Source organism: Hypanus sabinus, chromosome 31 (assembly GCF_030144855.1).
Source record: "Hypanus sabinus isolate sHypSab1 chromosome 31, sHypSab1.hap1, whole genome shotgun sequence".
Classification (NCBI taxonomy): domain Eukaryota; kingdom Metazoa; phylum Chordata; class Chondrichthyes; order Myliobatiformes; family Dasyatidae; genus Hypanus; species Hypanus sabinus.
The window spans coordinates 9,180,450-9,252,538 of NC_082736.1; the positions used below are offsets into that span (position 1 = coordinate 9,180,450).

Here is a 72,089-nt window from a genome sequence, read left to right on the forward strand (position 1 = left end):
GTATAATTCATGTGCTTCAATCCTCTGAATATTCATGGCCTTATCTAAAACCCTGTTAAGTGTCATTATCATATCTGCTTCCACCACTCCCCATGGCAGCCCAAACCCGGCCCTCTCCACTCTTTGTATGGAAATAGAAATCTTACCTGCCCTGAAAACCACCATTAAATTCTCACCCTGGCACTTTAAAGTTGTGCCTTCTCATATTTGATACTTCTACCCTGGGGAAGTGATTCTGACTGTCTACCTTGTCTACACCTCTCATAGTTTTATAAACTTCTGTCATTTCTCCCCTCAGCCTCCTTCACTCAAGGGAAAACAGTCCCATTCAGTCTGATCTTTCCTTGTAACTCAAGCCCCCAATCTGGGTAACATTCCTGTGAATCATTTCTGCACCTTAATCACATCCTTCCTCTCATGGTGACCAGAACTGCACAGGCTACTCCTGGTATGGTTTAATTATTGATTTGTACAACTGTAATGTGATGTCCGAACTCCTCTGAAAGCCTTTGCCATGAAGGTAAGCATGTTGTGCACCTTCTTCACGACCTTGTCTACCTGTGTTAGCACTTTCAGGGAACTATTTACCTGTGCCTCAGGTTTATCATTTCATTAACACTCCTCAGGACCCTGCCATTCACTGGCTACGTCCTGACCTGCTTTCACTTCCCAATATCCATCATTGTTCATTTGTTTGACACTAACAACACTTGCCTGTTTCTCTGCACTCATGCCCCACCAATAAATGTCAATGAGCCATTCACCTCTGAAACTTAGTCATATGTGGTATTATGAACCCTTCACTGCACCCATCTCTATTTTGTTGTGCAGGCAACACCTCGACCCCACTCTATTTCTCTCATTTACAATTTATCTCCATATAAATAGTAGTGAATTTTGATTCCTCCTACCACATGCCATCACACTTAACATATTAAACTCCATTTACCATGTATTCTAATCACCAGCTTCCCCATATCCTGTTGGAGAGAACAAATGTCCAATCAGAAAGGTTTTGAAGGATATGGGTCAAAAGCAGGGAAATGGGACAAGGAGGAGGATAACCTTGTTCATAATGTGGTGGCGAGGGGGTTACTGACCACAAGCTCAGAAGGGAACTTTGGTCAGTGTGGACCATTTGAGCTGAAGTGCTCGTTTCTGTGCTGTGTGAATCATCCCTCTTGGCTTAGTTCAAAGACATTAAACTTTCTTAATGACTTGCTATTTCTTCATAGATTATCGACTCCAATAGCTGAAGTGAAGTTAACTGGACTACAGTCACCTTTCTTCCACCCTTCTTCAACAATGGTTTTCAACTCCATTGTGACCTTTCCGCAACACAGTGAGTTTTGACAGTCTTCAATGTCTCTCCTTTCCCTCCAGACTTCCTGTGAAACCCTCCAGTGCAGGTTGTTGGAACCTGGTAATGTTTGCTTTTCATCCCATTAGTTCCTCCCTCCTGATTGTGATTGTTAAACATTATTGCACAATGTTGAAATGTCACCGTTAGATATCCATGGGATGTTTGCTGTGTCCCCATTGTAAACACTAATGCAAATTATTAAGTTAACTTATCTGCTTTTTCCTTATTAGTTTTAGCTTTTATCTCATCACTGGTTCCTGGAAAAATCCTGATCCTCTTTTCTACCACCAACCCTTGCCTCTTTATGTGCCCTTTCATTTAATATTTCCCTTGAACTCCATTGACCACAGAAGGTTCTGCTGTCTCTTTTCTAATTGGTATCAACGTCTGCTGGGTGTTATGAACAGTCTCCTTAAACATAGCCACTGCTCATCACTGACCTGTCCCTGCACCTATTTACCCTATCTGCCCCAGACAACTCCACTTTCACATCACTGTAATTGCCTTTATTTAGGTTGAGGACGTTGGTTCTGGACCCTGGTGTTCACCCTCCATCAGGCTCTGGAGTTCTCCCACATTGTGATCACTTCTTCACAGATCCTTCACCACAAGGTCTCTCTGTATTCCCAACTCATTACACTGACTACATCTGAAATGTCCTGTTCCTGGGTAACATCCTGCTGTAAGAAGCTGTCTCTGACCACTCCACAAATTCCTCTTCCACTGTACCAGTTTGATCAATACACAGACTGAAGCAAACTGACAACAAAGTGCTGGAGGAACTCAGCGAACGGTCGACATTTCGGGCTGAGAAGCTTCACTGGGATTAGAAAGAAAGGGACAAAAGTCAGAATAATGTGGTGGGGGGAGGGGGAGGAGGACATGTGAGTGTGGGTGTGCGGTTTGTGGAGGGATAATGATGTGAGGAGCTGGGTAACAGGGAGAAAAGGCAAAGAGAGGAAGAGAAAGGAATCCATTTGGACAGAACATTAGACGATGGGATGACACAAAGGAGGTGGAGAACCAGAGAGAGTTGATGGGCAGGTCATGAGGATGTGTGAGGAGAAGTCAAGCGGTTAAATGGCACCAGAATGGGGAAAAGTCAGAAATAAAGGAGCAGTTTGGAAGGGGGGGGGGGAATAGGGGGAATAGAGGGCAGTGATTTCCAGAATTTGGAGAAATCAATGTTCATGCCGTCGAGATTGGAGGCTACACAGTCAGAATATGAGATGTTGCTCATCTAACCTGTATTTAGCCTCATTGTAGTAGTAGAGGAGGCGATGGACAGACTTGTTAGTGATGGCCCTCTGCTGGGTCAGGGTCGACCATGGATATTGTACCCTCGCTGTGAGTCAATTTGCAAGCCAGGGTAGTACGATACGTAAAGCAAGCTGTTGTCCATGAAGGGGCTCCTGCTCTCAACACATCTGATGAATCCAGAGGAACAGCAGAGACAGATGGGGTCAGGTACCAATGGTATCACAGGATTGCCAGTCTGCATTGAACATCGGACTGACAGGGAATCCAGCTCTGGATTGTCCCTCGGGGTTTACTCCCGAAGCCTTCTCCATGAATGGGTCTAGCCACAAGCCAGCAGAGGTTTCAGATCAGAATTTTCCTTCCACTTGATGAGCTGCCAACTGTGGGTGAAAGCCCCATCTGCCCATAGCAGTTAGTTATATGATGTAAATAAACCCATTTAGACCCACCCCGTCACTAGAAAGAGTTTGTCAGGCTTTGTAGCTAAGCCATATGTAAAATCCAGGAGCTGGACTTGGCTGACAGAGGTAATTTGAAGCAGCAATTATTAGGAAATGACAGCTTGTCCCTATTACTACGCCACCACTGGTTAAGACAGCTGTAAGGCACCGATATGTCAGTCTGTGAGTGGGAAATAGAACTAGAATGGGTTGCCACTGGCAGATTGTGGTTGTTGCAGCTCACAGAGCAAAGATACTCAATGTAGTGGTGCCACAATCTGCTTCCAATTAAATCTCTCATGACAATCTCATTTCCATTCCCATCTCTCTTTGATATTTCCCCTTTTGTGCTTTATCCCATCGGGAGGAACACCTGAGGATCTTGAGACCACTCCTAACAGATCTCCATAAAGTGTTTTAAATTAATTACAGATATAAAACACAAAATAATTGACTGTATATATATTCACCCCCAAATCATCACTGGTACAGTAAAGTAGATCTAGGAATTACATTATCAGTTAAGTGGAGGTACACGACTGTTGGTAGTCAGTATCCTGGGAGAAACTACACCATAAAAACAAATTAACACTCTGAGCAGCTCTGCAAAAATGTAATTGAAAAACACAATTCAGGAGATGGATACCAGAAAATTTTCAGGTCACTGAATATCCCTTGGAGTACAGTTAATTCACTCATCCTGAAATGGAAAGAATATGGCAGAGCTGTAAATCTGCCAGAATCAGGCCATCCTCAAAAACTGAGTGACTGTGCAATAAGGGGACGAGTGAGGGAGGCCACCAAGAGACCTATGCTAACTCTAGAGAAATCACAAGCATCAGTGGCTGAGATGGGAGTGACTGTGTATACAACAACTGTTGCCCAGATGCTTCACTTGTCAAAGCTTTTTGGGAGAGTAGCAAAGAGAAAGCCATTGTTGAAAAAAGCTCTCATGAAATCTCACCTGGAGTTTGCCAGAAGACTCTGAAGTCAACTGGAAGAAGGTTCTATAGTCTGATGAAACAAAGTTGAACTTTTTGGCCATCACTATTAAACACTAAGCTTGGTGCAAGACAAACACCGCACAGCATCAAAAACACACCATCCCAGCCGGTGGAGGCTGCATCATGCTGTGGGGCGGTTTCACTGCAGCAGGTCCTGAAAGGCTCAGAAAAGTCGAGGGTAAAATGAATGCAGCCAAATACAGTGAAATCTTGGAGGAAAACCTAATTCAGTCTGCAAGTGAACTGTGACTTAGGAGAAGATTCATTTTCTAGCAGGAGAACGACTGCAAGTATAAAACCAAAACTACACAGGAATGACTTAAAACCAAAGTTAATGTCCTGGAGTGGCCAAGTCAGAGTCCAGACCTCAATCCAATTGAGAATTTGTGGCTGGACTTGAAAAGATCTGTTCACTCATGAACCGCATACATCTGACAGAGCTTCAGCAGTTTTGTAAAGAAGAATGGGGAAAATTTTCAGTGTCCAGATTTGCAAAGCGGATAGAGACCTATCCACACAGAGCCAGTGGTGATTACTGAAAAAGGTGCATCAACTAATTACTGGCTTGAAGGAGGTGAATACCGATGCAATTAAATTATTTTGTGTTTTATATTTGCAATTAATGAGATCAGTTTGTAAAGATCTGTTTTTCACTTTGACACCAGAGAGTCCATTCTGCTGATCAGTGTGGGAAAATAAAGCCAAATTAAATCCACTGTGAATCAATGTTACAAAACAATAAACATGAAAACCTCCAAAGGAGGCCGAATACTTTTGATGGCACTGTATCCACCCCTTCACCAGCACGTTATGAACAAATCCACCCTGCTCCTTTCCATTCTGCCGATTCCGTGTGGAACGTTAAACAGATAGGAATGTCAAATTCCCGGGCCAAGTCTCTGTAACCATGTCCCTGCAATCGCTGGTAGATCAAACATATTCGTCAGTACACAATATGGAACAGATGGCAACCTGCCCTTCAGTCCACAATATCTGCACCAACCATAACAGTGTTGAGACTTTATAAAGTACTGGTGAGGTCTCACTGGAGTATTGTGAGCATTTGTGGGCCCTTTATCTTAGGAAGAATGAGTTGAAACTGGATGTGTTTCAAAGGAGACTCTCAAAATTGCCTGCAGGATGAAACAGCTCGGCATATGAAGAGCGTTTGATTGATCTGGGCCTGTTCTCACTGGAATTTAGGTCAATGAGAGCAGACCTAATTGAAACCTATTGAATGGTGAAAGGAATTTATGTAGCCAGAGAGTGATGAATCTGTGGAATTTGTTGCCTCCGGCCGCTGTGGAGCCAAGACTTTATGTATATTTAAGGCAGAGGTTGGTAGATTCTTGATTGGTCAGATCATGAAAGATTACAGGGAGAAGGCAGGAGATTGGGGCTTTGAGTGAAAATGGATTAGCCATGATGAAATGACAGAGCAGATTTGATGGGCCTAATTCTGATCCTATTCCTTAGAGTCTATATCACCACCTCTGAAACCTCGATTAATTTTGTCAAGCGTGATCTGCCCACACAAAACCATGCTGATTGTCTCTAAGCAGGACATGCCTTTCCAAATGTGCATAAATCCTGTACCTCAATATCCTCCCCAGTAGGTTCTCTGCCACTGAAATGAGGCTGCCTTGCCGATAGATTCCTGGATTCCTGTTATTTCCCTTCTTGAACAAAACTGCAACATTTACGACACTCGAGTCCTGTGGGACCTCACATGTTGTGAATGAGGACACACTGGTCCTTGTCAAATCGGCAGCAATCTGCTCATTTGCTTCTTTCCCTATTGCAGGATATATGCCTTCAGGTCCTGGAGTTTTATCCATCTTATTGCTTTTCAGACGTCCCAGCCCAACCTCCTCCTTAATCTCAGCATGTCTCTGCATATTAGCATGCTCCACTCTGTTTTCATTGACATTCAGTTCCTTTTCCTCAGTAAATATTGACACAACATACTCATTTAGTACCTCAGCCACTTGGTCTGACTTCAACCACATCATTCTTCCTTTAATCTTGAGTTGACCTTTCCATTCTCTGGTTAACTTGGATCTGCTGGTCTTTAAACAGCTCCCGCATGTCAGATGTGGACTTGTCTGACAGTGGCTGCTCCCAATCAATTCCCCGTGGTTTCTGTCTTACTCCGTACTAACCTGCCCTCCTGCAATTCAGTACCTTCATACAAGATCTGATTTTATTCTTCCTCATCACTAAGAAAAAAATAAGATCCCAGAATATTCACTGACTCTTAGCTGTCAGCTGGCCTGGCTCGTTTCCCAAAACTAATTCCTCCTGTTCTCTCCTCTGGTTGGCACTGTACATAATGTTTCCAACACTTAAGATTCGCTGAAGAAATCTTGTGCATCTAAGTATTAAGCAAGTTCCAATTAATTCTAGGGAAGATAAAGTCCCCACACTAGTCATTGGGGGCCAGTATGAAAATCCTATCAGTGTAACTGCAGATTGCCTCTGTAAATGAATCTTCCAGTTTGTTGTGACATTCCCAGTGGGGCAAACTCTGCTACTGTTAAACCCCACTCACATGTAAAACAATGAAACGCAGGAGCGTTGAGCTGGCAGCCCTGTCTGTCCGACAACATAATACTCGTAATGTTGAAATAAACTCATTTCAGCCCATCTGTCCCAGCATGTTTGTTAGCCTGACATTGGCCCTCGTTCTTTTCAGACTGTCTTGTCATACATGCATTCTCCCACTTGCTATTCCAGTTCAAATTCTGCCATGTGACACCATCAAACCTCCCGGTGAGGATATTGGTTGCCCTGTGGTCCAGATTGAAATGGCCTTGTTTGTCCCGGTCTCCCACCTGCCTGGAAGTGAGCCCACTGATCCATGAATCTGAAGACCTCCCTCCTGCATCAGTTCCACAGCAACATATTAAACTGCACGAAGTATCATTTTCTCACCACACCAGCACAAGGTTTGACCCAAAATTCTGTAATTACAATGCTGGAAGTTCAGCTTTTTAACCTAGTTCCTGAAAATCACTATGTTGGACCTCATACCTGCTCATTTAAACCCTTTGGTGTAGCACGAAGAAACGTCACCGTAAAACATATTGGCTCCCCTCCTCCTTGGACCTTTCCCTCGGGACCGCAATGATCCTTGTACGTGAAGCCCCCACCCACCTCGCACCAGCTCCTTGGCCACCACTTTACCTGGGCTTTAGAAGACACCAGAAGCACGGTATATATATATCCTTGTGTCTGACTATGTATCCTGCTCCTTTATGTGACCGGACTTTCATTTCCCTCGCAACCCAGAGGAATAGTCGTTCTAATGAATTAACCCTCTCATCACTGGAAATGATTGTACCCTCGCTCACCAACTGCTGTGTGTGAGGGCGCTCGCCACTGGTCATGGGGCCGGGGAGGGACAGACCGGGGTTCTCGGGTATTTGCGAAATGGAAAAGCACTTCCTATAATTTAAAGCAGGAGCATCAGCAAATTTTCAGAAATCCTCCAGTCTGTACGTGGTGTGTGAGGGAGTTTTTTTTTCCCGCTGAAGCGCTTTGTGTCGGATAATGGCGGGCGTAATAAAGTGAAGGCGGAGCTGGACGACGAGATGCCGCTCTCGGCTCTGTCCGTCACTCTGACTGTGTCTCCTCCCCTCCCCGCCTCTGTCTCTCTGCGCGCTTCTCGGGCAGGTCGGGGCGCTGTGTATAAAAGGAGACATCAGCAGTCGGTTTGTCACTGAGCAGCGACCTGAGTGAAGCAGCATCATGTCTGGCAGAGGGAAAGGAGGCAAAGGACTGGGCAAAGGCGGAGCCAAGCGGCACCGTAAAGTGCTCCGTGATAACATCCAGGGCATCACCAAACCGGCCATCCGGCGTCTGGCTCGCCGTGGCGGCGTCAAGCGGATCTCGGGTCTGATCTACGAGGAGACCCGCGGGGTGCTGAAGGTTTTCCTGGAGAATGTGATCCGGGATGCGGTCACCTACACTGAACACGCCAAGCGCAAGACGGTCACTGCCATGGATGTGGTGTACGCTCTGAAACGCCAGGGCCGCACTCTCTATGGCTTCGGCGGCTGAAAAACTCCCACTTCCTCCCGAGCACAACACAAAGGCTCTTCTAAGAGCCACCCACCGCCTCACAGAGGGAGCCGTGTCCACAACCTTTTAATTCTTTGTTATCGATCCTGCTGTATTTATCTGGTGACATTTGAAATCGATTAATCTCTTCCTCTTGAGATTTAGCCGTGATTCTGCCTTTACAGACGGTGACTACCGTAAATGCTGAATGCATTTATATTGATCTTAATCTTCCCGTCCGTCTGGGTCAGAAATAAGTTCCCTCATTTAATTATTTTTTATCGATCCAACTGTATTCATCTGTTGACATTTGAAATCGATTAATCTTCCGCTTGAAATTTAGCCGCGATTCTGCCTTTACAGACGGTGATATTGATCTTAATCTTCCCGTCCGTCTGGGTCAGAAATAAGTTCCCTCGTTTAGAGGAACAATTCCGTAATTATGCATTCAAATCTTAACTGAGTGATTTAGATATTAAATGAAACTGAAAATGTATGATCCGTGATAGAATTTATTGTAAATAATAAAAATCTATCAAGCACCATTGCTGGGTGCGCTGAAATTGGCGGGCGATTTGAAATTTATCGGGCGCCAATTACAGTGCATTCTGATTGGATGAAATTTGACCGCCAGTTAACAGTTTAACATTTTGTCCTAAATTGTTATTCGCCGCCAGCCTGCTTGAAATTAATAAATCAATCGCCTCAAGTGGATCTATTAATAGACAGCTGTAAGTCACGGCAAGTAGACAGCTGGTGTTCAGCTAATCATAAGCGGTATACAAGCCTGTGCTGGAGCCCGTTTCGTCTATCTCGTTCCTGTATTTCAGCCTGTGTTCTCACTCCCGAAGCAGAATGGCCCGCACCAAGCAGACAGCGCGCAAATCGACTGGCGGAAAAGCTCCTCGCAAACAGTTGGCGACCAAAGCGGCGCGGAAGAGCGCTCCTGCCACCGGCGGAGTGAAGAAGCCTCATCGCTACCGGCCCGGCACCGTGGCTCTGAGGGAGATCCGGCGCTTCCAGAAATCCACCGAGCTGCTCATCCGCAAACTTCCCTTCCAGCGCCTGGTCCGGGAGATTGCTCAGGACTTCAAAACCGATCTGCGCTTCCAGAGCTCGGCCGTCATGGCCCTGCAGGAGGCGTGAGGCTTACCTGGTCGGGCTCTTTGAGGATACTAACCTGTGCGCCATCCACGCCAAGCGGGTCATCATTATGCCCAAGGACATCCAGTTGGTCCGCCGCATCCGCGGGGAGCGCGCCTAAGACCAGCCTACACACCAAACACAAGAAAAGGCTCTTTTAAGAGCCACTACCACGGCAAAGGAAAGGGCTGCCAAATACTGTACATGTTTGATGTTGGTGTTTTGTGTAAATAAACTGTAGTTTTGTAGGTGGGACCTGAATGAAGGTCAGTCGGCAATGCTACCGGGTAGTTTATCATATATCCTCCCACTGCAGTCCGTCCCCAGAGACGGATCCCTCTCTCAACACGCCCCCTCCCCTCTCGCATAGGTGTCAGGAGTTCCCAATCAACTCAGCTGAATCTCCACTGGTGTCTGTCTCAGTCACTCTCTCCCAGATCGGAGAAGGAATTGGCCCTGAAACTGCCCACATCCCTTATCTCCCAATCTCAGCTCGGGCATCCGTGTCTCATTTCAGACACCGAGACGTCACGGCCGCACCATATGTCAGGTACCGTCAATCTCCGGTTCTATGTGAGAAGTTCCCCCGGAAAGCTCAATCGGACCCGGCGCGGGAATCACAACACTTTGAAAAAGCTCTTTTCTGAGATGTGGGTGGCTCTGAGAAGAGCCGTTGGGTTCAGATACACACAAATGGTGGAATCTCAATTCACTTTTTGACTGCTGTCTTCTTGCGTTTCGCGGATTTCGACTTCGGCTTCTTGGCCGCCTTCGTCTTCGGGGCTGCGGCTTTCTTGGGGCTCTTGGGCTTCGGCGCCGCTTTCTTAGCCGCTGGTTTCTTAACTCCCGCTTTCATAGCCGCTGGTTTCTTAACTCCCACTTTTTTAGCCGCTGGTTTCTTGGCGCCAAGCTTCTTGCTGGGAGATTTCTTTGCCGCTGGCTTGTTCGCTTTCTTCACCACCTTCAGGGCACTTTTCCCTTTACCGGATTTAAAGGATCCCGAAAGACCAGAGCACTTCATCTGAACCAAGGAGCCGCTTTCCACTTTCCTCTTGATGCTCATCTTGATCTGGGGCGACGTTTCACCACATCGACACCGCTGTCGGCCAGAGCCTTCATGATAGCCGCACCGGACATACCCTTCCTATCGCGACAACCCGCCACGATCTTATCGATCTGTTCGCCCAGCGAGGGACCGGTTGGTTTGCTCCGGGCAGCCGCTTTCTTCTTGGGAGTCTTCTTTGCGGCGGCGGGTGCGGCTGGAGGAGCCGTTTCGGCGGGTGCTGTCTCAGTCATGTCGGCGACTCTGATAAATCCTTCTCACAATCAGAACTGAATGAGAAATGAAACGAAAGGTGGCGGCACAGAGCCATTTAAAGGCAGCGAGCGGACATCCTGCTGGCAGCTCCCGGCGGCTTCATTTTTCTGTGTTTCTCTCTCCTCAAAAACTCGCCGATTCCAACTGAAATCGGACGCTGCGGAGACTCGGACTAGTCCCTGTCTGTCACTGAGGCCAAAATGTTCGCTGGAAAGAAAGTTTAATCGGGATTAAAGGCAGCGCTTTCTATTTTAACCCGTTTCATTACTGCATTGCCCGCGATCTCTCTCCCGATCGTTGATCTGTTCTGTGGTTTGTGCTTTGTGGTTGAATTATTTAAACTAATTAAAACTTTGTGGTTAATTCCCTCTTCGGGACAGAGCCGGGGAGTGGGGCGCTTCCGTAACAGAAAAATCTTTTCAATTTCCACAGGAGGCGCTGAGAAATCCTACGCTGTGTTAGGACTCACAAACACAGGGACACTGGTCTAAGCCGCCACTCCTTTAACTCACTCTCTCTGACACAATACACACTCAATGCTAACTCACTCTCTCTGACACAATACACACTCAATGCTGACGGAAATCAGCAACTCAGGCAGCATCAATGGTGGGAATAAACAGCCGACATTTCGGGCTGAGACCCTTCCTCAGGACTCTGGTGGGAGATGCTGCCTGACTTGCTGGGTTCCTCCAGCATTTTGTCCGCGTTGTTCGCGATTCCCAGAATATCTTGGCCTTATGCTGATACACTGTTCACATCTGCACCTTCATCGCATTGTACTGCCGTCAAAATAAAATGATAGATTCCTTGTCATATAACACGATGAGAAAGTATTCTGATTCCAAAGTATGAAGGACAACGGACATTGTCTGACCAACCTCTCTGTGTAACTGAGAACCTCAGGTCCCGGAAACATCCTTGGAAATATTTTCTACACTCTCCACACTCTCCACTTTCCTAAAATGATGACAAGAGCTGTACACAAAACAATAACTGTGGTCTGCAGTCACTAATATAATGTCCCATAATGTCCCAACTGATATACTCAATCCCCTGACTAATGAAGACCAGCATGTTAAACCCCGTTCTTCACCACCATGTCTACCAGTGAGACCACTTTCAATGAACTGTGTGTGAGAGATTTACCCCTAAATCTCTCCAGCCCAATACACTCCCTAATGACCGACCATTCATAGTCTAAGTTCTACACTGGTTTGACTTTGCAATGTGCACTGTCTCACATTTATCTGCATTGAAATGCATTTGCCACGCTGTGGCCCTCTTCACTAAATGATCAAGATTGCCAGGTTCAATAAGAAATACAGAATAAACTAAACAGTATAAAACATGATCAGGGAGGGATGTGATTCTGAAGGTGAGAATGGGAAACCTGAATCCTGATCCAGTCTTGCCTCTCTTTTACTCTTTAAATGTCTGAAAAAAATCTTGTATCCTCCTTTATACTATTGGCTTGTTACTTTAATAATTTATCTGTTCTCTCCATATTACTATTTTAGTTACCTTCTGTTCTTTTCAAGTTATTCAGCTTCCCACTAACTTTTGTGATATTCTCTGCTGTCTCATGTTCTTTTATGCTGCCTTTGTCTTCTATTGTTGGTGATGGTTGCCTCATTCTCCCTTTCGAATATTGTTTCTGCTGAGGGATGAACTGATCCTGCATCTGCCAAATGACTCCTGGAAACTGAAGCTTTTCATACAAAGGTAATCTGGTTAATGCTGGGGAAGTCAAAAAGCCCGACTGCTGTAAACCTGTTTCCATTACACCTCTGTGTGATTTACCAACATGTCTGCTCCACAATATCTCAGCCTATTGGGAGGTGAGCAGTGTAATCCCATCAAAATCACCATTCATCATTTTATTTAAATCCTTTACTTAGAAAACCTCATCAAATCCCTCACTTATTGCTGCAGTGTTGGTCTCCTTAATCAAACATGCAACATCCCCCCACCTGTCAGGTAGCCTTTAAATGTTTCCCCTACACCTTAAACAATTGTCCTGTAAATTTATACTTCCCTACCCTGACACAAACAGTTATTGTGTACTGATTTTGTAAACCTTTGGATGGTCACTAGTCAGCCCCTTAATCTTTCAAGTGAGAAAGAGAGTCCCAGTCTGTCCAAACTTCTGCTAATAATTCAAATCCTCCAGTGTCAGTAACACCCTCCTCAAACCTCTCTCCACACTTTCCAGCTTCATGACATCCTTCCTGTAGCTGGGTGACTAGAACTGGACCCAATACAGTGCAATCTCACTTTGACGATTACGGTTGTCATATGACATCCCAAATCCTGTAACTCATTTCCCTGACCAATGAAGACAAATAGGCCAAACATCATCTTCACCATCCTGACTACCTACAATACTTTCCAAGGAACAGTATTTACTGTGCAGGTCCGTCCCTGGTTGGACTTCTCAAAATGCAAGAGCTCATACTTGTCCACATCAACATCCATCTGTCATTCTTTGGCCGACTTCCCCAGGTCATCTCGATCCCGTTGTACTCTCAAAGAATCTTCACTGTCCACTCTCCCACCAACATTGCTGTCATCTGCAAACTCACTAATCACATCCACAACAATGTCAAAGAAACTGTTCACATCGATGACAAATGACAGTACAGAACCGATCCCTGTGAACGTCACTGGTCAGAGGCCTCCAACCTGAATGATAAGCTGCCACAACCACCCTCTGTCACCTTCTATCAACCCAATTTTGTGACACTGATATTAGGCAGTATCTTGTCTGGCATCCTTTCTGCTCCAAATGTGTAATACAGAAGAAATAAGGAATAAAGAAAAACATATCTTCCTACAGCCTACACCGATCAGAAGTGCCAAAGCCTCAACTCTCCACTCCAATTTCTGGCCCACTCATACAATGAGTGCTCTCTTTAAATCTAAATTCTTTTTATTGGATCTTGGTAAGTGCCTAACTATGCACAATCAAATGCCTCCCAGGGAACTATGACATGCAAAATATGCCAACTGCCCATGTTCACTTCATTTAAACTCCCTCTCCGTCTACATAATCATATGACTGTTTGTGACTGTGGTGCACAAAATTGTAAATTGCAGTAATCCAAAGTACATGCCTGCACTGTTCGACAAGACCAGACATGATAAAACAAACAAAACACTGTATAACAAACGAGAATCCCCTAACTGAGAGGAGTAGAGATGCTGAATGACCATAAAGATTTAAAGAGAAGCAGGATAAAAGTTTATAAAATCAGGGAAGTGGGATCAACATACAAGAGGAGGCTGATGGCAGATCGGCCTTTATATGGAATTGTGGGTGAGGGACTAAGAAAGAAGACACTGGAGGGTTTATCCAATGAGAGAGTGTGAAGAGAGCTCAGTGCTACAGGCCTCCCAAATGCCAGCAGGAGGCAAAGAAACAAATATAGAAGGAAATGAAAGATGTAAAAGCAACAGGGATGTTGTAGAGGGTGACTAATGTCCCGAATGTTGACTGGGACTCTCTTAGAGTCAGGAGCTTAGATATCATTGCATATGTTAGAAGAATAAGGGGATGTTTCTTAACATACAAGTGGGTAGTCTTACCAGGGAAGTGGGTCATAGAAGACATTGTATTAGGAAATGAGCCTGGCTGCTGATAGAAGTTTCATTCTGGGAGCAGCAAATAAGCACAAGCATTGTCACAGAGGTAATGTGGTCAATTGGGATATAGCTAAGGGCAACTGTGTTGGACAACAACTGAGGAGAGGGGAATGGGTGCAGCTGTGATTTGTCCGTCCACATTTGACATGTTACTAATGGTTAAAGGACAGAATTCAGACTGATTTTATGTGGAGGAAAGACAAGGTTGTTAAAGTCTGGCATAGGGGTATGGTAAGAGATGTTATGAATTCAGTCTGAAAGAAAATAAAAGATAAGACATGTTTCAGGTGTATGAATTGGAGATTGCCTCTGGCAATATGAAGCAAGCAAGACAGAAGTTAAACAGATAATCAGACATGTCAAACGGGGACAGCAAATTATTTTGATGAGAATGGGCACTATGGAGAGCGTACGACAACACAAGGACAAAAGAGAGAGTTTTCATCTGAAGTGGGTGAGGGACTAAACCAGTACTTCACATCAGTATTCATCAATGTGGTCATGGAGGATAGTGAGATCAGAGAAGGAAATGCTGATATTCCAGGGCATGTTGTTCCTCAGGCAATAGAGTCAAACCAGGAAATTATGGACTGGTGAGACTTAGATCAATGCTCGGGGAATTGTTCAAGAATATTATTAGACATAGGATCTCTTATAAAAGTTAGGACTACGATAGGAGAAGATCAGGATTTGGAAGGAAAAGTGAGCAAAATCCCCTGAGATTCACTCGGTACATTCAGAGGAAAAGGAAAGTTAGACAGAATTGTTCCGCTTGGAGATGAGGATGGCCATCTTTGTATGGAATTAAAGGAAATAGGAGAGGCTTTCCATGAATATTTCTGACAGTTATTTCACCATTGAGAAAATTATGGAGAGTGATGGAGTTAAGGAAATGGCATGATTCAAATGTGATATCTTAGGCCACATTCAAATTAGCAGGGATCTATATTGGAGGCCTTAAGATGCTTTAAGGTTGTTAAATCTCCCGGGCCTTATCAGGTACATTCTTGTATTTTGGAGGAAGTTTTGAGAAACAGGATCTACCAACATTTGGTCTGATTCAAGACAGACCACACAGTTTTGTGCAAGGGAAATTATGTCTGGCAATTATCTTGCTGCTCTTTGAGGAGTATCACAAGTGCGTAGATGAGGCTAGTTGTGGATGTTGTCGAAATGGACAGTAGACAGGCCTTTGACTCTGGTCTGGGAGGTTAGATCTGAGAGATGGAATCCAGGGGAGATGGTTGATTGGTTTCATAATTGCCTCAGTGACAGGAAACAGAGGCTGACGGTTGAGGGCTGTGCCTCAAACTGGAGGTCTCTGTCTAGTTGTGTGCCACTAGGTGCTGGGACCTTTTTGTTAGTAATTTATAGAAACAATGTCCACATGAATGCACAGTTCACTGAAAGCGACATTTCAGTTAGATATGGTCTTTGACCTGCTGGCCTTCTTCAGTCATTGCAGAGTATAAGAGTTGAGAAGATTTTTCTTTGATTTTGGAAGATATGTTGTAAATATAAAAGTCTTTGGTGAGGACTGACAGGGGATATTGTGTATAGTGTTGATCAGAAACAGTTTTTAAACTAGAGAGAGTGCAGAGAGAATAAAATAGCAGATGTTTGCTTCATCCTGGGGAGTCTGAGTTACAAGGAAAGGTTATTGTATAGACTAGAATTTTATTCCCTGGAGCAGAGCAGATTCAGAAATGATCCTGGTAGAGGTATGTAGATCATGAGGAGCACAGACAGGGTAAAAGCACGTAGTCTTTTTCGCAGGAAATGGCTGGTAAAAACAAGAAGGCAGGTATTTCAGATCAGGCATAATGGACAGAGGGTGGTGTGTATTTTGAATAAACTGCCAGTGATTGTGGCGGACACATTAGAAACATTTTAAATTTGCGATCAGAGCCGGTTGCCACATCACAGGAAGGACGGTTTCAGTTATAAGGCGAGGTTGAACAAGCACGGACCCCCGGGTGCAGAGTGCTTCCCCTCCCCCCTCCGTGGGGCCTTACCACCTTCCCACGCCCGTTGCCGAGGAAACGATTCAAACAGACTGCGTGTAACTGCCTTGCCAACGTCACATGATATCCTGGTTGCAGCCCGGGAGGAGGAGCAATGTAGTTGTCAATCACAGGAGCAACAGCAGACAGTGGCTGCACACCAAGACATTTCGGTGTAAAATCTCTAACTGGGAAAAGGAAAACGAACCTGTTGTAAAGGAAAACAACAAAGATGTATGAAAAAAAGAAAGTGAGCGAGATATAAAGCTACAAACAAGAGATAATTTGCAGATGTTGGAAATCTAAACGCACATAAAATTCTGGAGGACCTCAGCAGGCCAGAAAGAAAAGCAGGACTGCCGAATGGTCTCGGCCCAAAACGTCGACTGTGCTTTTTTTTCCCATATATGCTGCCTGGCTTGCTGATGCGTCCAGCATTTTATGAGATACAAAGCTGGAGAGATTTGAAAACTAACGCTGAGGTATTTAATATGAACAGACTTATTGCTGAGAATTTTAACTATATCTGTAAAGCACTGTGAGTTTCGGAGATGGTGCGGGTGTTAATGGCAAAAAATAAAGAAATAATAGATTAACAAAGAAGTTTTAACCACCAGCTTGATAACACATGGGTTCCCTCACTGCTGGAATACTGCCTGCAGGTTTGGCGTCACACTGTAGAAAAAACATGATCACTGTAATGGGTGACCTGGGGCTCTGGTCCCCATCCCCTGTCAATCCCAGGGAGCAGGAATGAATCTCCCTGACAGTGTGGAGCAGGTTTACCAGGATGTTGTCCGGGATGAAGCCTTTCTGTTGTAAAACCATTAAATATAGGAGCAGAGTTAGGCACTTTGGCCCATTGAGTCTGCTCTTTCACTTCATCATGGCTGATCCATTTCCCTATCAGCCCCAATATCCTGACCTCCCTTTAACCCACCATGCCCTGACAAATCAAGAATGTATCAACATCTACCTTAAATATACCCAATGATGGCCTCTGGCAAAAAATTCCATAGGTGAACCACTCTCTGGCTAATTAAATTCCTCCTCATCTCCATTTAATTTGATGTCCCTCTAGTCAGAGGCTGTGCCCCTCTATAGGAAATATCCTCTCCCTATCCACTCTGCCGAGTTCTATCAACATTCACTAGGTTTCAGTAATCTCCTCTGAACCCTCTCCAATGTCAGTACACCTTCCTTAGGTAAGGGGCCCAGAATTGATCACAGTACAAATGAACATTCAGCAACCTGGGATGATGAGAGAGGAAGTTAGTCAAGGAGGAGGAAGAAGCATATATAAAGCTTAGGAAATGGAAATCACCAAGGTGAGGTGTTTGACAATGTCCCACCTGATACCTCAACAAGGAATGTAGGTGATATGGCTGATTGACTTCCCCATGGAAGTGAAAGGGGAGTGGTGCATGGGTCCTGTTCGCGGTGCAGGATGTGATGAGCAGTGATCCACAGAGGTCTATATTTGTTTATGATGTAAATGATGTGGATAACAATGCGGTAGTGTGTGTGAGTAAACTTGCAGATGACATAAAAATTTGTGGCACTGTGCATTGCACAGAAGAGTTCCAAAGGAAACAGCAGAATATCGATCGGTTGCTGATATGGGCATAGAAGTAGCAGATGGACTTTAATCCGGCTGCATATTGGGAGATCCAACATAAAGGTTGGGTAAACAGTTAATGGCAGGAACATTAACAGTATTGATATACAAAAGAATGGTAGGCTGGTTCCCTAAAACTGGGATCACAGGTTGGCAGGTTGGTAGAGCCGGTGTATAACATGTTTGCCTTCTCCAGGCTAGGCACTGAGTTCAAGCACCAGGACATTGTGTTACAGTTTATAAAATGCTGGTTAGGCCACATTGAGAGTAGTGTTCAGTTCTGGACACCACATTATAGAAAGCATGTGCAGGTTGTGGAGCAAGGGCAGAAGTTGTTAAGCAGGATGTCTGGAGGAGGAGTGTGGAGAGGAGAGGCTCGACATGCTGGAGCATTTTCCTCTGGAGTGGCGTCAGCTTAGGAGAGATTTTATAGAAAGTTATACCATTTTTGGGACATAGCTGGCATAGACACTCAGTGGTATTTTTCACAGGGGTGAAATGTCTTCTAGAAAGCATGTATTTAAGATCAGAGGAAGAAAGTGAAGAAAACAGAGTGATGGGGACTTGGAATGCACTGTCAGGGGTGGTGGCAGAGGCAGAGGGCACAGGGGTATTTAGGGAAGTCTTAGACGCAGGAATTTGTAGAGAAGTGACTAGTACTGCGGTGCTGAAGAACTCGATCCACCCGCCCCCTCCCTTTTCTCTCTGGCACAAACCGAAGTCTGTCTCAGAGCGACCCAGCGCCCGCAGAGGGAGCCTGTCGGGAGATCTGACCAAACTGACCGTTTCTTTCGCAAAATGTTCGTTTATATTCAGAGACCCAGATGGACGAGATTTTCAGTAAATACTGTCGGTAAATGTACCTTTGTAGGTAACTGTAAAGCAGCAAATATTATTGTTCTGTGAGGCGATGGGAATTGCTCATGATTAACGAACAGGCGATGCTGCTGCCTGCTGCACACCGGAACAGTCCAGGGTCAACCCGCAACGCCGTTTCACGTCATGAATGCCGGAGTCATTCAGTGACCGCAGATTAAATTCTCCTTCTGGGGGTGCCTATCTGCAACAGCAGGAAGCTCCTTTCAGCCCGAAGAGAGGGGAAAATAAGTCAGGACTGTCAAGTCTGTTCAAACATATGAATTTACTTTGCGGAAAAAAACATGTTGAGGCTGTGACAGGTGCGGTATATCGAACGGTCGGAAATCACCGGCTGCTCAGCCCTTCCACAGACATTGAGAGCGGCTCTGAAAAGAGCCTTTGGGTAAATAGGTTTTCTGATTCAATCTCTGCATTCTCCATCTCTCCCTGTCAACCTGCAAACCACAGGCGAAGCCCATTACATACACTCCATTCTTCAAAACCTCTGCAAGACCGACCCCACCTTGAACCTACCACCCTGCCCCGGGGTGAAGCCTCACCTCCAGCCTGAACTGAGACTCATAGTGGAGCAACACTAGTCACCAGCATCAGATCACAAAGCCACCCTCTGCCATCACTCTGTCTCCTATTGCAAAGCCAATTCTGGATCCCCCTTAACCAATGGCCTGACTGAGGCCCATATGAACAACATCACTAAACTTTCTCAGCAGACATGGGTGAGGGAGTTTAGGACCAATGAACTAGTCTGTGTCTGCAGGGATGACCACATTGACCACATAGGCGTAGACAATTATGACAGGCACTGATCGTGTGGATATTCAGAGGCTTTTCCCCGGGGCTGAAATGGCTAACATGAGAGGGCATAGTTTAAGTTGCTTGGAAGTAGGTACAGAGTAGATGTCAGGGGTAAGTTTTTTTTTTACGCAAATTGGGGTGAGTGCGTGGAATTGGCTGTCAGTGACGGTGGTGGAGGCGGAAACAATAGGGTCTTTTAAGAGACACCTGGATGGCTACATGGAGCTTAGGAAAATAGAGAGCTAGATATAAAGGCTAGGTCAGGGGTGTCAATCTACTGGCCCATGGGCCGCATATGGCCCACGAAGGGGTCCAGTCTGGCCTGCAGGATGATTTGGGGGAAAAAAGTATATTCATGACCACTTATTATGCATGAGTACGGCAGCCGTGCAATAGGTGGCAGTTTAACAACAGCAGTGCATAAGCACCTACCACCCCACACTGAAGACCATTACGGTCCCACGTACGTTGTCAGACGCAGTATAAACACACAGAGTACTCGGGTCAGCAACACCTTTAGCAAGGCTGAGTCCTTTTGCTGCTGTGGTTCAAAATGCTTTCCAAGTAAAGAAGAGTTGACATCGAAGGTCGGATATTCAATGATAATTTAAAAGATTGTTTTTCCTTCTCTGAGGTCAATGACAAACCTATGTGTCTGATATGCTCGCAACAAGTGGCCGTGCCAAAAGAGTACAATATCAAATGACACTATGAGACGTCACATGGAGAAAAATATGACAAGTACGCAGGACGACTCAGAATGCAAAACGTACATGATCTTGGAAGCAGCTCTGAAAAAAAACAGCAATCAGAGTTCACCCAATGTCTGGACACTCATGATCGAGCTGTGAAGGCCAGCTATTTATTGCCAATAAAACAGCTGCTGCGTCAAAGCCATACTCCAAGGGGGAATTCATCAGACCATGCATGCTGACGGCAGCTGAGCTGGTGTGCCCTGAGAAGAGACAGGTTTTTGGTAATATCAGCTTGTAACGAAATACTGTGGCAGAGAGATTTGTGGCCCTTGCAGGGGTTTTCAACAATCAACTAAAAGACAAAGTGAAGTCATTTATTGCCTTTTCTATTGCAATTGATGAGAGCACTGACGTGACTGATGTATCTCAATTGGGAGTATTTATTCGTGGTGTTGATGCATCTTTGACCGTCACCAAGGAGTTTGTGGAGATGGGGCCCATGACAAACACCACAACGGCGAATGACGTTTTCTCCAGCCTTGTCGAGGCCTTTGAAAGACTGGGGGTTGACAGGAGTCACACTGTCGCCATGGGAACGTTTGGCTGTCCAAGGTCGAGAAAAAGTCAGGTGTTGTTGTGAAACTCAGTGAGAAAGTTCAGACAGAGAATCCAGAGCAGGAAATCAAAGTTTCATTGTATTATACACCAAGAGGCATTATGTAGCAGGAACCTGAATATAGACAATGTCATGGATGTAGTAATCAAAACGGTTAATTTTATTAGAGCCAAGGGACTCAGCCATCGGCAATTTGACACTCTTTTCTCCGAAAGTAATATGGAAAACGGCCTACCCTACCACACTGAAGTCCGCTGGTTGAACAGAGGGGTTCCGCTCAAACGTTTCTTTTTCAATTACGTGCGAAAATTGGACTATTCATGAATGAAAAAGGGAAGCCAGGCAGAGATGGATGACCCAGACTGGCTTTTTGATCTTGCATTTTTGGTGGATATAACAGAGCACTTAAATGTGCTTAATGTTAACATGCAAGGCCGCAACAGCCTTGTTACGGAATGCTACAACAGCATTTGTGCCTTTCAAATTAAATTAGGCCTGTGGGAAATGCAACTATCCCGGAGCAACCCAGCTCATTTCCCCTCTTTGCAATCTGTGCGTGTCGCTCATGGAAATAATGAAACATAGACAGGAACAAGGACAAAATATCATGGCTGAAAAGTGAGTTTCAGAATCAAGAAGGAATTCTCACTATTTTGCTCGCCGTTTTCCATCAACGCAGCATCAGATGTTCTGGAGGAATGCCAAATGGAACTAATTGAAATTCAGTGTAACTCTACTTTATTGTCACCAAAAAAAATGATACTAGAGCGTACAATCATCACATTGATATTTGATTCTGCGCTTCGTGCTCCCTGAAGTACAAATTGAACTAATTATAATAAAAATTTAAATTATAAATCATAATTAGAAAATAGAACAGGTAGTGCAAGTCAGGTCCGGATATTTGGAAGGTACGGCCCAGATCCGGGTTAGGATCTGTTCATCAGTCTTATCACATTTGCAAGGAAGCTGTTCCCAAATCTGCCCATACAAGTCTTCATGCTCCTGAACCTTGTCCCGGAGGGAAGAGGGATAAAAAGCGTGTTGGCTGGGTGGGTCTTCTCCTTGATTATCCTGGCAGCACTGCTCCAACAGCGTGTGGTGTAAAGTGAGTCCAAGGAAGGAAGATTGGTTTGTGTGATGTGCTGGGCTGTGTTCACGATCTTCTGCAGCTTCTTCCGGTCTTGGATAGGAAAACTTCCATACCAGGTTGTGATGCACCCTGGAAGAACGCTTTTTACGGTGCACCTATAAAAATTAGGGAGGGTTTTAGGGGACAGGCCAAATTTCTTCAGCTTTCTCAGTAAGTAAAGGTGCTGGTGGGCCTTCTTGGCAGTGGACTCTACTTGGTTAGACCAAGTCAGGTCATTTGTGATATTCACCCTGAGGAACTTAAAACTTTTGACCTGTTCCACCTGTGCACCACTGATGTAGATGGGGCAGTGTGGTTCGCTATGCCTTCTGAAGTCAATAACCAATTCCTTCATCTTGCTGACGTTGCGGGATAGGTTATTGTCTTCACACCAAGCCACCAGGTTCTTAATTTCCTCTCTGTAAGACTCATTATTACCCAAGATACGGCCTACAACTCGGCTTTGAAATATAAATCTCAGAATGTGGGTCTGGACTCATTCTATCAATACCTGGGACCGATGTACCCCAAGATGATAGATTTTGCCTCAGAGATCCTTTGCATATTCGAGACAACATATCTCTGTGAGCAGGCGTTCTCCATAATGAATATTAACAAATCCAAACTGCACTTGCAGCTGGCACACAGATATCTAAACAACATTATCAAAATCACAACCGCCCAGAAACTGGTCCCAGATGTTGACAGGCTGGTTAAAGCCAAGAGATGTCAGGTGTCTGGAAGCAGCAGGTGTAACATGAGTGACACTGTTCGATGCGCTGCGACATGTAAGCAGAATGCATTATGAAATATTGAGTGTCATAATATTCTGATTCATTTTAAAAGGCGCACTTTAAAAGCCAGGACTTCTTTTCAGAGTGGTCATTTGAATCGGGAGCAAGTTACAGCTTGTGATTCAGCTGGGAGCTCAGAGAATTCGACCGTGTAGGTAGGATTTAAGCCTACCTGGTCAATACCTGTGGAGGAGGGGGAACTGCGCAGGATCGAGTGACGACAGCGTCGAGGGCGCACTTTAAAAGGCAGGACTTCTTTTCAGAGTGGTCATTTGAATCGGGAGCAAGTTACAGCTTGTGATTCAGCTGGGAGCTCAGAGAATTCGACCATGTAGGTAGGATTTAAGCCTACCTGGTCAATACCTGTGGAGGAGGGGGAACTGCGTAGGCGCGAGTGACGACAGCGTCGAGCGCGCACTTTAAAAGGCAGGACTTCTTTCCAGAGCGGGCAGCGGAGTCCGTGGAAGCAGAGTCCTGAGCTTTGGCTAAGTGGGCTTCGGCATAAGGGGACTTCGGTAAGCCTGTGTGATTGCTCGCTGAGGGGAAGGTAAGGTCACTAGGTGCTTTTTAGACTTATTCTATTAATTCAGTTCAGGTATGGGGGAGACAGTCAGAGCAGTGGTGTGCTCCGTATGCGGTATGTGGGAAGTCAGGGTCAACACAGTTGTCCCTGATGACCACACCTGCAAGAGGTGCGTCCAGCTACAGCTCCTATCAGCCCGAGTTAGGGAGTTGGAGCTGGAGCTGGATGAACTACGGATCATTCGGGAGGCAGAGGCAGAGATAGATAGGAGTTATCAGGAGGTAGTCACACCAAAAAACCAAGAAGTAGGCAGATGGGTGACGGTCCAGAGAGGCAGGGGGAGCAGGCAGAGAGAGCAGAGCACCCCTGCGGCCATTCCCATTAACAATAAGTATACCGTACTGGATACTATTGATGGGGATGAACTACCAGGAATGAGTTGTAGTGGTCCTGCCTCTGGCACAGAGGTTGAACCCTCAACTAGAAAGGGGAGGAGGGAAGAGAAGAGAGCGATAGTTTTAGGGGATTCTATAGTCAGGGGGGCAGATAGGAGATTTTGTGGGGCAGATCGGGAGCCTCGGATGGCATGTTGCCTCCCTGGTGCCAGGGTCCGGGACATCTCAGATCGGGTGCAGGCTATTCTTGAGAACGAGGGCATGAACCCAGATGTAGTGGTCCATGTAGGGACCAACGATGTAGGTAAGGTGAGTGAGGGGGTCCTGCTTAGAGAGTTCAGGGAGTTAGGAGTGAAGCTGAAAGGCAGGACATTCAGGGTGCCAATCTCGGGATTGCTACCTGTGCCACATGCGAGTGAGGCGAAGAATAGAATGATTATGCACATCAATACGAGGCTGAGAGCATGATGCAGGAAGGAAGGGTTCAGGTTTTTGGATAATTGGTCTTTGTTCCAGGGACATTGGGATCTGTTTCGAAGGGACGGTCTACATCTGAACCGGAGGGGTACTAACATTCTTGCAGGAGTGTTGGCCAGTGCTGCTCGGGGGCGGGGGGGTGGTTTAAACTAGATGTGCAGGGGGCAGGGATCCAGATCCAGAGGGTTGGTCAGAAGGAGCATGGGGTTAAATGTGTAGGAGGTTTGGGTGATCTTGAGAAGGTCATCAAAATTCAGGGTGCAATTAGCCCGATGGAAGTTCAAGGAGCTGGGTTAGGTACAGTAGACAGTGTTTTAAGCAAAGAGAGGAGGAATGGGCTAAGAATTCTATACTTGAATGTGCTTAGTGTCAGAAATAAGACAGATGAGCTTGAAGCTCAGATGAAAATGGGGAACTACGATATTGTTGGGATAACGGAGACATGGCTGCAAGGGGATCAGGCCTGGGAATTGAGTGTACCAGGGTATACGTGCTATCGTAGAGACAGAAATATGGGAAGAGGGGGTGGGGTGGCCCTGTTGGTGAGGAATGAGATTCAGTCCTTAGCAAGAGGTGACTTGGGAACAGGGGAAGTAGAGTCTGTGTGGATTGAGCTGAGGAACAGTAAGGGTAAAAAGACCCTAATGGGTGTTGTGTACAGGCCCCCAAACAGTAGCGTGGATATTGGGTACAAGTTGATTAGGGAGTTAACATTGGCTTGTGCTAAAGGAAATGCAGTCGTTATGGGAGATTTCAACATGCAGGTGAACTGGGAGAATCAGGTAGGTGCTGGACCCCAGGATAGGGAGGTTGTGCAGTGTCTAAGGGTTGTATTCTTGGAACAGCTTGTGCTTGAGCCAACCAGGAACGAGGCTATTTTGGACTTGGTGATCTGTAATGAACAGGAATTGATAAGTGATCTTGAAGTAAAGGAGCCATTAGGAAGTAGTGATCATAACATGATAAGTTTTTATATACAATTTGAGAGGGATAGGGCAGATCAGAGGTGTCAGTGTTGCAATTAAATAAAGGAGACTACGGAGCCATGAGGGATGAGCTGGCCAAAGTTAAATGGGTGGATGCCCTGGCAGGAAAGACAGTGGATCAGCAGTGGCAGATATTCTTGGGCTTAATACAAAAGATGCAAATGCAGTTCATTCCAATGAGAAGGAAGGATTCAAAGAGGGGGAAGGGGCCACAGTGGTTGACAAAGGAAGTCAGAGATTGTATAGCATTAAAGTAAAAGAAGTATGACAGGGCTAAGATGAGTGGGAATACAGATGATTGGGAAAGTTGTAAGGAACAGCAGATCTTAACTAAAAAAGCAATACGGAGAGAAAAAATCAGGTATGAGCTCAGTCTAGCCAGGAATATAAAAGGGGATAGCAAAAGCTTTTTTAGCTATGTGAAGAGAAAGAAGATAGTTAAGAACAATGTTGGCCCCTTGAAGAATGAATTGGGAGAAATTGTTATGGGAAACAGGGAAATGGCAACAGAATTTAATGCGTACTGTTACGTACTCGTGACACATGACAGTGGAGCCCTTGTCATGTGACTGGGGTTGAAGCTGTACTGGACTTGAGGTGATGGTCTTGTGATGGTGGAATGACGTCATTTTCCCGCCAGTAGAGATCATGTGATGGGTTTTTTACAGGTTATAAAAGGTAGACCCCACCCTGTGAGGAGGGGCAGTTCGTGGCTGGATTTGCCAGGTTGACTTCATGCCACTGCGTGTTTGAAGTGATGACGCAGTTTAGTTGAAGGATGAAGTTTTTATTTAATGCCTAAAGTTTAAAAGGTTAATGCCAACAGGTTCTTTATGATTCTGTTAGTTTGAGAATTAAAGGAGAGTGAAGATTCAAGGTTGGAAGTTAAAGATCGAGGAGAATCGCTTTCTACGGTGAAACGGGGGCGACCTTTGTTTGATCCTTATTGGGAAGGATTTCGTTGACTATCTTCGTGTTAATCCCTAGGTTTACCTAGAAAGGATTGAAGGTAGTGGAGAAGGAAAGGTCAGTGCCTTTAAGCCGTTCTGTTTCGTAAATTCTTCGTGGGAATTTCGACGTCGGGAATCGAAGCAAGCGACGTGAAAGAGAACTTAAATCGTCCTGTAAAGTCTCTCCTTTTAAATGGACTGTGAGCATATCGAACTTTTGGCAATATCACTTTAAGAACTGTTTTGGAATATCACTTTACGAACTGTTTAAACAGCCGCTCAGCAGCTGTTTCCGGTTACGGTAGTGTTTGTTTACTTTTGGGGGGTTTGTTTTCTGTGTTTAATAAACGTGTTGTTTGTTATAAGAAACCCTTGCCGATCTCATATATTTATTGTTGCCTGAATACGTAACATTAAATATGGGGGCTCGTCCGGGATCGAATTTTTTGAGTTTACATGCTTGCTAACTTTTAAATCGGTGTTTTGGAAACGGGGATTACTCGGTTCTTTTGTTTGGCTTGTTGTGGTATTCGGCAGCAATGAATATTGATGAGTTTCTGGCTTCGCCAGCTGCAGAGGTGTTGGCGAAGGCGAGAAAAACTGAGGTGTTTGAGATAGCTAGTAGATTGCGACTTAAAGGTATTTTGCAGACGACTTCTAAGGCTGTAATACAGAGGAAAATCGCGTCACACTATGTGGATTCGGGTGTTTTTGATGAATCGATTTTAGAGTCGTTTCAAATAAGTAATCTGGAGATGCAGTTGCAAATCGAACAAATGAAATTGGAGAGGTGTAAATTGGAGGCGGAACAAAAGCAGAGAGAATTTGCATATGCAATGGAGGAATTAAGGACTGGAAATCAGTCTTCTGGTTCTAAAAAAACGTTTGTTGCTAGTCAAGAAATTAAATTGGTCCCTCCATTTAGTGAGACAGAAGTGGAAAGGTATTTTCAACATTTTGGAACTATTGCTCTGATGTCAGAGTGGCCGAAAGATAAATGGTCAGTGTTGTTACAAAGTGTAATTAAAGGCAAAGCACAACAAGTTTACACAGCTTTAATAGCTGCACAAGCTCTTGATTATGATATTGTAAAGAGTCATATTTTAAACGCATATGAGTTAGTCCCAGAAGCATATAGGGAAAGATTCAGAAGTTTGAAAAAGTCTGTGGAAAAAACTTATGTGGAATTTGCCTATGATAAAGCTATGTGTTTTGAGAGATGGGTTTCTTCTAAAAATGTAAATGGGGACTATGATACATTGAGACAGCTGATTTTAATGGAGGAATTTAAAAGAAGCATTCCTGTTGAAGTAAGGACCTACTTAAATGAGAAGGATACTGATAAATTGCAGGACTGTGCTAGATTAGCTGATGAGTATGTTTTGATCCACAAGAACAAATTTCCTCAAGGCAGAATTTTTAAGAGGAAAAATAACACGGAGACTCCAGGTAAATTTGAAATTAAATTGGAGGTTGATGAGAAAGGAAAGCCTGTGAAGGAAAGACAGTTTGGTCTTACTTGTAACTATTGTAAGAAGCCTGGCCATGTAATAGCTAACTGTTTCAAATTGAAAAAGAAAGAGAAGGAAGCAGTTCCAGATGCTTGTGTGCAACATACTGAAGCACATGTAAAGTTACAGGGTTTGATAAACATAAATGAGGCTTTGTTAGAGTCTGACCAAGTTAGAAAGGGATATGATCATTTTATAACTGAAGGGTTTGTATCCTTGAAGGAAGGATCTACTTTGGTGCCAATAAAAATCCTTAGGGATACTGGTGCTTCTCAGTCATTGATGTTAGACAGTGTGTTGAACTTTAATGAAGAGTCTGATACTGGTGAGGTAAATTACATAAGAGGTGTTGGAAGTGATTTTATGCCTGTACATTTACATAAAGTAAATTTAAAGTCAGGGTTAGTTACAGGATTTGTTAAAATAGGATTACAGCATAGCTTACCTGTGAATGGTATTTCTTTATTGTTAGGTAATGACTTGGCAGGTGGACAAGTTTTTCCTGAAGTGCATTTGACAATGGAGTCAGAGGAACCAGAGATGAATTCTAACACAGATTCTTCCTGTGTTGTGACTAGAGCTATGGCTAAAAAGATTGATGCGCAGAATGAGGTTGTTATTCAGGACTGTTCAACTCAGGATTCGAGTTTTGAGGATGTGTCAGAGACTTTCTTATCTTCGTTGTTTGAACAAGATTCTGGGAGTAAGTCTGACTATAAAGATTTATCTTTGTCTCGGAAGGAGATGATAGCAGAGCAGAATAGAGATTCTGAGATTATAAAATTAAAAGAGCAGGTTTTACTAGATAGTGAAATTGATAAGGTGCCAGTAGGATATTACTTGGAAAAAGGAGTGTTGATGAGGAAGTGGAGATCGCCTACAATTCCTGCAAGTGAGGATTGGAATGTTGTTTACCAGGTAGTTGTTCCAAAAGCTTATCGAAATGAGATTTTGACTTTAGCTCATAGTGTGCCTTTAGGTGGACATCAAGGGGTAAGGAAAACTGTGGACAAGATTTTAAAACATTTTTACTGGCCTGGTCTAAGAAAAGATGTGGCGATGTTTTGTAAAACGTGCCATACTTGTCAAATTGTGGGTAAACCAAATCAGGTTACACCAGTAGCTCCATTACAACCTATCCCAGCATTTGGTGAACCATTTTCTAAAGTTATTGTAGATTGTGTTGGTCCATTACCAAAGACAAAAACTGGTTATCAGTATTGACTATCATGTGTACTACTTCTAGGTTTCCAGAGGCAGTACCACTTAGGAATATAAAAGCTAAGACTGTGACAAAGGCCCTTATAAATTTTTTTTACTTATTTTGGATTACCTAAGGAGATACAAACTGATCAAGGCAGTAATTTTATGTCTGGATTGTTTCAACAGATTGTTTATAAATTGGGAGCTAAGCAAATCACTTCGTCTGCATACCATCCAGAATCGCAGGGTGCCTTGGAGAGGTTTCATTCTACCCTCAAGAATATGATTAGGACATTTTGTGTGGAAAATGAAAGTGACTGGAATGAGGGTATAAACTTACTTTTATTTGCAGTAAGGGAATCGGTACAGGAATCTTTAGGTTTTAGTCCATTTGAACTTGTGTTTGGGCATAGAGTTAGAGGACCTTTAGCTTTGTTGAAAGAACAGTGGATTAATAAGGAAGTACATACTAATTTGTTGGACTATGTGTTGAAATTTAAGGACAGGTTACATAAAGCTTGTAGCTTAGCTAAGGAAAATTTAAAGTTGGCTCAGGAGAAAATGAAGACTTGGTATGATAAAGACGCTAGGATGAGGATGTTTAAGCCTGGAGATAAGGTGTTGGTTCTTTTCCCAGTGCAGACAAATCCTTTACAAGCTAGATTTCATGGTCCTTATGAAATTGTGTCTAAAATTAATGATGTGGATTACGTGGTAAAAACTCCAGATCGTAGAAGGTCAACACAACTTTGCCATATAAATATGTTGAAACCATATTTTGAGAAACAATCTGATACAGTGACTGTTGTGGTTAGTGAGAATGAGTTTGATTTAACTAGGAACATGATAGATGATTCATCTGACTTTCATTCTAAATCCAACATTGTTTCTGTTAGGTTACCAAATTCAACCATTCTGGAAAATATTGATGAAAAATTAGCACATTTACAGTTAGAGCAGAGACAACAGATGAAGGAGTTGATTTTTAAATATAGGGAGTTGTTTCCAGATGTTCCGAGAAGGACTTCTATAGCTTCACATGATGTAGATGTTGGGGATGCCAAACCTATTAAACAACATCCATATAGGATGAACATGGAAAAATGTGAACTTGCTGAGAAAGAAATTGAATATATGTTAGAGAATAATATCATTAGACATTCTAACTCGAATTGGAGTTCGCCATGTGTTATGGTGCCAAAGCCAGATGGTAGTATTAGGTTTTGTACGGATTATAGGAAGGTGAATGCTGAAACGAAAACGGATGCATATCCAATTCCTAGAGTAGATGATTGTGTAGATAAAGTTGGAAAGGCAAAGTTCCTTACAAAGATTGATTTATTGAAAGGGTATTGGTGTGTTCCATTAACGGACAGAGGTAGAGAGATTTCTGCATTTGTAACTCCATCTGGGTTATATGAGTATAATGTTCTTCCATTTGGGATGAAGAATGCCCCAGGTACTTTCCAGAGGATGATTAACTTTGTGATTCAGGGATTGAAAGATACTGATGCTTATATTGATGATTTAGTGACAGGAAATGATACTTGGGAAGCACACATTATTGCGATGGAGAAATTGTTTGAAAGGCTTTCAAAAGCTAACTTAACTATTAATTTAGCTAAGAGTGAATTTGGACATGCCACTGTGACTTACCTTGGTTATGTTGTGGGTCAAGGTAAGGTAGCTCCTGTTCAGGCAAAAGTTCAGGCAATTTTAGAGATTCCCACTCCAACGGGGAAAAAGACTCTCAGAAGGTTTTTGGGAATGGTAGGATATTATCGGAAATTTTGTAAGAATTTTGCTAATGTTGCCCTTCCATTAACTAACCTTCTGCGGAAAAATGAGAAGTTTGTATGGACGGTGCTTTGTCAAGAAGCATTTGAAAAATTGAAAACAATGATATGTCAACAACCTGTGCTTAAGGCACCTGACTTTGGAAAACCTTTTTCATTGGCTGTGGATGCTAGTGATGAGGCTGCAGGAGCAGTATTAAATCAAAGGAATGAGGGTGATGAGGTTGATCATCCAGTAGCTTACTTTTCTAAGAAATTTAATAAGCATCAAAGAAATTATTCGACAATAGAGAAAGAATTGTTATCTCTTGTTTTAGCTTTGGAATATTTTGAGGTATATGTTAGTACAACTCAGAAACCACTTATTGTTTACACTGATCATAATCCGTTAGTTTTTTTGAGTAAGATGAAAAACAAAAACAGAAGGTTATTAAATTGGAGTTTGATGTTACAAGAGTACAATATTGTGATAACACATATTAAAGGTAAAGATAATGTGGTTGCTGATTGTCTATCTCGATGTTGAATGTACACTGTAATTTTTTTTTATGGAGTGTTTTTTTTTTCCAATTGTAACACTCCTACTGTATTGTGACTTATAAGCTGTTATATGATGGTGTTGTGTATTGTATATGTTATAAAATTTATACCTTTGTTTTTCTTGTAAGCAATTGTTAAAAATTTTTGTTCTTGTCAGTCCAAAAATGTTTTTTTTGGAGGGAGGTGTTACGTACTCGTGACACATGACAGTGGAGCCCTTGTCATGTGACTGGGGTTGAAGCTGTACTGGACTTGAGGTGATGGTCTTGTGATGGTGGAATGACGTCATTTTCCCGCCAGTAGAGATCATGTGATGGGTTTTTTACAGGTTATAAAAGGTAGACCCCACCCTGTGAGGAGGGGCAGTTCGTGGCTGGATTTGCCAGGTTGACTTCATGCCACTGCGTGTTTGAAGTGATGACGCAGTTTAGTTGAAGGATGAAGTTTTTATTTAATGCCTAAAGTTTAAAAGGTTAATGCCAACAGGTTCTTTATGATTCTGTTAGTTTGAGAATTAAAGGAGAGTGAAGATTCAAGGTTGGAAGTTAAAGATCGAGGAGAATCGCTTTCTACGGTGAAACGGGGGCGACCTTTGTTTGATCCTTATTGGGAAGGATTTCGTTGACTATCTTCGTGTTAACCCCTAGGTTTACCTAGAAAGGATTGAAGGTAGTGGAGAAGGAAAGGTCAGTGCCTTTAAGCCGTTCTGTTTCGTAAATTCTTCGTGGGAATTTCGACGTCGGGAATCGAAGCAAGCGACGTGAAAGAGAACTTAAATCGTCCTGTAAAGTCTCTCCTTTTAAATGGACTGTGAGCATATCGAACTTTTGGCAATATCACTTTAAGAACTGTTTTGGAATATCACTTTACGAACTGTTTGAACAGCCGCTCAGCAGCTGTTTCCGGTTACGGTAGTGTTTGTTTACTTTTGGGGGGGTTGTTTTCTGTGTTTAATAAACGTGTTGTTTGTTATAAGAAACCCTTGCCGATCTCATATATTTATTGTTGCCTGAATACGTAACAGTACTTTAGATCTGTCTTCACCAGGGAGGACACAAGCAATCTCCCAGATGTATGGATGGGCCAGTGTCATAAGATATCAGAGGAATTGAGACAGATTGTCATTAGGAAAGAAACTGTGATGAGTAGGCTGGTAGGACTGAAGGCTAATAAATCCCCGGGTCCAGATGGTCTGCATCTGAGGGTTCTAAAACAGGTGGCTCAGGAAATTGCGGATGCATTGGTAATCATTTTCCAATGTTCCTTAGATTCAGGATCAGTTCCTGAAGATTGGAGAGTGGCTAATGTTATCCCACTTTTCAAGAAGGGAGGGAAGGAGAAAACGGAGAACTATCCTAACGACAGTCGTGGGGAAGATGATTGAGACCATTATTAAGGACGAAATAGTGGCACATCTTGATGGCAGAAATAGGATTAGGCCAAGCCAGCATGGATTTACCAAGGGCAAATCATGCTTGACTAATCTGTTGGAGTTTTTTCAGGGTGTAACAAGGATGTTAGACGAGGGTAAGCCAGTGGATGTTGTGTACCTAGATTTTCAGAAGGCATTTGATAAGGTGCCACATAGGAGATTGGTGAGTAAAATCAGAGCTCATGGCATTGGGAGCAGGGTTTCAACATGGATAGAAAACTGGTTGGCAGATAGAAAGCAAAGGGTAGCAGTGAATGGGTGTTTCTCGGACTGGCTGGAGGTGACTAGTGGGGTACCACAGGGCTCTGTATTGGGACCGCAGCTCTTTACGATTTATGTCAATGATTTAGATAAGGGCATTGAAAACTATATCAGCAAGTTTGCTGATGATACTAAACTGGGTGGCAGTGTGACATGCGAAGAGGACGTTAGGAGAATACAAGGAGACTTGGATAGGCTTGGTGAGTGGGCAGATACTTGGCAGATGTCATTCAATGTGAATAAATATGAAGTTATCCACTTTGGAAGCAGGAACAAGAGGGCACAGTATTGTCTGAACGGTGTAGAGTTAGGTAAGGGAGAAATGCAAAGAGACTGAGGACTCCTAGTTCACCAGTCAATGAAGGTGAATGAGCAAGTGCAACAGGCAGTGAAGAGGGCAAATGGAATGTTGTCCTTTGTTACAAGGGGAATTGAATACAAGAGCAAGGATGTTCTTTTGCATTTGTACAGGGCCCTGGTGAGACCACACCTGGAATATTGTGTACAGTTTTGGTCTCCAGGTTTAAGGAAGGACATTCTGGCAATTGAGGAAGTGCAGCGTAGATTCACTAGGTTGATTCTTGGGATGGCAGGGCTGTCTTACGCAGAGAGATTGGAGAGATTGGGCTTGTACACGCTGGAATTGAGGAAATTTTGAGGGGATCTGATGGAAACGTTTAAGATAATTAAAGGATTTCATAGGATTGAGGCAGGAAATATGTTCCAGATGTTGGGAGAGTCCAGTACCAGAGGGCATGGATTGAGTATAAGAGGTCAGTTATTTAAAACAGAGTTGAGGAAGAGCTTCTTCTCCCAGAGAGTTGTGGAGGTGTGGAATGCACTGCCTCGGAAGACGGTGGAGGCCAATTCTCTGGATGCTTTCAAGAAGGAGCTAGATAGATATCTGATGGATAGGGGAATCAAGGGATATGGGGACAAGGCAGGGACTGGGTATTGATAGTGAATAATCAGCCATGATCTCAGAATGGCGGTGCAGACTCGAGGGGCCGAATGGTCTACTTCTGCACCTATTGTCTATTGTCTATTCATTTTCTGATTATTCTATTATTGTAAATATGATCACTTCAATAAAAATTAGAGGCTAACTGTGTTCATTGTTTGAGTTTGATTGCTGGAAGCAGGCTAAAAAAATAGGTGCGGTTGTGTAGCCTACATTTACAATTTGTTTCGTTAGGTCTACATTTGTGTCTGCGAATGTTCGATTTTAAATGGTTTGTTTATGGAAAATGTGTCTTCCAAAACAATCTTAGCCAATAATAGCATAGTTTTTACTCTCTCTCATCACAACTTTCTTGCAGCCTACGACTACAAGTTAATACCAATCATAACAATAATGCTTACTAGGCAATCTTCTTCATCAGAAACGAAATTCGTAAGGTGAAACACTGTAGTTACAGCAGAGACTGAGACACGTGAGAGCAGGCTGAAAAAAAAACGATGGCAACGAAAGCTGTGGGAGCACGCATGCGCGCGCAACTTATCCGGTCGGCATGAAATCGCATTTTGCCCAATCCGGCCCGTGAGTTTAACTAAGTTTGACACTCCTGGGCTAGATAGTTCTAAGGAAGGGACATGTTCTGCACAGCTCTGAGGGCCGAAGGGCCTGTATTGTGCTATAGGTTTTCTATGATTCTATGAGTTACTCCTTTACTCCAAATAGGAGGAAAAATAAGTAAATACAAAATAAATAATTGATACAAAAACCTGCAGATTCCCAGCAAAACGTTTTAAACTGTAACAAAGCAGGAGTTATTGCAAACATCCAAAAGTTTGGACTGAGTAGTGAAGAGCGGTGAGGATTCCGCAAAGGGTTAGATACAGGTGACGTGATCGGACTCAGGTCTGGCAGACGGGATATTGTGGGAGAGGGAGGGTGTGAACTTTTACATTTAAAATATGTAATACAGAACATTTTCTAGATGTTCAGAGAGAACATGGCCGGGCAGATCGAATGAGGAATGCAACCGGGGTATCTGATTAAGGGTCTTAGGTCTGATACGTTAACTCTGTTTCTCTTACCACGGGCGCAGTGTCTCTATTTCTTTTACTGGAAAGTCAGCGTTCCCGTCCTCACAATTGTTCTGTTTCAGAATATCATCATTTAATTTTTGGGGAATTGAACAGGAATATGAAGAGATTATGTGTCAGTTCTAAAGCGTGTTATGTGTTAACGTTACAAACTGACATTCAATATTGAAGGTGTGCTTCTGAAAGTTTATCCGAGCGCTGTGGTTCTGTTCTGTTGCGGATAAATCTTTGGAAACTGGCGGGTGCAGTAAAGTGAAGGCGGAGCTGGACGATGAGAGGCCGCTCTCGGCTCTGTCCGTCACTCAGACTCTGTCTCCTCCCCTCCCCGCCTCTGTCTCTCTGCGCGTTTCTCGGGCAGGTCGGGGCGCTGTGTATAAAAGGAGACATCAGCAGTCGGTTTGTCACTGAGCAGCGACCTGAGTGAAGCAGCATCATGTCTGGCAGAGGGAAAGGAGGCAAAGGACTGGGCAAAGGCGGAGCCAAGCGGCACCGTAAAGTGCTCCGGGATAATATCCAGGGCATCACCAAACCGGCCATCCGGCGTCTGGCTCGCCGTGGCGGCTTCAAGCGGATCTCGGGTCTGATCTACGAGGAGACCCGCGGGGTGCTGAAGGTTTTCCTGGAGAATGTGATCCGGGATGCGGTTACCTACACTGAACACGCCAAGCGCAAGACGGCCACTGCCAAGGATGTGGTGTACGCTCTGAAACGCCAGGGCCGCACTCTCTATGGGTTCGGCGGCTGGAAAACTCTCACTTCCCTTCTGAAAACAACACAAAGGCTCTTCTAAGAGCCACCCACCGCCTCACAGGGAGCAGTGACCTGGAGCAGGATCAGGTGAAGATTTAATATTTATTTAATTAATGTTTTTGCCGATGCTCAAAGTTATCGTAATTCTCGGAGTGAGGAGAATGTCTCAGATGTTGATGAACTACACTTGTTTTCATTATGTAGGGTCAGGGTAAATCTGACCCCTACCCTCACACTGCAGTTCTCCCGCAAAGTCAGGTTTACCTTGGATCTTGTCATCACGATTCGGCTTGTTTTGGAAAGTAACATAGGACATTTAATTTCACCCTCTCGTTCCTCAAAAAAAAAACATCTCAATTAGTTCGAAATTGGTGTGTAATTAATGGAAAGTAGAGGTAATGACTTCCTATCGCCTGTAAAGCTCATCGTTCACTCATTCCCCCCAATCCGGCGTAACTGCTCTGGAATGGCGGGCGGATAGAAGCTAATCACAGGCCTAGTTAATATACTTGATACCTGACGGGAGAGTACAACAGTCAGTGCAGGACTCAGCTCCATGTCAGACAGCGCTCCGACTACTGACTGCTGTACACCAGTAAGGAATTTCATTGTAACCTACAGTAAAGGAGTGAAACTGAGACCTTTCCTCCGCGCTCTCAACGGATAGCAGCCCTTCCACGGACATTGTGAGTGGCTCTGAAAAGAGCCTTTGGGTCACTGGGTTCAGGATCTGTCAGTTTACTTACTGGCTGTGCCGGTTTTCTTGGGCAACAGGACGGCCTGGATGTTGGGTAACACACCGCCCTGAGCGATAGTCACCCCTCCCAGCAGCTTGTTCAGCTCCTCGTCGTTGCGGACGGCCAGCTGCAGGTGTCGGGGGATGATGCGGGTCTTCTTATTGTCCCGGGCCGCGTTGCCGGCCAATTCGAGGATTTCGGCCGTCAGATACTCGAGCACAGCAGCCAGATAGACCGGGGCTCCGGCACCCACCCGCTCAGCATAGTTGCCCTTTCTTAGGAGTCTGTGAACCCGGCCGACCGGGAACTGCAGTCCAGCCCGAGACGAGCGAGATTTGGCCTTGGACCGAGCTTTGCCAGCGCCGCCTTTTCCACGTCCAGACATTTCCAGTCACAGAAACTGTTCAACCCAGAATGAAGGAATGTTCACCCCGCCCCAACTCGCCCATTTTATATCTTCTTTGAGAATTCAAACCTATGTTTGTGATTGCTGTGATCCTGCTTATTTTCATTGGTGAAGAGAAACGGCCCAATCGAAGAACTGTCTTAATCACCAATCAGCAGTCCGTAAAAGCAGAAGCGCGGAGTGAAATCGTCTCCTCCCCAAAGTGCACTGTAATTTCGAAAAATCCCGCCAAAAAATAAATCTATTGTTCACATTTAATCAGAAATCAAATAATTGCAGATCTGTTTGACGACTGAGTGTTCGCATTTCCCCGTTACTCAATCCGAGCGCATTTAATGCAAGTGTGATTGATATTGAAATGTCTGGGAACTCTAATTTTCTAATTTCTTTCAACCCGTAACGGAACTGAATAAAACTGACCCTCAGCTTCTGCCCTCGGTCGGTCACTGTGTGAACGTTATCAGGTTATGGACAAACGGCTCCTCAAACTGTGACCAACCTCTAGTCTGCAATTTTAAAAAGTTGTTCGATGAAAGAACCATTAACTCCTTCAGGCCTCGCATTGAAATAAGATTCCTAGAAGTTACCCAACTGAAACTAATAAACTCCTGAACCCACAGCTAAAACAGCAACGGCAGCAATCCTCCGCTCGACACGGATACCGGCAGGGACGGACTGATGGGGATGGGGAGGTTACAATTCCGTGTCAGTGCAGTGGGAGGAATGTAAAGCACCGGCATTATACGGCGCGGAGGAACCGGATATTCCAACTGCACTTTAGGTCTTTTAAGTCACCAGACATAAGATATGTGCAACCTATTGACTAAATGTCAGTACAACTCTCTGTGAAATTGTGAGTGGCTCTTAAAAGAGCCGTTGTGTTTTCGATCATCTCACTGGGGAGCTTCACTTGGAGCTGGTGTACTTGGTCACCGCCTTTGTCCCTTCGGACACGGCGTGCTTGGCCAGCTCCCCGGGCAGCAGCAGGCGCACGGCGGTCTGGATCTCCCGGGAAGTGATGGTTGACCGCTTGTTGTAGTTGGCCAAGCGGGAAGCCTCGCCCCCGATTCGCTCGAAGATATCGTTGACGAACGAGTTCATGATGCTCATGGCCTTGGAGGAGATGCCAGTATCGGGATGAACCTGCTTCATCACTTTGTAGATGTAGATGGAGTAACTCTCCTTCCTCAGCCTCTTGCGTTTCTTACCTCCCTTACCCGCTGGTTTAGGCAGAGCTTTCTTGGCGCCCTTCTTCGGAGCGGATTTCGCTGGTTCAGGCATTTCGCGTGTCCGTTTCAGACCCAGAAATAAACAGAACTGGCCGGGAGCCCGAATTAAAAGGCAGCGCCAAAAACAGTATGCTAATGAGGGATGGCAATTCTTTGGATTCCTAATGGCTATTTGAAGAAAAGCTTCATGCAGTCAAAGCATTTGATTGGCTACCTGATGGAACACCACAACCAATCAGAACTATCTCCACTGCCCATTGTTCGTTTGGGTAACACTGTGGACCGGGAACTGGCGCTGATCAGTTTAGTTGCCGCTGCCAGTTAATTCGGCAGGAAGGAAATCAAAAATAAACAATCGGCCATAAAGTACAGGCGCAGTATTCGGCCATTCGACCTATGGTGTCTGCTAGAAAAGCAGATGGAATGAGAAAATCACACACTTGATAATATGAAACATTTACGTAATTAAACATGGCAGCAGGAGATCGAAGGTTCAATTGTCAGCATGAGAGACCCATTTCGGAGTGAGGGTTTAAGTCGTTTATTGCCATATCCAACTGGCTTGCAGCAGATTCAGAAACACACAGTATCGGAGACACTACATTCACACAATGAAAACATACTCTACAGAATTATAAAGAGACAACAGAATTTCAACAAGATCCCATTGCAGTGTAAAGTGGTCAAAGTGGTGCTGCTGAGGTGGTGATGAGGGTTGTCCAGATTTGTTAAACAATAGATTGTCTCTACCGGTCTTAATCTGGTACAGTGTGAGAGTGTGGGTTCATTCTGTATCTGTCAGTCTCTGGTATAGTGTGAGAGTCTGGGGTTCATTCTGTACCTATCACTCTCCGGTACAGTGTGAGATTGTAGGGTTCATTCTGTACCAGTCAGTCTCTGGTACTTTGAGGGAGCTGGACCTCGCACTGTATTTTCCAATCTCTCATGCAGTGGAAATGGATAAAATTCTTCCAGATTCATCCTTAGAGTTGAACTCTTTGATTAGATCAAGTTTGCTTCATAAATAAAATCATACAATGCGATGAGGCCACACTTAGCTTGGAAGAACAACATTTTATATCTGGGTAGCTTCCAAACTGATAGCATGAACAACAAATTCTTCAATGTCTGGTAATGCCCACCCTCACCAATTCCCCTCCCCCTTTTCTTCTCTCACCTTCTCCCCTGTGTGCTCTTCCCCTCTTTTCTTTCTTCCATGGCCTTATCTCTATTTCACCAATCAACTTCCCAGCTCTTTACTTCATTCCTCCCTTTCAGCAGTCACCTATCACCTTGTTTTCTCTCTCCCTTATCCCCACCATTTAACTCTACTCCTTGTCTATTTGTCTCCAGTCTTGCCGAATGTTTTTGGACTGAAACATTGACTATATTTTTTTGTGCTACAGATGCTGCCTGGCCTGCTGAGTTCCTTCAGCATTTTGTGTGTGTTGCTTGGATTTCCAGCATCTACAGATTTTCTCTAGTTTGTGACACTATGTTGTATATTGGTATCTCGGGGATGATGTATCTGGTTACATTGAAGTACTCTGAATGGACTTTGCAGCAGAGCATCCAGAGCAACAAGACCAGACCATTAAATCCAACTCTGGGCTTGTGATAAACATGTAACTTTCCTTGAGTCTCTGTGTGGGGGGGTTTGAATGGGGTGTATTGTGTAGCAACATTCGAGCTGATGGAATTGAGAATGATTTTGACTGTGGATCTGTAACCAGTGTGTCCACAGTGATCAGTGATGGGGCCTCTGTCTGATCAGATTTAAACACACACGGGCTGAACAGCTTGCTGATGACATGAATGTTGGTGCAGTTGTGGATAATTAACATACAGACAGAACTTGATGCAGTCCAGTTGGAAACCTGGATGGTGAAATGGGGACAGAGTTTAATCTGGACAAGTGTGAGGAGTTTTATTGGTCCAATGTTGGAGGAAACTCCACAGTAAATGGCAACACCCTTAGCAGCACGGATATACTGAGGGATCTTGATGTGTTCATCTATATTATTCTGCAAGTGACATTGAAAGGAAATAAACTGCTATAAGGATCACAGAGGGGGAGCAGTGAGAGGACTGGGGGAATGGAGTGTCTGTGTAGATTAATGTAATGGGTGGAAACATGCAGAGTTAACAACCACGAACATTGAGTTGTGTTTCTCTTTAAAAGGCTGGACAGATGTTATGACATAATTATGTGATTTTTTAAAAACCGTGCTTTGTTTCTGTGTTTGGAGGACAATAAATCAGTTATTATAGTTGTCCTTAAAGATAAAATGCCTCATGCTATTTTATTTGTAAAAACCCACAATAACATACTGGGTACCAGTAGCATTCACACCACAAGAATACCGCAGTGTCAGTCTGCAACGAGAAAGCCTGATCACATTCTCTTCAGGTTCAATGGCATTGCTGACTCTGAGTTTACCACCGTCAAGTGCTAACAAATATGTGTTCTTAGTAGGTCTGTGGGAGATACACGGGATGTGAAGCTGTACTAATGGAGAGAGACAAACTGGGCCAAGTCAGTTTGATGAAGGGCAGAGAGGAAAAAACAGAATTTGATGTTGCGTCCTCATCCCTGAACTATTACCAGTTAGAAGTGTTGATCCTCCAAATTGTGTTCAGCCTCACTGTAACAGTGTGACATCAGATATCAACATAAAAACTGAAATAATCTCAGCTGAAATATTGTCTTGCATTTGTTGGTCTTCTTTACAAACATTTTACAGGATAGAAAAGGCAAAGAATTTCTGTCTGAGAATCTCAAACACAACAGTGTGTCAGGTCTGATATGCCTGCCAGTTCCCCAGCATTTGAAGGCGACCAATCATTGAATGTGAAGGAGGAGATGGTTGAGAGGACAGCCCACCAGTCTGAGCAAGGAGAACCCCAATACACGGACATGTCCTTGATCTGACCTGATAAATGGCCACAGAGTTGATACCGCTGAGCTGACATTCACCACCTCTCATCTTGCAAGGGATTCACCAGGCCACTGATCCTGCAGATACACCAGCCAGTTCACAGGGGGAGAGGCCATTCACCTGCTCTGTGTGTGGGACGGGATTCATTCAGTCACATGAGCTCTTACACCATCAGCCGGGTGACACCGGTGAACAGCTAGACTTGGCTCAGTTGTCTCTGTCTCTCAGTATAGCTTCACACCTGTTCCAAGCGTGGGAAGAGATTCATTCAGTTCACCCACTTTGTGAGGCTCCAGCGAGTTTATAATACATAGAAGACCCACTTCAGTCTTGTGTCAGCAAAGAAATTTACTCCGTCATCCCACCTGCTGAAACAATGGCAACTTCACATCAGGGAGGAAGTTGAAATAAGCTCTATGTCAACATTTTAACCATCATGGTGACTGAATCTAGTTGGAAGTTCATGTGAGCTGTTAATGTCAGATTCTGCAGATATTGTGACTGATCACTGGTCACTGAGCATTGGAGGGTTCGTTCTGCTGATGTTAGTCTTAAAATACCCTGGTATTAATATTGTGGATCTGTGACAAATTAATCGGCTCTATTTCAAATACTGTGTCTCAGGTGCTTCCTGCCTGTCACACAGCTAATGTACATTAGAAAGGCCACTCAGTCCATCTGGTACCTGTTCATGTTCCTTTTCTACACCAGAGCTTTCAACTGTATCCCTGCTGTTCACCTCTCACTCACCCTATAATATTCAGGTTGCAACTGCTCAGTCTGTGACTGAAGAAGTTTACTTTGAATTAAATCCATAACTTTCTGGAAACTGCAGAAGATGAATTCACTAGGGTTTTGTCCCAAATAGTCTTCATTCCTCAGAGCTCTGGACCAAGGATGAAGTCTTGTATGGTTAAAATCTTTCTAGAACATAGAAACATAGAAAACCTACAGCACAATACAGGCCCTTCAGCCCACAAGGTTCTTTTGAACTTGTCCCTACCCTAGAAATTACTAGGCTTACCCACAGCCTTTTATTTTTCTAATTTCCATGTACCTATCCAAAAGTCTCTTAAAAGACCCTATCATATCTTCCTTTACCACCGTTGCCAGAAGTACATTCCAAACACTCACCACTCTCTGAGTAAAATACTTACCCTTGACATCTTCTCTGTACATACTCCACAGTGCCTTATACCTGTGTCCTCTTGTGGCAACCATTTCAGCCCTGGGAAAAGCCTTTGACTATCCACATGATCAATGCCTTTGAATATCTCTGTCATGTCATCCTCCGTCACTCCAAGGAGAAAAGGCTGAGAAACCGATCCTCATAAGACATGCTCCCCAATCCAGGCAACATCTTTCTCAATCTCCTCTGCACCTTTTCTATGGCTTCCACATCCTTCCTGTTGTGAGGCGACCAAGCTCAGCACAGAGCTCCAAGTGGGGTCTGACCAGGGTGCTCTCTAGCTGCAATACTACCTCTCGGCTTCTAAATTCAATTCCACTTTTGATGAAGGCCAATACATCATATGCCTTCTTAACCACTGAGTCAACCTGCAAAACTGCTTTGAGCATCCTATGGACTCAGACTTCAAGATCTCTCTGATCTTACACACTGCCAAGAGCCATACTGTTAATACTTTATTCTGCCATCATATTTGAGCAAGCAAAATGAACCACCACACTTATCTGGATTCAGCTCCATCTGTCACTTCTCAGCCTAGTTTTGCATCCTATCAATGTCCCGCTGTAACTTCAGACAGTCTTCCATACCATCCACAACACCTCCAACCTTAGAGTCATCAGCAAAATTACTAACCCATCCTTCCACTTCTTCATCCAGGTCAGTTATAAAAATCTCAAAAAGTAAGAGTCCCAGACAGATCCCTGAGAGACTGCACTGGTGACCGACCTCCATTCAGAATACAACCCGTCTACAACCACACTTGGCTTTCTGTGGGCAAGCCAGTTCTCGATACACAAAGCGATTTCCCCTTGGATACCATGCCTCCTTACTTTCTCAATAAGCCTTGCATGGGATACCTTATCAAATGTCTTTCTGAAATCCACATACACTATATCTACTGTTCTTCCTTCATCAATATGCTTGGTCGCATCCTCAAAAAATTCAATCAGGCTCGTAAGTCACATCCTGCACTTGACAAAGCCATGTTGACTACAGCTCATCATATTATACCACTCCAAATGTTCATAAATCCTGCCTCTCATTATCTTCTCCGTCAACTTACCAACCACTGCGTTAAGGCTCACTGGTGTATAATTTCCTGGTCTATGTCTACTCCCTTTCTTGAATAAGGGAACAACATTTGCAACCCTCCAGTCATCTAGACCCTCTCCCATCCCTATTGATGATACAAAGATCATTGCCAGAGGCTGAACAATCTGCTCCCTCACCTCCCACAGTAGCCTGGGGTACATCTTGTCTGGGCCCTGCAATTCATCCAACTTGATGCTTTCCAAAAGCTCGGCACATCCTCTTTCTTAACGTCTACATGCTCAAGCTTTTCAGTCTGCTGCAAGTCATCACTACAATCACTAAGATCCTCTTGAATAGTGAATACTATAGTATTCATTAAGTACCTCTGCTATTTCCTCTGGTTCCATACACACTTTTCCCATTGTCTCATTTAATAGGTCCTATCCTTTCACATCTTATCCTCCTGCTCTTCCCGTACATGTAGAATGCCTTGGGTTTTTCTTTAATCCTGCCCACCAAGGCCTTCTCATGGCCCCTTCTGGTTCTTCTAATTTCCTTCTTAAGCTCCTTCCTGTTAGCCTTATAATCTTCTAGATCTCTAACATAACCTAGCTCTCTGAACCTTTTGCAATGTTTTATTTTCTTCTTGACCAGATTTACTACAGACTTTGTACACCAGAGTTCCTGCACACTACCATAACTTATGTGTCTCATTGGAACATAACTATTGCAGTACTTCACTCAAGTATTCCCTGAACATTTGCCACACTTCCATACCTTTCCTTGAGAACATTTGTTTCCAACTTCCTGCCTGATAGCCTCATAATTCCCCTTATTCCATTTAAATGCTTTTCTAACTTGTCTGCTCCTATATCTCTCCAATGATATTGTAAAGGAGATAGGATTATAATCACTATCTCCGAAATGCTCTCCCACTGAGAGATCTGACACCTGACCAGGTTCATTTCCCAATACCAAATCAAGTGCAGCCTCTCCTCTTGTAGGCTTAACTATGTATTGTGTCAAGAAGCCTTCCTGAACACACCTAGCAAACTCCACCTCATCTAAAACCCTTGCTCTAGGGAGATGCTAATCTATATTTGTCAAATTAAAATTTCCCATCATGACAACTCTGTTATTATTACACCTTTTCATGATCTGTTTCCCTATCTGCTCCTTGATATTGCTGGTACTATTGGCTCTGCCTTGCTCTATTCACTGTTTTTGGTGATTTTCACTGATTTTGAAGGGCTGTGCCTCACACAGCTGGGCTGTTGCAATACAATGCTCTCCTTTAAAGTATGAGCAGAATGGTGGGTAAATATTCGATGGAGCAGAAACAAGTGGGGTCAGCACAAATGAGGGCTTGGCGTCTCTTGATGTGATGGAGGCTCGAGTTGATGGGGAGTAGAAAGCGGGAACCAGATCAGGAGGATGAGGCTACAAATGAAAGTTCAGCAACATCTGGAAACTGATTGACTGAAAAAAAAGAGGTTTATATTTGCAAAATGCTGGAGGGACTCAGTAGCCCCAGCAGCATCTATGGAGAGGAATAAATAGTGAATATTATGGGCCAAAACACTTCATCCTACCTAGACTGTTTATTTCTCTGCATAGATGCTGCCCGACCTGCTGAGTTCCTGCAATACTTTGTGTGTTACTTTGCAGTTTATTCTCAGCAGCTGCTGAACCTCGAGTTTCATATCTGCATTTCTAACTGAGTGGGACTTTGACAGTTGTCATATAGAATGCCTGTTGACATGGAGTAATAACGAGGAGAAAATCTGCAGTTATTGAATTCCAAGGAGAACACATAAAATGCTGGAGAAACTCTGCAGGCCAGGCAGCATCTGTGGATAAAAGTACAGGTGACATTTTGGGCCAAGATTCTTCAGCAGGACTGGAGAAAAAACAATGAGGAGTAAATTTTAAGGGTGGGGGAGCGGAGAGAGAAACACAAAGCGATAGGTGGAGCTGGGAGAAGGAGAGATGAAGTCAAGAGCTGGGAAGTTGATTGGTGGAAGAGCTGCAGGGCTGGAGAAGGTGTAGTCTGATAGGAGAGAACAGAAGGCCATGGAAGAAAGAAAAGGGGGGGGGAGGAACACCCGAGGGAGGTGATGGGCAGGCAACGAGAGGGAAAAGGGGATGGGCAATGATGAGGGAGGGAGGGAATGATGTCGGAGGGAAGGAATGACCGGAAGATCAAGAAATCGATGTTCATGCCATCAGATTGGAGGCTGCCCAGACAGAATACAAGGTGTTGTTCCTCCTACCTGAGTGTGGCCTCATCGCAACAGTATAGGAGGCCATGGATTGAACTTTCCATTGATTATGTTGTTTGTGGAAGCTTGCTGTGTTGAAGTAGATGCTGAGTTTTCTGCATAAAAACACTTACTGCTTTTGGGACATGTGGTGTTGAACCAACACTTGTCCTCTCAAACTAATCCAGCATATTAACAACAGCACGCCACCTCCCTTTTCCAAAATATAATTCAACCACTCTAATCCATATATCCCATATGTTTACACAAATGAGACATCAGTGATATTGGTCTATAACTAGGAGGATCCAACAGGGGTTTTCCAGGAATTAGAATAGACACTACAATTGCAATTTTCCATGAGGAGGGAAGATGGCTTAAACACCAATTACGATTCAACAATGTAATATTATCACAAGAGAGCTGTGGCCATATATTTAAACATGCAATAACATGTATCATCCTTTCCTGGAGACAACTGACCTGTACTATTAATAGCTTTCCTAAATTCACACAAAGAAAACTCTACATCACTATCATTGCTACAGCTGGTTTCCAACACGTCAGGGTATTCTCTTAAAAGCTTATCCCTACATTGTTTGATGAAGGGTCTTGGCCCAAAATGTCGACAGTGCTTCTCCCTATCGATGCTGCCTTGCCTGCTGTGTTCTACCAGCATTTTGTGTGTTGTTGTTTGAATTTCCAGCATCTGCAGATTTCCTCGTGTTTGCCCTACATTGTATAGTCTCTTCATTATTTTGATTATGAATTACAGGTACTGACCAAGCCAGTAACTAAACCCTCTTCATTTCGGTCACAATTGTATCACCTTCTTTAATCAATACTTGGAACCCTATGAATCCCTCACCTCCATTTTCATTCCCCTAACACCTCCAAGTTTCATAGTCCTTCCAATTCTAGCACAATATGACCTCTAGTAAATCTTTTCACAACCTTCATTAAATTCCTCACCACGGCCTGTGACCTGTTATACTTAATAGGATCACACGGACAGTTATACTTCTTAACTTTCCGAAAAGCCACATTTCTCACAGTAATTGCCTCTGCACACTCCTCCGTCCACCATGGTACAGCTTTTCTCCTATTAATGCACTTTTTAATATGTATGTCTTCCAGCACATTTGAGGAATAATGTGACAGTCTTTCTTTGCAGAAATCCACATCATCCTCACTATTCAATTCAGACAGATGTTCCGTTCATCACATAAAACATCAAAACTTCTCCAATTTGCTTTACCAAAATTCCACCTCCTCAAAGTGGCTTCTTGTCCCCGATATAAATCTAAACCCAGGCTTATAAATAGAGGAATATGATCACACCCCAATGTTTCATCTCCCATGACATACCACTCACTCACTGCAGCCTGAATGCTTGATACTAAACTAAATTTAGAACAGTTTAGGAACTATTATGAACATTAAATCTCATAATTCTCCCACCAGTAAGACACACAAGATGTGAAATATCTAAAACTCTTCTACAATCAAACTATCATCATCATTCTGAGAACAACCCCACAGTGAACCCTATGCATTAAAATCCCCAACCATACCACCCTTAGTGAGCTAGAGCTACATATATTCTCCAACAAATCAATCGAATGCTTTTCACAATGGTTATAATAATACAGCTCTAATGTCACTACCTGTTGAATCAAATACTTCTACGAGAAGTGCCTCATACATTTCATTTACATCCACAACTGTACGCCTTCTCCTTTTCTGTATAAAATTTGCAACACACCTTCTCTACCAACTAATCTATCACGCCTAATTGCAATATAATCCTGGAAGGAAGAATTTAAATGTGGGAAACCAGGTTTCCTGAATATATACAACATCAGATAGATTTGATAAATCAGAAATAAACATGAAGTCTTGACCGTGATAAATTCTGGCTTCTGGAAATATTCATATTCCCCCTTCTTATACATTCTGGAGAAATGTAGCGGGACGTTTATGATTGGTGAAACAGTGCCTTATCTGATTAGAAAGGGAAAATATTCCAATCAGAGAGCTGCTTTATTCACCAATCAAGACACAGCAACGGTATAAGCGCGGAAAATAACCTAACCGCCGAAGTAAACTGAAATTTGCAAAAGACCGCCAAAAAAGCCTTTGTTGCTGAAATTAAACTATAAACAGGTTTGGTTGTCGACCCTTTACCCCAGTTACTGAAGACCGACACATTTAAACCAAGTGTAGTTAATATGGCAACAGTGTCTGGAGATTTAGTTCACCGATTTCTTTCAATTGATAAATGTTTGCGGACGGTCATTGTGAAGACTCAAGTCAATTTACCAACTGATGGCCCTTCAGAAAGTGGAGAATTAACAAATACAGTCTGAACAAATCGTGAGTGTTCAGCTCTCGTGTTGGAATGGGGTTAAGAGAAGTAACCAAAATGGGACAAAACTTAATGAACCGCATTCTCCACGGTAATTAAACCAGAAAAAACAATTAGTGTCTTCTTCAGAGAAACCTGATGAAATGACGGGGAAGGGGAGCGTGACGATTCCGTGCCTGTGCAGTACGCAGGAATGTAACAGAGAAATCGGGATTCTGCTGAATAGTGGACAGCAATTTCTGAGTAACGTAGATAAGATTCTGAATGAGCGCATCAAAAAGAAATTTTCAAACTTACCTCGAATCCATGTCTCAATATTTTGTAGCCCTTTTAATGAAACCATGAGTGGCTCTTAAAAGAGCCTTTGATTTTCCCATTTGTTTTGTTTGTAAACTTGTCTTCACTTGGAGTTGGTGTGCTTGGTCACCGCCTTTGTCCCTTCGGACACGGCGTGCTTGGCCAGTTCCCCGGGCAGCAGCAGGCGCACGGCGGTCTGGATCTCCCGGGAGCTGATGGTGGACCGCTTGTTGTAATGAGCCAGGCGGGAAGCCTCACCCGCGATGCGCTTGAAAATATCGTTCACGAATGAATTCATGATGCTCATGGCCTTGGAGGAGATGCCGGTGTTGGGGTGAACCTGCTTCATCATTTTGTAGATGTAGATGGCGTAAGTCTCCTTCCTCGACCTCTTGCGCTTCTTGCCAGACTTGCTCGCCGGTTTGGACAGAGCTTTCTTGGCGCCCTTCTTGGGAGCGGGTTTCGGTGCATCAGGCATTTCCTCATCGGTTTCAAACACAATAATAAGCAGAAGCTGTTCGGAGTCCAGATTAAATAGGCAGCGCCCAAAGTGGTATGATAATGAGGATGGGAATGCTAAGCATTTCCATTGGCTGTTTTGAGAAAGGAATCACCATTCGGAACGCTGGGGGATGGGGAACGGCACCAATGTGTGGAAATCGAGTTTATTTATGCCCAGGCAAAAGGAACAACGTATTTGTAGCAACATCAGACACAACAGACACAACATTGACAAGAAACACTGAAATTAAATATAAATTATACCAACATATTCAAATAGACAGAGGACTATCAGAACAAAATCAAAATAACAAAGAGATTATGCAGGCAGTGGGAGAATCACCCTCTTGTGCTTCTTCATCTCGTCACTTTCGATTCAGTGTCACGCAACGCTGACACTTTGATCTGGCCCATGCCTTCATTCACCAGGTCCAACACTTGCCTTTATTGGATCTTCCTCCTCCTTACACTGGTAATCGGGTTTGTGGGTGTGTGGCCAGGGTTAGAAGGGGTGGGTGCCCCTTCTTAGGATTAGGTTTGAGGGTAGGGTTGGTGGATGTATACGTGGGGCTGGGAGAGATGTGGAGTTTAGTATGGTGAAAAATGTTGGGCTATGATGGATAGGGTAGTGCAGTTGAGCCATTTTAATCTAGCCGATGCCTTTCATTAACGTGGCCTGACCCCACTTGGCTTAAAGAACCGGGTGTGCAAAGGGACCCATCATCAGTACTGCAATCTGGGGTCATTGGGGGCTTTGGGTCGTTAATCATGAGACTACCTGGCCAGGTGACCGAGTCAGGGTTGATCAGGCCCAGCTTGTGTTCACCCCCTCGACCAAGATAATGAGAGGCATGTAATTCTGCATGTTGTGGGTATTTGAGACCTTGTTACTTGGATGTATATTGACCATTTGGAGAGTACAATGTTCTGAGGCCTAGTAATCAGGCTTTACCTCCAAGTAAGGTTCAAATGTCCTACTTTAAATTTACATCTGTCTTTATTTTGTATCTGTGTGCCTGGGATTGCATGGGTTAAATTAACAGTGTTTACTGCAGTACAAACTAGTGATTGAGGTTGTGCAGATTTGTCCATAATTCCAAAATACAAAAATCTCTGAAATCCAGAACTTTTTCTGCTGACATGACATCACAAATGGAGAATTTTACCAGGGTTAAATGGCTTGTCATATGAAGAGCCTTTCATGGCTCTGGGCCACTCTTCCCTGTAACATCGAATAAAGAAAGGTTACCGAATTGAAACCTATCAAATAGTGCAAGGGCTTGATTGAGTGGATGTGGAGAGGATTTTTCCTGTGGTGGGAATGTCTAAAACCAGACCACACAGCTTCAAAATAGAAGGACATCCTTTTAGAATGGAGATGAGGAGGAATTCCTTCAGCCAGAGAGTGGTGAATCTCTGGAATTTTTTGCCACAGGCAGCAGTAGCCATGCTCCAATAGTACCGTAGATTCCGGACTACAGAGCGCACCTGATTAAAAGCCGCACGCTCTAATTTTAGAAAGAAAATCAATTTTCTACTTGTACAAGCCGCACCGGATTTTAAGCCGCAGGTGCCCCACGTTGTAATATGAGATATTTACACAGAAAGATATTACACGTGAGGATTTTTTAACTTTTAATTAAATCCCTATGGTAACATAAACAAATACATATTGCAAATGCTTTTTTTTGAACAGCGCCTGTAACACAGCTACTTTTAAATATACATACATATCGGTAACACACAAATTACGTTGCGTATACTTTTTTACTGAACAGTGCACGAACAACATTCCAATATCTCCTAACGACTGGTAAAAAAAATATATATACTGCAGCCTACCAGGAAAAGTTATTGATCGCCTTCTTCATCTTCCTCCTGCGCACTAAAACCATCAAAGTCCTTCAGTGTCCGAATTGAATAAAACCTCAAGCTCTCGTTATTCACTTCAGTCTCTTCGTTGTCGCTCTCACTTGAGCGCACGCGGTCCTCTTCATCACGCAGCAGTCCAGCCTTTCGAAACCCGTTGGTGATGGTGGATGTTGTGACACAGCTCCACGCATTTAGGATCCACTGGCAGACTTGAGTTAAAGATGCTCTTCGCATGCGTCCTGTTTTGGTAAAGGATTTCTCGCCGCTCGTCATCCAAGCCTCCCACTCAACGCGCAGCGCCACTTTAAATGCCCGGTTCACGCAAATGTCCAGTGGCTGCAAATACTTCGTGGTGCCCCCAGGAATCACAGCTGGAATTGAGTTTGTACTCTTGATGGCAGCTTTCCCTGAACTTTCATTGTCAGCCGCTTAAAAAATCACCATCGGTGGAAGCTTTAGTCCGGATGCTGTGCAGCTCAGAACACAAGTAAAATGCGTTCTCTCATGGCCACTTGTTTTCAGTGTGATGGACGAGTCACCTTTTTTATTAACAGTCCGAGTGAGAGGCAGGTCAAACGTCAAAGGTAATTCATCCATATTTAGGATATCATCTGGCCCGATGGAATTCTCCGCTATCTTTGTTTGAGTGAGTGTGCGGAAGTTAGCAAGCTTTTCCTTGTGGTCGGGAGGGAGCTGCTGACACAGTGTCATGCGTACCCTAACGGACAGGCTTTTTCGTCTCATAAATCTAAAACACCACGATGGCCCACCTCTAAAATCTTCAATTTTCATTTTGGTGGCGATTGCTTTAGCCTTCAGTCTGATCTACCGCCTGCTCTCTGTGTGTTAACCCAGTCTTCAAGAAAGTTTTCAAGTTCGGGCCATCTGCTATGATTACCTCTGAAAGCTTTTGTCGTCTTTTTGCATTGACTCAGTTCTTCATGCTGGCATCTCCACCGTCTCACCATCGATTCATTTATGCCAAGATTATGTGCAGCAGCTCGATTTCCTTCTTCAACTGCCAGATTGATCGCCTTTAACTTAAAAGCTGCATCATATGCTTTTCTTCGAGTGTTTTCCATGTTGATGAGGGTGAGTACAAATGACTGATTTACAATAATTTAATTGTGAAAGTGCGCTTGATTTATCGTACAATTTCATTGGACCGCTGTGAACTACTCATCAATTTTATTGGTCTACTGTTATGAGGCAAAATGTTTTTGGCGGCATGAAAAAAAACATGCATTAGCCGCACTGTAGTATAGGCCGCAGTGTTCAAAGCGTGGGAAAAAAGTAGCGGCTTATAGTCCGGAATTTACGGTAGTTTCCCCAAGGCTGGTAGAGCTGTAACCTGACGTCACAGTCCAGTGCCCAATACTCTAACGGATGAATATAAGTGTGGCAAACACCTTCTTCACCGTCCTGCCGACCTGTGTTTACACTTTGAAGGAATTCGATATCTGCACCCCGATATCTCTCTGTTTTACAGCACTCCCAGGGACTCACCATTCCCCACAGCAGTTCTGCCCTGGTTCATCATTGACAATGGAACATCTCACATTTATCTGCAATTCCTCAAATCACTGACCTCATTCATCACCGTCCTGTTGTATTGCTAGTTACATTTTTTTTCCACAATCCACGATATCAACAACTTTAGTGGCATCGGTAAATTTGCAAAGCCGGGCATTGATATTGTCAGCCGCATCATTAATAAATGAATTGCCGCAGCAGACTTGACTCGTATCCCTGTGCCACCCTATTGATCACAGGTCTCCAGTCTAAACAATGACTTTGTCTCCTACCACCAGGCCAATATTGTAGCCACTGCCCTGGATCATGTGATCTCTCCTTCCAGACACGAGCCTCACCAGTCTGAAGCTCGCAGGCTTTTCCTTGCAGCGATACACACAATGCCCGAGGAACTCAGCAGGCCAGGCAGCAAGAAAACAGCCGGCGTTTCAGGCCTGGACCATTCACCACCATCTGCAGTTTCCTGTGTTCGGTTTTCCTTCGATTCCAAGTCACTGCATAACATAATCCATCCTCCAATCCTCTGCCACTACTCCTGCCCGAGAAACGCGCAGAGACAGGAGTAGAGGAGACAAAGTCAGAGTGACGGACAGAGCTGAGACCGGACTCTCAACTTCTACACCCGTCAATTTCCAGCGGTTTATCAGAAACACAGAGCTCCTGAGAGAGGAAAAACTCCCTAATACACCACGTACATACTGAAGGAATTCTAGGAATTTACTGGCGGTCGGACTTCATCCAAACGGAATACAGCGTTTTTGGCGCAGTATTAATTTCAAATCGCCTGCCAGTTTCAGAGCACCCAGCAACAGTGCTTGATTACATTTCTTTAAAATGATTTAACATTAATTTTATCACGGATTATACAATGTCAGTTTCATTCAATACATTTAATATCAAATTCCCTCAATTAAGATTTAAATGCATAATTACGGAATCCGTTCTCTGAACGAGTGAACTGCTTTCTGTCCGAGATAGATAAAAGGATTAAGATCGATCTTAATACATTCAGGATTTACGGTTATCCCTGACTGGAAAGGCAGAATCGCAGGAATATTTCAAGCAGAACCAATCAATATGTTTCAAATGTAACTCAGCTCTCTGTATCGATAAAAATAATTAAAAGGTTGTGGACACGGCTCCCTTTGTGAGGCGGTGGGTGGCTCTCAGAAGAGCCTTTGTGTTGTGCTCGGGAGGAAGTGGGAGTTTTTCAGCCGCCAAAGCCATAGAGAGTGCGGCCCTGGCGTTTCAGAGCGTACACCACATCCATGGCAGTGACCGTCTTGCGCTTGGCATGTTCAGTGTAGGTGACCGCATCTTGGATCACATTCTCCAGGAAAACCTTCAGCACCCCGTGGGTCTTCTCGTAGATCAGACCCGAGATCCGCTTGACACCGCCACGGCGAGCCAGACGGCGGATGGCCAGTTTGGTGATGCCCTGGATGTTATCACGGAGCACTTTACGGTGCCGCTTGGCTCCGCCTTTGCCCAGTCCTTTGCCTCCTTTCCCTCTGCCAGACATGATGCTGCTTCACTCTGGTCGCTGCTCAGTAACAAATTGACTGCTGATGTCTCCTTTTATACACAGCGCCCAGACCTGCCCGAGAAACGTGCAGAGAGACAGAGGCGGGGAGGGGAGGAGACAGAGACAGAGCGACGGACAGAGCCGAGAGCGGCCTCTCATCGTCCAGCTCTGCCTTCACTTTAATACACAGGTCAATTTCCAATGGTTTATCTGCAACACAGCGCTCGAGCGGAAAAAAAACCCACTCACACACCAAGATACACACTGAAGGATTTCTGGAAATTTGCTGATTCTCCTGCTTTAAATTATAAGAAGTGCTTTTCCATTCTGCAAATACCCGAGGAATTCGGTCTGTCCCTCCCCGGCCCCATGACCAGTGCGAGCGCCCTCACACACAGCAGTTGGTAGGCGAGGGTGCAGTCACTTCCAGTGAGAGGGTTAATTCATCAGAACAATTGTTCCTCTGGGTCGCCAGGGAAATGAAAGTCCGGTCATATAAAGTAACAGTCCGTGGAAGCAGAGTCCTGGGCTTTGGCTAAGTGGGCTTCGGCGTAAGGGGACTTCAGTAAGCCTGTGTGATTGCTCGCTGAGGGGAAGAAGGTAAGGTCGCTAGGTGCTTTTTAGACTTATTCTATTAATCCAGTTCAGGTATGGGGGAGACAGTCAGAGCAGTGGTGTGCTCCGTATGCAGTATGTGGGAAGTCAGGGTCAACACAGTTGTCCCTGATGACCACACCTGCAAGAGGTGCCTCCAGCTGCAGCTCCTATCAGCCCGAGTTAGGGAGTTGGAGCAGGAGCTGGATGAACTACGGATCATTCGGGAGGTGGAGGCAGAGATAGATAGGAGTTATCAAGAGGTAGTCACACCGAAAAACCAAGAAGTAGGCAGATGGGTGACGGTCCAGAGAGGCAGGGGGAGCAGGCAGAGAGAGCAGAGCACCCCTGTGGCCATTCCCATTAACAATAAGTATACCGTACTGGATACTGTTGATGGGGATGACCTACCAGGAATGAGTTGTAGTGGTCCTGCCTCTGGCACAGAGGTTAAACCCTCAACTAGGAAGGGGAGGAGGGAAGAGAAGAGAGCGATAGTTTTAGGGGATTCTATAGTCAGGGGGGCAGATAGGAGATTTTGTGGGGCAGATCGGGAGTCTCGGATAGTATGTTGCCTCCCTGGTGCCAGGGTCTGGGACATCTCAGATCGGGTGCAGGCTATTCTTGAGAACGAGGGCATGAACCCAGATGTAGTGGTCCAAGTAGGGACCAACGATGTAGGTAAGGTGAGTGAGGGGGTCCTGCTTAGAGAGTTCCGGGAGTTAGGAGTGAAGCTGAAAGGCAGGACCTCCAGGGTGACAATCTCGGGATTGCTACCTGTGCCACGTGCGAGTGAGGCGAAGAATAGAATGATTATGCACATCAATACGAGGCTGAGAGTATGATGCAGGAAGGAAGGGTTCAGGTTTTTGGATAATTGGTCTTTGTTCCAGGGACATTGGGATCTGTTTCGAAGGGACGGTCTACATCTGAACCGGAGGGGTACTAACATTCTTGCAGGAGTGTTGGCCAGTGCTGCTCGGGGGGGTTTAAACTAGATGTGCAGGGGGCAGGGATCCAGATCCAGAGGGTTGGTCAGAAGGTGCATGGCGTTAAATGTGTACAAGGTTTGGGTGATCTTGAGAAGGTCATCAAAATTCAGGGTGCAATTTGCCCGATGGAAGTTCAAGGAGCTGGGTTAGGTACAGTAGACAGTGTTTTAAGCAAAGAGAGGAGGAATGGGCTAAGAATTCTATACTTGAATGCGCGTAGTGTCAGAAATAAGACAGATGAGCTGGAAGCTCAGATGAAAATGGGGAACTACGATATTGTTGGGATAACGGAGACATGGCTGCAAGGGGATCAGGCCTGGGAATTGAGTGTACCAGGGTATACGTGCTATCGTAGAGACAGAAATATGGGAAGAGGGGGTGGGGTGGCCCTGTTGGTGAGGAATGAGATTCAGTCCTTAGCAAGAGGTGACTTGGGAACAGGGGAAGTAGAGTCTGTGTGGATTGAGCTGAGGAACGGTAAGGGTAAAAAGACCCTAATGGGTGTTGTGTACAGGCCTCCAAACAGTAGCGTGGATATTGGGTACAAGTTGATTAGGGAGTTAACACTGGCATGTGCTAAAGGTAATGCAGTCGTTATGGGAGATTTCAACATGCAGGTGGACTGGGAGAATCAGGTAGGTGCTGGACCCCAGGATAGGGAGTTTGTGGAGTGTCTAAGGGATGTATTTGTGGAACAGCTTGTGCTTGAGACAACCAGGAACGAGGCTATTTTGGACTTGGTGATGTGTAATGAACAGGAATTGATAAGTGATCTTGAAGTAAAGGAGCCATTAGGAAGTAGTGATCATAACATGATAAGTTTTTATCTACAATTTGAGAGGGATAGGGGCAGATCAGACGTGTCAGTGTTGCAATTAAATAAAGGAGACTACGGAGCCATGAGGGAAGAGCTGGCCAAAGTTAAATGGGCGGATGCCCTGGCAGGAAAGACAGTGGATCAGCAGTGGCAGATATTCTTGGGCTTAATACAAAAGATGCAAATGCAGTTCATTCCAATGAGAAGGAAGGATTCAAAGAGGGGGAAGGGGCCACAGTGGTTGACAAAGGAAGTCAGAGATTGTATAGCATTAAAGAAAAAGAAGTATGACAGGGCTAAGATGAGTGGGAATACAGATGATCGGGGAAGTTTTAAGGAACAGCAGATCTTAACTAAAAAAGCAATACGAAGAGAAAAAATCAGGTATGAGCTCAGTCTAACCAGGAATATAAAAGGGGATAGCAAAAGCTTTTTTAGCTATGTGAAGAGAAAGAAGATAGTTAAGAACAATGTTGGCCCCTTGAAGAATGAATTGGGAGAAATTGTTATGGGAAACAGGGAAATGGCAACAGAATTGAATGCATACTTTAGATCTGTCTTCAACAGGGAGGACACAAGCAATCTCCCAGATGTATGGATGGGCCAGGGTCATAAGATATCAGAGGAATTGAGACAGATTGACATTAGGAAAGAAACTGTGATGAGTAGACTGGTAGGACTGAAAGCTAATAAATCCCCGGGTCCAGATGGTCTGCATCCGAGGGCTCTAAAAGAGGTGGCTCAGGAAATTGCGGATGCATTGGTAATCATTTTCCAATGTTCCTTAGATTCAGGATCAGTTCCTGAAGATTGGAGAGTGGCTAATGTTGTCCCACTTTTCAAGAAGGGAGGGAAGGAGAAAACGGAGAACTATCGTTAGCCTAACGTCAGTCGTGGGGAAGATGCTTGAGTCCATTATTAAGGACGAAATAGTGGCACATCCAGATGGCAGAAATAGGATTAGGCTGAGCCAGCATGGATTTACCAAGGGCAAATCATGCTTGACTAATCTGTTGGAGTTTTTTGAGGGTGTAACAAGGATGTTAGACGAGGGTAAGCCAGTGGATGTTGTGTACCTAGATTTTCAGAAGGCATTCGATAAGGTGCCACATAGGAGATTGGTGAGTAAAATCTGAGCTCATGGCATTGGGGGCAGGGTTTCAACATGGATAGAAAACTGGTTGGCGGATAGAAAACTGGTTGGCAGATAGAAAGCAAAGGGTAGCAGTGAATGGGTGTTTCTCTGACTGGCTGGAGGTGACTAGTGGGGTACCACAGGGCTCTGTATTGGGACCACAGCTCTTTACGATTTATGTCAATGATTTAGATGAGGGCATTGAAAACTATATCAGCAAGTTTGCTGACGATACTAAACTGGGTGGCAGTGTGACATGCGAAGAGGACGTTAGGAGAATACAGGGAGACTTGGATAGGCTGAGTGAGTGGGCAGATACTTGGCAGATGTCATTCAATGTGAATAAATGTGAAGTTATCCACTTTGGAAGCTGGAACATGAGGGCAGAGTATTGTCTGAACGGTGTCGAGTTAGGTAAGGGAGAAATGCAAAGAGACCTCAGAGTCCTAGTTCACCAGTCAATGAAGGTGAATGAGCAAGTGCAACAGGCAGTGAAGAGGGCAAATGGAATGTTGGCCTTTGTTACAAGGGGAATTGAATACAAGAGCAAGGATGTTCTTTTGCATTTGTACAGGGCCCTGGTGAGACCACACCTGGAATATTGTGTACAGTTTTGGTCTCCAGGTTTAAGGAAGGACATTCTGGTAATTGAGGAAGTGCAGCGAAGATTCACTAGGTTGATTCCTGGGATGGCAGGGCTGTCTTACGCAGAGATTGGAGAGATTGGGCTTGTACATGCTGGAATTGAGGAGATTAAGAGGGGATTTGATTGAAACGTTTAAGATAATTAAAGGATTTGATAGGATTGAGGCAGGTAATATGTTCCAGATGTTGGGAGAGTCCAGTACCAGAGGGCATGGATTGAGAATAAGAGGTCAGTTATTTAAAACAGAGTTGAGGAACAGCTTCTTCTCCCAGAGAGTTGTGGAGATGTGGAATGCACCGCCTCGGAAGACGGTGGAGGCCAATTCTCTGGATGCTTTCAAGAAGGAGCTGGATAGATATCTGATGGATAGGGGAATCAAGGGATATGGGGACAAGGCAGGGACTGGGTATTGATAGTGAATGATCAGCCATGATCTCAGAATGGTGGTGCAGACTCGAGGGGCCGAATGGTCTACTTCTGCACCTATTGTCTATTGACACATAGGCAGATATAAGGATATATATAGACCGCACTTCTGGCGCCTTCTAAACCCCAGGTAAAGTGGTGGCTGAGGAGCTGGTGTGAGGTGGGTGGGGCTTCAGCTGCAAGGCCTCTCGAAGGGAAGGCGGAATGGGTACATTGAGAGGGGAACTTTCTTCCTGCTACACGGAAGGGGTTAAATGAGCAGGGATGAGGTCCTACAAATGATGAGGTTGCATCTGAACTGGAGGGGAACCAATATCCTCACCAGGAGTTTTGATAGTGTCACTTGGCAGTGTTTGAACTGAAGTAGCAACTGGGAGAAAGTACGTATGACAGCACAGTCTGAAAAGAACAACAGCTAATAAACATGCTGGGACTGATGGGCTGAAATGAGTTTATTTCAACATTAGGAGTAATCTGTTGTCGGAGGGATAGGGCTGGCAGCTCAACTTTCCTGGGTTTCATTGTTTTACACGTGAGTTGGGGTAGGGTGGGTTTAACAGGAGCAGGGGTTACCCCACTGGGAATGTCACAACACACTGGAAGGCTCATTTACAGAGGCAATCTGCAGTTACACTGATAGATGATCATATTGGAACCCAATGACCAGTGCAGGGACTTTATCTTCTCTAGAATTGATTGGATCTTGCTTAATACTAAGATGCACAAGATTTCTTCATTGAATCTGAAGAGTGTTTGAAACATTATGTACAGATCCCAACCAGAGGAGAGAACAGACAGGAGGAATTAGTTTTGGGAAACGAGCCAGGCCAGCTGACAGCTAAGAGTCAGTGAATATTCTGGGATTTTATTTTTTTTCTTAGTGATGAGGAAGAATAAAATCAGATCTTGTATGAAGGTACTGAATTGCAGGAGGGCAAGTTAGGACGGAGTAAGACAGAAACCACGGGGCAGTGATTGGGAGCAGCCACTGTCAGACAAGTCCACATCTGACATGTGGGAGTTGTTTAAAGACCAGCAGATCTGAGTTTGGAACTGAGGTACAGGATTTATCGACATTTGAAAAGGCATGGCTTGCTTAGGGACAATCAGCATGGTTTTGTCTAGGCAGATCAAGCTTGACAAAATTGATCGAGGTTTTGTTGATGGTGATACAGATTATAAGATACAGGAGTAGAATTAAGCCATTTGGCATATTGAGTCTGATTGTCATTTCATCTTGGCTGATACATCTTTCCTCTCAGTCCCAATCTCCTGCCTTCTCCCTGTATCCCTTCATGCGCTGACCAATCAAGAATCCATCAACCTCTGGCTTAAATACCTAAAGTCTTGGCCTCCACAGCTGCCGCATGTGGCAATGAATTCCAAAGATTCACCACTCTCTAAAGGAATTCCTCCTCATCTCCAATCTGAAAGGATGTCCCTCTCTTCTGAGGCTGTGTCCTCTGGTCTTAGACACTCCCGTCCTCTCCATATCAACTTTATCAAAGTCTTTCACTATTTGATAGGTTTCAATTAGTCATCCCTCATTGTTCTAACTTCCAGGGAATAAAGGCCCAGAGCCATCGAACACTCTTCATATGACAAGCTGTTTAATCCTGGAATCATTTTTGAGAATCTCGTTTGAAACGCATCCAGTTTCAGCTCCTCCTTCCTAAGATAAAGGGCCCAAAACTGCCCCCATTACTCCAAGAGAGAGCTCAGCAGTACTTCATAAGTCTCAACATTACATCCTTGCTTTTATATTCTAGTCCTCTTGAAATGAATGCTAACATCATATTTGCCTTCCTCACCACAGACTCAACCTGCAAATTAACCTTTACAGAACCAGTACAATGACTCCCAAATCCTTCTGCACCTCAATTTTTTGTATCTTCTCTCCATTTAGAAAATAGTCAACCCTAATATCTCCTCAACCAAAGTGCATGACCATACACTTCCTAGTTCTGTATTCCATCTGCCACTCCTTTGCCCATTCTCTTCATCCGTCTGTCCTTCCCTATTTCCTCAAAGATACCTGCACCTCCACCTGTCTCTTCATATCATCTGCAAATTTTGCAACAAGTCCATCAAATCCATCGTCAATTTGGATAGGTATATGCACAGGAGGGGAATGGAGGGTTATGGGCTGAGTGCACGTCGGTGGGACTAGGTGAGAGTAAGCGTTCGGCACGGACTAAAAGGGCCGAGGTGGCCTGTTTCCGTGCTGTAATTGTTATATGGTTATAAGAGACAGGTGGAGGCGCAGGTATTTTTGAGGAAATAGGGAAGGACAGGCAGATGAAGAGAATGGCTAAAGGAATCATTGACATATAACGTAAACAGAATCAGTCCCAACATCTTGGTGCTTAATGAAGGCAAGACTGTGGACATGATCTCTATAGACCTTAGTAAGGCATTTGTAAAAGACCCGTGGGATTTAATATAGATTGCAATTTCAATTCAGAAATGGATTCCTCATAGAAGGCTATGTAGGGCTGGAAGTCCGTGTGCAGAGGTGATCCACAAGGATTGATGCTGGGAATTATGTGGTTTCTGATATATATATCAATGTTTTGATGAAAATGTTGATGTGTGGTTTACAAGTTCACATGTGACAGCAAGATTGGTGGAATTGTGGACAGTGTAAATATTGATCAAAGCACACAGTGGGACATAAATCACAAACATATGCAGAGAAATTGCAGAAGAAACTTAATCTGGGAGAGAATGTGGTATTACACTTGGGAGGTCAAATGAAAGAAGAAAGTATAATGTTAATGATTGACCCCTTCACAGCATTGGAGTAAAGTGTGATCTTGGGGATCTTAGGATCCAGGCACATAATTCACAGAACGTGGCTACACAATGGGATAAGGTGTACAGAATGCTGGTCCCCACTGGTCACTGTGTTGACTATAATAGTAAGGGACTCATGTATTAAGACAGGCACACAAACGCACAGGGAGTGGACCATGTCCAGGTAGGTCAACTTTTGGCAGAGTGAAGGATAAGAGGGATCTTGGGGTCTGAGTCCACAGGATGCTCAAAGCAGCTGCACAGGTTGACTCCACAGTTAAGAAGGCGTATGGTGTATTGACCTTCATCAATCGTGGGAATGAATTTAGGAGCCGAGAGGTAATGTTGCAGCTATACCCGACCCTGGTCAGACACCACTTGGAGTACTGTGCTGAGTTCTGGTTGCCTCACTACAGGAAGTATATACAAGCCATAGAAATGGTGCAGAGGAGATTTACAAGGATGTTGCCTGGAATGGGGAGCATGCCTTATGAGAATAGGTTGAGTCAACTTGGCCTTTTCTCCTTGGAGCGAAGCAGGATGAGAGCTGGCCTGATAGAGGTGTACAAGAGGATGAGAGGCATTGATCGTGCAGACAGTCAGCGATTTTTTCCGAGGGCTGAAATGGTTGCCACAAGAGGACACAGGTTTAAGGTGGTGGGGAGTAGGTACAGAGGAAATGCCAGCGTTAAGTTTTTTTACTCAGAGAGTGGTGAGTGTGTCGAATGGGCAGCCAGCAACTGTGGTGGAGGCGGATATGATAGGGTCTTTTAAGAGGCTTTTAGATAGGTACATGGTGTTTAGTAAAATAGAGGGCTATAGGCAAGCCTGATAAGTTCTGAGGTAGGGGCATGTTCGGCACAACATTGTGGGCGGAAGGGCCTCTGTTGTGCTGCAGGTTTTTTTGTTTCTATGACTGAACTGGATTCCAAGGGAATTAAGCGACTTGGAAATTTTCTTGTATCAATCCCCTGACGTACTTTTCAATAAGCTTTTTGCAGAGCTGCTAGGAGTGTTCTTTTGTCTTCATGGTGTAGTTTTTGCCGGGATACTAACTACCAACAGTAGTGTAACTTTATTACAATCAATTGAAACAGCTTGTCTGCACATGGTGATTTCCATTTAACTGATAAGGTAACTCCTAAAACCAATTGGCTGCACCAGTGATGATTTGGTGTGTTATATTAAAGGGGGTGAACACATATACAGACAATTATTTTGTGTTTTATATCTGTAATTAATTTAGAGCACTTTTTAGAGATCTGTTTTCACTTTGACGCAAGAGACTTCTTCTGTTGATCAGTAAAAAAAAAGCCAAATTTAATCCACTGTGATTCAATACTGTAAAACAATAAAACATGAAAACTTCCAAGGGGCATGAATACTTTTCATAGGCACCTTACATGTAGGGACAGTGATGGTGAAAGGGGGAGGGAAAGAAGACATGGGGAGGAGTGGTCTCAAGATCCTCAGGTGTTCCTCCCAATGGGATAAAACACAAAAGGGGAAATATCAAAGAGAGATGAGAATGGAGCTGTGATTGTCATGAGAGATTTAATCAGAAGCAGATTGGAGTACTACTGCATCGAGTAACTTTGTTCTGAGAGCTGGAACAACCACATCTGCTGGTGGCAACCCATTCCAACCGAGATTCCCATTCAGATAGCGGCATATCAGTGCCTTACAGCTGTCTTAACCGGTGATGGGGTGGTAATGGGACAAGCTCCCACTTCCCATTAAATGCTGCCTCAAAGTGCCTCCGTTGGCTAAATACAGCTCCTGACTTTAACATATGGCTTAGCTACTAAGCCCGACGGAACTGTTTCTAGTGTCAGGGGAAGGTGCAAATAGGTTTACTAGCGTCATATAACCAACTGCTATGGGCAGATGGGCACATCAACCATGCTTCGCAGCTCATCTAGTGGAAGGAAAACGTTGACCTCCAACCTGGACCCTGGTGTTCCCCCTCAGTCTGTGGTCTGGAGTTCCCCCTCATTGTGATGACTTCTTCAGGGATCCTTCACCACAAGATCTCTCTGTAATCCTACCTCATTACACAGATTACATCTGAAATGTCCTGTTCCTGGGTAAGATCCTGCTGTAAGAAACTGTCTCTGACCACTCCACAAATTCCTCTTCCACTGTACCAGTTTGATTAGTTTAATCAACACACAGACTGAAGCAAACACACATAAAATGCTGGAGGAACTCAGCAAACAGTTGACACCTCGGGCTGAGAACCTTCATCGGGATGAGACAGAAAGGGACAAAACCCAGAATAAGGTGGTTGGGGAGGGGGAGGAGGACAATTGAGTGGGGAGGGTGTGGTTTGTGGAGGGATAATGATGTGACGAGCTGGGTGACAGGCAGAAAAGGCAAAGAGAGGAAGAGAAAGTAATCTAATAGGTCATAATGTTCGACCATGGGATCACGTGAAGGAGCTGGAGAACCTGAGAGCGATGATGGGCAGGTCATGAGGGTGTGTGAGGAGAAGTGAAGTGGTTAAATGGCAACAAAATGGGGGAAAAGAAGTGGAATTCGGGGAAACAGAGTGCAGTGATATCCGGAATTTGGAGAAATCAATGTTCATGTCATCAGGATTGGAGGCTGCACAGTCGGAATATGAGGTGTTGTTTGGCTAGCCTGTATTTGGCCTCATCGTGAGAAGAGAGAAGGCTACAGACAGACATGTTGGTGATGGCCCTCTGCTGGTCAGGGTCGAATATGGATATTGTACCCTCACTGTGAAAGTCAATATGCAAGCCAGGGTAGTACGATACGTAAAGCAAGCTGTTGCCCATGCAGTGGCTCCTGCTCTCCATGCAGCTGATGAATCCAGAGCAACTGCAGAGACCGATGGAGTCAGGCACCAGCGTGGTTGCATGATTACCAGCCTGCATTGAACATAGGACCGACAGGGAATTATTGTTCACAGTGGGGACACAGCAAACATCCCACAGATATCTAACGGTGACATTTCAACATTGTGCAATAATGTGTAATAACCGCCATCACGAGGGAGAAGCTAAAAGGACAAAAAGCAAACATTACCAGGTCCCAACGACCGGCACTGAAGCCTGGAGAGAAAGTAGAGACACTGAAGTCTGTCAAAACTCACTGTTACGGAAAGGTCCCAGTGGAGTTGAAAACCATTGTTGATGAAGGGTGGGAGATAAAAACCAGGTGACTTTAGTCCAGTTAACTTCACTTCAGCTACTGAAGTGGCGAATAATCTGTGGCGAAATAACAAGTCATTTGGAAAAGTCTGATGTGATTGAACTGAGTCAACAGGGTTTACAGTCAGATTCACACAGCACAGAAACGAACCCATCAGCTCAAATGGTCCACACTGACCAAAGTTCCCATCTGAGCTTGTGGTCAGTAACCCCCTCACCACCACATTATGAACAAGGCTATCCTCCTCCTTGTCCCATTTCCCTGCATTTAGCCCATATCCTTCAAAACCTTTCTTTTCCATCTACCTGTCCAAGTACCTTTTTAATAAACCTGACTCAAACACTCCTCTTGACAGCTTATTCCTGTAACCCCCTGGATCGCCTCAGGCTCGCTCAGCTCGTTCTCGTCTAGGGGGAGCAGCCTTTGGCCCCGCCAAACTGGGTAATCAGCTGGTGTGGATGCTGCGTGATATCCCCGCCTCACCCAAAAACAGACAGTACACCATATGCGATTAAATGAGTACAATCCACAAAGGTTACCATAACTAAGTGACCAACAACGATACAGTATATATGAAGAGAAAATTAAAGAAAAGGCGCCAAACCCATCAAAGTCCAAACCACCACGTGCACAGCCGTTGGAGCTCAACCCCTGAAGTCTTCTGGCCACCATTCGATCCCCTCCGAACTCCTCGACTCGCAGCTCAGGACCCTCCGAACTCCTCGGACTCTCCAAACAGCTCAGGACCCTCCGAGTGGTCAACCAAGCACATCTAGCTTCATCCCCCCCCCCCCCCCCCCCGCCTCGGAGAATCTCCCGGCCTCGGACCCCCCTTTGGGATCCGATCCTCGCCCAGCTTAGAGCATTGCGTCCTCTCTCTCGACCCCCTTGCGCCGATCTGCTCAAAAGCCCGTCAACAAAAGCTTACAGACTCAGAAGAAAGAACATTAATCCCCATTTGGTTTACAAAGGAATACCAATCTCGTTATCAGTAAATTAGCATTCCTGCTAGTTAACAAAAAAGAAGAAACCCTCTTTACACTCTCCCTCCACCAAATAAAAGTCATGTCCTCATGACTACTAAATAACTCGCCACCTTTCCTGCCAACACACCGTAACCCAAGTACAAACAGTGACATCTCCTCCCCACACAGTAACCCTCACGCCCTGTTCCTCAGGCGCTACTTAGGCCAACTATCTGGGAGTTCCCAAACCCTTCTGAGGCCTCCGTACCCCCTCACCTAAACCCTTCAGGCTCGGACATAACTGGGGATACCTTGGGCCCACTAGCAACTCCTCTCTCAACCTCTCACTCATGCCCCACACTGCACACAGCTAACCCTCCCCGCTACAGCTGACTCAATGGGAGAAGGGCCAAAGGTCTCTTCCTCAATCGAGGGAAAGTCAGCAAAAGGCAGCATGTACCACACATCCAGCACATCATCCATCGAATCTGTATTCTTCCTCATTCCTGTGATCGGTAGCTGCTGTTTGATCTTCTCCAAACGGAAACAAGTGGCCTGCACTGCTCCCGCAGTCTCTTCAGCCTCCTGTTCAGTATTCACTGCACTTCTCTCCAGCTTTTTCTTCCTCATGACTTCTTCCAGATCAACTTTCAGGTTTTGCACTTCATTTGAATTGTTGATGGTCATCTTCAGGTTCCCTTCAAGCTTCCGCTTCTCTCTGCTGAGATTCGTCTGTAATTTCTTCACCTCTGCAAACTCCCCTCTCCGGGTTTTCAGTTTGCTATTACCCTCAGTCAGACAACTTTCTTCATTCTCTCCAACTTGTAAGTCTTCCGAATGGTTCCAGATCACTTTCTCCAGTCTCTCCGTCTTCATTTCAAACTTGATTCCGTAGAGACAGTAGAGAGAAATAGAGAGGGGTCAAGTTGCTGCCTGCAAAACAAAATAGAGACCATATATGACCAGGTTTCAGAGGTGAATGGTTCATTGACATTTAATGCTGGGGCATTAGAGCAGAGAAACAGAGAAGTGTTGTTACAGAGTCAAATAAACGCACAATGATGGATTTTGGGAAGTTAAAGCAGGTCAGGACATACCCAGTGAATGGCAGGGTCCTGAGGAGTATTAATAAAAAGATAAACCTGAGGCACAGGTGCATAGTTCCCGGAAAGTACCAACACAGGTAGACAAGGTGGTGAAGAAGGTGCACGTCATGCTTACCTTCATCGGCAACGGCTCTGAGAGGAGTTGGGACATCACATCACAGTTGTACAAATCAATAATTACACCACACCAGGAGTACCCTGTGCAGTTCTGGTCACCACGAGAGGAAGGATGTGATTAAGCTGGAAAGGTGCAGGAACAATTCACAGGAATGTTACCTGGACTGGGGGATTGAGTTACAAGGAAAGCTCAGACCAACTGGGACTGTTTTCCCTGGAGTGAAGGAGGCTAAGGGGAGACCTGACAGAAGATTTTAAAACTATGAGAGGTGCCGACAATGTAGACAGTCAGAATCACTTCCCCAGTGTAGAAATATCAAATATGAGAAGGCACAGCTTTAAAATGCAAAGGTGAGAATTTAAAGGTGGATTTCAGGGCAGGTAGGATTTCTGTTTCTGTACAGAGAGTGGTGAGGGCCGGGTTTGGGCTGCCATGGGGAGTCACTTAACAGGGTTTTAGATAAGGCCATGAATATTCAGAGGATTGAAGCACATGAATTATATGCAGGCTGCAGAGATTTCGTTTCATTTGGCATCCTGTTCAGCACAGACAGAAGAAGGGCCTGTTCCTGTGCTGTACTGTTCTGTGTTCTCGGTGAGCCTCAGTGACGGGGGAGTCTTTAGCCGGGGTCACAGACAGGTGTATTTCTGGCAAGGAGAGAGACGGCAGGATGGTGCATTACCTCCCTGGTACGAGGGCCAAGGATGTAACTGAACAAGTACAGGCCATTCTGAAAGGGCAGGGTGAGCAGTCAGAGGTTGTGTCCATATTGGTTCTAACAAAAGTGACAAAGTCCTGCAAAGAGACTCAGGGAGTTGGGGACAAAGATAAGTAGAGTCTCTTGGGGGTGGGGGGGTGGTAATCCCAGTGTCACCTGCTAGCAAGGGAAGAAATAAAAAGGTGGTACAGTTTTATGTGTGGCTAACAAGCTAGTGCAGGTTAGTTACATGGATCATTCGAGTTTTTTTCAGGGGAGGAGATGGGAAGAGTGGAAGGTCAGTAGTGGCATTGACGGATGTGGATTAACACATAAAGTAAGTCCAAATAAATAAATTGGTGTCTCAGTAGCACTACAAGTGCACAGATAAACAAATATTAGAAGTAAGAGAAAGAAAAAAAAGTTAACACAAACAGTCTGACAGAGGGGTGTCATCACATCCCCGGCTACGGGTTGACTCATTACAGAGTCGAGGGTCAGAATGACTTCATACAGCGCTCCTTGGAGTAGCACAGTGGTGTTAGTCTGTTACTGAAGAGGCTCCTCTGTTCAGCCAAGGAGGCATACAGAGGGTGAGAAACATTGTCCAGAATTGTCCATTGTCAGGATTTTCTGTTGGGTCCTTTGTTCTACCATGGCCTCCAGTGTGTCTGGTTTGTCTCCAATAACAGAGTCAGCCTTTCTAATCAGTTTATTTTCAGATGACATCACCCATGTTGATGCCATTGGCCCAGTACACCACTGCATAGTTAGGCCAAGTTAATGAGCACAATGGCACCGAGGGCCTGAAGTGTGTTTGTGTCAGTGCCGGGTGTGGAACAGTTAATGCAGACGTAATTACGAGTGAATTCGTACATGGCACGGAGATTCAGCCATTACAGAGAAGGGTAGGACTGGTAGCCAAATATTCCAGGATTCAGATTCAGACAGTCCAGAGGGAGGTGAATGAGGCTGGGGAGCTGTACTGCTGATCAGGCAGAATGTCACAAATTCAAGGTCATCCCAGAGGCTCATCCAGTGAGACAATGTGGGTGGAACTCAGGAATGAGAAAGGTGAAATCACTGTAATGGGATTATACTGTAGGGCTCCCGATAACCAGTAAGAGCGAGGGACAGATATTTTGGCAGCTTATGGACTGATGTAAAAACAACAGAGTATCTATAGTGAATAAACTCCACAGAGTGACTGGGACTCCCTTATCATCTGAGACTTGATTGAGGCATTATTTGTTAAGTGTTTTCAGCAAGGTTTCCTGAAACAGTGTGTAGATGCTCCACCAGGGAGGGAGACATTCTTGACTTTGTCTTGGGAAATATGGGACTCACCAGATTGTGGCGGGAACAACCAGTGTTCAAAGAGGAATTAGACAGGTCCTTCAGGGGAAATAACCTGCAGAGCTGTGGGGACAGAGTGGGGAATGGGACTCCGGAAATGCAGCAGGAGCTGGTATAAACTTGATGGTCAAATAGTCCAGATCATCCCAAAATGATCCGGTAACCTGTAATAGTCTGAAAAAATTATTCTGGTCGCCAGTGAATCTTCTAAGCTCCTGGTTGGACAAGATCAATTGAGTAATAAGGAGACACTTCTGTAAAAACACTGACACCATATTCCAAGCACGCTGAGCTGCCAGAGCACAGCACCGGCCAGTGAGGACACAGACCAGTACAACACCCGTCTCTCTACTACAAAGTTCAAAGCTGAAAGTAAATATATTATCAAAATACATTTCTGTCATCATATGCAACCCCAGGATTTATTTTCTTGTGGGCATACTGTTGGGTTGTTAGAGCTGTTGGGCAGAGTATAAAGTAATTTGGCAGGGGCATGAGGACTGGCATGAAAGGACTCAGGGTAGTACAGATGATAAAGGAAGAAAAGATAGCATGCAGTCTCACTGTCAGGAAGAGCGAGCAGATGATAGGACATAACTGCAGGCAGCAGAGTGATGCAGAATCAATAAGGGTAGCAAATCCAATACTTGAAGTGTTATACCTCAATGCACAGAGTATAAAAAATAAGGTGGATAATCTTATTGCCCTGTTACGGATTGTCATGTATAATGTGATCATCACGGAACCATGGATGAAAAATATTTATAGTTTATAGTTGAGAGCTAAATGCCCAAGTTAGACATATCAGAAGGACAGGAAGGTAGGCAATGGGGATGGCACGGCTTGCTGGTAAAGAATGGTAACAAATCAGTAGGAAGATGTGTCATAGAATCGGAAGATGTTGAATCATTGTGTATAGTTAAAAAAAAACTGCAAGTGTAAAAGGACATTGTTAAACATTGATAAGGACAATGATAAACAAGGACATTGATAAACAGGCCGTTAACAGTTGTTTGGATGTGGACCACAGATTACAACAGGGAATAGAAAAGGCATGCCAAACGGGCAATGTTATAGGAGATATCATGGGAGATTTCAACATGCAAGTCAACTGGGAAAATCAGGTTGGAAATAGATCTCAAGAGAGTGAGTTTGTTGAATGCCTAAAAGTTGGCTTTTTGGAGCAGTTTGTCATTGAGCCTACTATGGAATCAACTGTACTGAATTGTGTATTACTTAATGAACAGGAGGCAATTAATGAACTTAGGGTAAAAGAACCCTTAGGAGGCAGTGATCACAGTATCATTGAGTTCAACTTGAAATTGGACAGAGAGACAGTCTGACATAGCAGTGTTTCAGTGGAGTGAAGGTAGTAACAGTGGTAGGAGAGAGGAGTTGGCTGAAGTAAATTGGAAGGAGATGCTGGCAGAGACGGCAGCAGAGCAGCAATGGTGTGAGCTTCTGAGAAAAATGAGGGAGGTGCAGGATAAATGTATTCCAGAAACAAATAAATACTCAAATGGGAAAATAGTACAACTAGTTCAGATCACTTCTCCACTCTGCACTGAACTAAGCATCTGTGCACAGAATCTCTTTGAGCATTTCAGTTCGAAAAGCTACAGAACTTGCTTGTGTTTATTGTTTGCAGGATTTGTCTTTCTTTCTGCTATTGGGTGTTTGATGGTCTTCTTATTTTATTAGTGGGTTCTTTTCGCTTCCTTTTTTTTATGGCAACCTGTTTGAAACAAACCTCAGTTGTAGAATGTATACGTACTTTGATAATAAATTTACTTCGAATTTTGATTCAAAAACCTGATGCTTGAGGGATAAAATAAGGACAAAAATTTAACAAAACTTAAAACTGATGCTCTTTTAATTACAGGCCAGGATGCAGAAGAGTGGAAAATGACAAATATTCTTCCTCTTTTTAAGAACTGCAATAGGGACAAGACAGGAAACTATACCCTGGTGACTCTTAGATTAGTGGGAGGGATATTACTGGAAAAGATATTTAACAATAAGATCAGCTGAAACTTTATAAGGCATTGGTCCGATCACACTTGGAGTGCTGTGAACTGTTTTGGGTTCCTTATCTAAAAAGCTACATGCTGGCATATAAGAGGTTCACAAAAATTATCCTGGCAATAAAAGGGTTAATGAGCAAGGATTGTTTGATGGCTTTGGGCCTGTACTCTCTGGGCTTTAGAAGAATGACGCAATCTCATTGAAACTGATCAAATATTGAAAAGGCCTAGAATAGAGTGGGGAGGGTATTTTCGATAGTGGGGCAGTCTAGGACCACAGGGCACAGCCTCAGAATACTAGCACATACCGTTAGAACAAAGATATGGAGTAATTTTCTTAGTAAAGGGTAGTGAAACTGTGCAGAATATGTCAGGATGTTGTTCATTGACCAGAGCTCAGCGATTAACACCATCATTCCCACAATCCTGATCAATAAGCTACGGAACCTGGTCCCTCTGCAAATGGATCCTCAACTTCCTAACCGGGAGACCACAGTCTGTGCAGACTGGTGATAAAATGGGCTAACCCCTATTGACATCAATGGATCTGGGGTTGGGAGGCTAAACTGCTTTAAGTTCCTCGGCATCAACATACCCGAGGATCTCACGTGGTCTGTACGTACCTGCTGAGTGGTTAAAAAAGCATAACAGCATCTCTTTCACTTCAGATGACTGAGGAAGTGTGCTATGGGTCCCCAAATCCTAAGAACTTTCTACAAGGGTTCAATTGGGAGCATCCTGACAGACTGCATCACTGCCTGGTATGGGAATTGTACCTCCGTTAATCGCAGGACAGACCAGCGCATTTGTAGTTGTGAACTTACCATAATTCAGGACATTTACACAGACCGGTGAGAGAAAAGGGCCCGAGGGATTATTGTGGACCCAAGTCACTTCAAGCACAATCTATTCCCGCAGCAACCATCTGGGAAACGGTACTGCTGCATAAAAGACAGGAGCAACAGGCTGCTGGACAGCTCCTTCCACCAGGCTATCAGACTGATTAACTCACGCTGATTTGAGGGAACCTCTATGTGCATTGGCTGTTCTATTTATTATCAATTATTATAAATTACTATGATTGCACATTGCATATTTAGATGGAAACATAAAGTAGATGCAAGATGCAAGAAACAAAGTCAATCCACTGGCCCTGGTGCAACTCAAGGATGTGTGTTTAGCCAACTGCTCTACTCCCTTTGAACCCATGACTATGTGACTAAATATAGCTCAAATGCAATCTATAAATATGCTGCATACAGCCATTGTCAGTAGAAACTCAGATTGAGATGTCTGGACATACAGGAGTGGGATATACCAGCTAGTTGAGTGGTGTTGCAGGAACAACCTTGTGCTTAAGACAAAACAGCTGATTGGAGGAAGGGTAAGACGAGGGAACACGAACCAATCCTCATAGAGGTATCAGAAGTGGACAGTGAACAATTTCAAGTTCCTGGTTGTCAATTATCTTTGAGGATCTATTGATGTCGCTATAGTATAAAGAAGGCAAGACAGCGGATATATTTCATCAGGAGTTTGAAGATACTTGGTTTATCATTGTAAAACACCCAAAAACCGCTATAGATGTATTCTATATATATTATTTATATTATTTTAGTTTTTGCACTATATTAATCTACTTAATATACATATCCATATACACACCATACTGTAATTTATTTATTATTTCTATATTATCATGTCCTGCATT

The 72,089-nt window shown here is 44.3% G+C and overlaps 4 protein-coding genes and 1 pseudogene across 4 annotated transcripts; 1 reads left to right on the plus strand and 4 right to left on the minus strand.

Moving 5' to 3' along the window:
- The first annotated feature begins 7,817 nt into the window (after positions 1-7,817).
- LOC132383638 (uncharacterized) lies at positions 7,818-39,543 on the plus strand (annotated as a pseudogene).
- LOC132383878 (late histone H2A.L3-like) lies at positions 35,735-37,496 on the minus strand. Its single transcript, XM_059955076.1, has one exon. The coding sequence runs from the start codon at positions 36,760-36,762 to the stop codon at positions 36,379-36,381; it is 384 nt and encodes a 127-aa protein (XP_059811059.1). The 5' UTR covers positions 36,763-37,496; the 3' UTR covers positions 35,735-36,378.
- LOC132383881 (histone H2B 1/2) lies at positions 37,633-39,426 on the minus strand. The gene has a single exon (XM_059955080.1). It carries the CDS (start codon positions 38,062-38,064, stop codon positions 37,690-37,692), a length of 375 nt encoding a protein of 124 aa, XP_059811063.1. The 5' UTR covers positions 38,065-39,426; the 3' UTR covers positions 37,633-37,689.
- An 8,615-nt stretch (positions 39,544-48,158) lies between the features above and the next one.
- Positions 48,159-48,575, minus strand: LOC132383654 (histone H2B 7). The gene has a single exon (XM_059954851.1). It carries the CDS (start codon positions 48,448-48,450, stop codon positions 48,202-48,204), a length of 249 nt encoding a protein of 82 aa, XP_059810834.1. The 5' UTR covers positions 48,451-48,575; the 3' UTR covers positions 48,159-48,201.
- Positions 48,576-53,214: 4,639 nt separating this feature from the next.
- LOC132383639 (histone H4-like) lies at positions 53,215-53,526 on the minus strand. Its single transcript, XM_059954834.1, has one exon. It carries the CDS (start codon positions 53,524-53,526, stop codon positions 53,215-53,217), a length of 312 nt encoding a protein of 103 aa, XP_059810817.1.
- Between the last annotated feature and the right edge of the window lie 18,563 nt (positions 53,527-72,089).

Bases quoted from the DNA above. Each gene is read 5' to 3' on its own strand.
- LOC132383878 (XM_059955076.1), bottom strand. From the start codon at position 36,762: ATGTCTGGACGTGGAAAAGGCGGCGCTGGCAAAGCTCGGTCCAAGGCC.
- LOC132383881 (XM_059955080.1), bottom strand. From the start codon at position 38,064: ATGCCTGAACCAGCGAAATCCGCTCCGAAGAAGGGCGCCAAGAAAGCT.
- LOC132383639 (XM_059954834.1), bottom strand. From the start codon at position 53,526: ATGTCTGGCAGAGGGAAAGGAGGCAAAGGACTGGGCAAAGGCGGAGCC.
- LOC132383654 (XM_059954851.1), bottom strand. From the start codon at position 48,450: ATGATGAAGCAGGTTCACCCCAACACCGGCATCTCCTCCAAGGCCATG.